Genomic DNA, 72,089 nt, shown 5'->3' with positions numbered 1-72,089 from the left:
GCTATACTGAGTGATCTCAAAGCATCTTGTAGGCTCTAATTAGCTCCGTGGGAAGGAAAGTTTAGTTCAGTGTACATTCTGGCAGCTGAGATGATTTGGGGGAGGGAGAAAGAAGGATGGGGTAGAGAGTGAAAAGGAATTGGAAAGCTCCTGAGGATGGACATTAAGATTAATTAATTTATTTACTCAAGGATATATAGAAAGTGGAGTTCTGTACAGACCTAGCCTTCCAGACTTCTGAGTTAGGGTTGGATATGATGGAGGAATGGAAGGGGTGGTCATCCTAGTAACCTACTTTGCTGGAAGTTTGTTTATGAATGATTATAAACCCCATCTCAGATGATGGGTTTGAAGGATCATTAAGGAGAGTGTGTCATTAAGTCTCTTCTTACCCCCTCTCCACCAAATGTCTAGGAAGGAGATAGGCTGACATCAGAACAGGAACACTTCCTTCCATCACAGAAGAAAAGACTAAAGTTAGAGAGCAGGTGCAGTTCCCTCAACATTCAGGGAAATTGGCTGAGATTATATTGACTATAGAGAATCTAGGGAATAAATCAAACAGTCAGTCAATAAGTCAAATTATACTTTAACATATTTAACATGTATTGGTCAGCCTGCCATCTGGGGGAAGGGGTGGGGAAGGAGGGGAAAAGTTGGAACAAAAGGTTTTGCAATTGTCAATGCTGAAAAATTACCTATGCATATATCTTGTAAATAAAAAGGTATTAAAAAAAACCCAGTAAAAATAAATAATTTAAAAATAAGTCAAATTAAATATTTACTGTATGTCAAGCACAGTGCTAAATATTAAGGATATAAAGAATGGCTATATATTTACCTATGTACATATGTAAAGAGATATAAAAATATAGACATATGGATATATAGATATAAAATATCTATATCTATATATACATAGATAAATAGATAGATAGATAGATAGATAGATAGATAGATAGATAGATAGATAGATAGACAGATAGATAGATAGATATAAAAGATGTGTGTGTGTATGTGTGTGTAAAGAGTCCTGTCCTCAGGGAACTCACATTCTAATGCAGAAGACAAGTGAACAAGTATGGACATATAAGATATAAATAGTTTAAATAAGAAGCAAGGTGAGCACCAGCAGTGGCTAGGGTAGGGAAGGTAACAGGGAAAGGCCTCTTACAGAAGATGAGATATGAATGATTTTTGAAGGAAGGCAAGGAAATCAGAAATTGAAGGAGGAAGGAAGGCATTCCAGACATGGAAGACAATACTGAAAAGTCTTGAAGCCCAGAGGTAGAATATTATGAGCAAGGAACTGGAATGAGACAGGTCAGTGTCCTGAATTTTAGAATATATGGAGACAAATGAATGAAGTATAAGAAGTCTGAATAAGAAAGGACCAGGAGGAACAGTTAGATGACAAAGTAAGATAGAGTACTCATAAAGGGTAAAATCTACTAGAAAAGAAGGGAAGAGATGGAATAAAAAGTCTATGTAAAAGGATTTGCTTTGGCAAAGAAAATGGCCATTTCTTTATATGATACAAAAGTGAAGGAGGAGATAATGGGGAAAGATGTCTGAGCCAGTGAATAGATATTTATTATGTTTCTATTTACCATGTGCCAGGCATTGTACTAAGCACTGAGGATACCAAAAAAAATGCAAAGTTAGTTTCTCATAGAGCTCAGAATTTAATGGGATAAATGATACACAAATAGCTATATGTTACGTATATGATAAATTAGGGATTGTCACAGAGGGAAGGAATTAAGTAAAATTGGGAAAAACCATTTAAGAGGCTTTTGACATAATTTAGGTAAAAGGTGGTTAGACTCTAAACTACAGTGTAGTAGAGATATAAGGGGTTGAGCAAAGGTGAAAAGTCAAAGATCACTCCTAGTTACAAATCTTGGTGAATGGAAGAATAGTGGTGGCCTCCACAGAAATAGGAAAGTGTGTCCTGGAGGCAGCTCAAAATGGCTTGGGAGAGTTAATAGTCAAATTTTCATTGTGGCCATTTATTTAGACCTCTAATATCAAAAAACAAAAAAAAATGCTCTCATTTCTTATTTATACTATTTATATTTTATATAAATGTCTTCCCTCTTAGAATGTGAGTTCCCTGAGAACAGGACCCTTTAAATATATACATATGTACGTGTGTGTGTGTGTGTGTGTGTGTGTGTGTGTGTCCTTCCTACACTGGGTGAAATTATTGTACCTAAATTGATGTGTCATTTTTCATGTTGCCTCCAACTTAAAATATACATTTCTTTCCTGAAAGACAGTAGTTAAGCTTTTTAGTGGTAAACTATTTATTAAAACTTTTTTTGGGGGGGTGAGTTCTATCTTGGACATATTGAGTTTAAGTAGTTGAAAGTATAGAACTCAGGACAGATAAGGACTGAACAGAGGTTTTTTTTTTTTTGTTTTTTTTTATATGGGAATCATGAACTTGTGTTTTAAATATCCTGATAATTATATTAATTTCCTATGTACTTTATTTTATGCATTTGAAAACATTATTTCAAGAAGAGATCCATAGGGGTTCACTGGATTATCATTTAAAAAAAAAAAAAAGGTTAAGAATCCCAGACTTAGGAAATGATAGTTAAACTCACGGAAGTTGATGAAATCATTGAGGAAAAAAATGGAGAAGGCCCGGACAAAGCCGAGGATGTACACATAAATAAAAGGGTGAAATATGAGTCATTATCCTAAAAAGGAAACTGGAAAAGATAGATCTGATAATACTAGAAATCTTGGCTACAGCAATGTAGCAATAAAAAGAACTTGAGGGGATAGACACAGGTAAAGAAGAAGCAAAATTATCACTTTTTTTACAAACGATATGATGTTGCATTTAGAGAACCCTGGAGAGTCAATTTTTAAAAATTAATTGAAACAATTAATAACTTCAGCAAACCTGCAAGATATAAAAGAAATCCACACAAATCATCAACATTTCTATGTAATAACAATAAAACCCAGCAGGAAGAGATAGAAAGAGAAATTCCATTTAAAATAACTATCAAATGTATAAAATACTTGGGAGTATTCTCCCAAGTTCTACCTACTAAGATCCAGATGAGTACTATATAAATACAACTACTTACCACTGTTTGCAGAAATAAAGATAGACCTAAATAATTGGAAAAATATTAATTGCTCATGAGAAGGATGAGTCAATATAATAAAAATGACAATTCTACCTAAATTAATTGACTTATTAAATATCATACCAGCAAAACTATCAAGGGATTCCTTCATAGAGCTAGGAAAAAATAATAAATTTTGAACAGATGCAACAAAGGGCGGAAATTTCAAGGGAAATAATGAAAAGAAGTAGGAAATCTAGCAGTGCCAGATGCATGCAATAATTCTCAAAACAATTTGACACTAATAAAAAAAAATTAGAGATCAGACTATGAAACAAATTAGGTATATAACATGCAGAAGGAAATATATCTAATGCTGTAGCATTCAATAAACACAGATATCCTGGATACTAGTAAAATACTTCACTATTTGATAAAAATTCCTAGAAAAATTGGACAGCTATATGGAAGAAATTAGCTTTGATCTAACACATACCTTACACCAAGATAAACATCATCTAAAAATATGGTTTGTAAGCTCTAAAAGGTGACATCATAAACAAATTAAAGAAACATAGGATGAAAATTATCTATCAGAACTATTCTTAGAAGGTAATTTCATGACCAAATAAGAGGGTCATAGAAGATAAAGGGATAATTTTGATTATATAAAATTTAAAAGTTTTTGCATAGGTAAATCTAGTAAATCTAAGACTAAAAAGGAAACAATAAATTCAGAAAAAAATTGCACTATTTCTTTGATAAAGGTCTCATTTCTAAGATATATAAGAAATGGAATCAAATTTAAAAGAAAAATAAGAAGCATTTCCCAATTAACAAATGGCCTATGGATATGACCAAACAGTTCTCAAAAGAAGAAATCTAAACTAACTGTAATTAGATTAAAAAATATTCCAAACCACTATTAATTTGAAAAATGAAAATTAAAGCAATTGTGAGATTTTACCTTACACTCAGATTGATAAAGGTTACAAAAAAAGAAAAACTATAGATTTTGGAGGGACTACACATTAATCATATAGTTAGACCTGAATGTATACATTCTGGAATTAGACATAATTTCATAACATATTGCTTTTTGATCAAACTATACCTCTCCTAGGTCTAAATGACCAAAAGATAGTAGAAAAAGTAGAAAAAAAGTCTTATATATACAAAAATATTTTTGGAGCTCTAGTTGTTGTGTGATAATCAACTAAGTTCTTCCCAGCAGTTCAGTGATCTTAAGCAATCCCAACAGACTTTGGACAGAAAATGCCATCTGCATCCAGAAAAAGATCTAAGGAGACTAAATATAAATCAGCACATGCTATGTTCACTTCTTTTTTCTTTTTTCTCTCTCATGGTTTTTCCTTTTTGTTCTGAGTTTTCTCTTCCCACATGATTAATAAGGCAATGTGTATTTAAAATAAATAAATAAACTCACTACAATAAAAAGGCATGTTTTCTTCCCTACTTTCCTAATTTGTTTACAATATGAATATTTATATCTAAGTGATGACTTTATATCAAAATCCATTGGAGCTTATGATATAAGATAGTGACATAAATCTAAATACTGTCAGATTGCTTTCCAGTTTTCCCAGAAATTGTTTTTTAATCAAATATTGAGTTCTTTGATTTATCAAACCCTACTACTATGTTCCATTAGACTTTAAACTTAAACACTTTGGCTCTGTTTCCAATTACTCAAATGTATTTATCTTTTTAGATTTCTCTTGAATCCAATATTTGTATTCCAGAGTTTCTACTTGAATATCTGGTCTTTTTATCAGGAATGGTTGAAAACCTTTTATTCTATGGGAAGTCCATTTTTCTAGAAAGATCCTTTAGAAATAGGATCATATGCTGAGTGAAATGAACGGAACCAGAAGATCGCTGTACACTTCAATACTGTATGAGGATGTATTCTGATGGAAGTGGATATCTTCAACATAAAGAAGATCCAACTCACTTCCAGATGATCAATGATGGACAGAAACAACTACACCCAGAGAAGGAACACTGGGAAGTGAATGTAAATTGTTAGCACTACTGTCTATCTACCCAGGTTACTTATACCTTCGGAAGCTAATGCTTAATGTGCAACAAGAAAATGGTATTTACACACATGTATTGTATCTAGGTTATATTGTAACACATGTAAAATGTATGGGATTGCCTGTCGTCGGGGGGAGGGAGTAGAGGGAGGGGGGGATAATTTGGAAAAATGAATACAGGGAAAAATGAATACGGGGGGGGGGAAATTTGGAAAAATGAATATTATAAATAAATAAGTAAATTTTTTAAAAAGAAATAGGATCATATTCATTTTTTCAGTTATCCATGGATAAGCCTTTGAAGAGTTTAACTGGACAACTTCATCATTGACCTAGAGATGTGACTAGCTTAAAATGGTTAGAAAAGCATGCAGAAGGGATGGTGGGCATGACCTCCAATCTGGATCAAATCTCCTTTATTTCTCCATTATCCAGTGTATCTGAGGAGGGAGGGGCTCACATTACCCCCAGAAGGATGCCAACCATAGATTTGGCTCTTGAAACCTACAAGACTTTGAGTGAACTCCCAGAGGAATCCAGACAGGGAGCCGGGCTCCCTCATTAGAGTACCTAGGGGGTATGAGATCAAAGGCTCCCTCTCCCTGGGGTTCCTGGCTGCCTCCCAGCTCCCAGGAAATGTGTGTGTGTGTGTGTGTGTGTGTGTGTGTGTGTGTGTGTGTGTGTGTGTGTGTGTGAGAGAGAGAGAGAGAGAGAGAGAGAGAGAGAGAGAGAGAGAGAGAGAGAGTGACAGAGACAGAGAGACAGACAGACAGAGACAGAGACAGATACAGAGAAACAGAGACAGAGAAAAAGAGACAGAGATCAGGAGAAAAAGAGACAGGAACAGAAAGATAGAGACAGAGAGAGGGACAAAAGGGGGAAGAAAGAAGAAGGAGACAGAAACAGAAAGAGACAGAGACAGAGACAGACAGACAGACAGAGAAACAGAGAGACAGATGTACAGAGAGAAACAAAGAGAGACAGACAGACAGAAACAGGGAAACAGAGAAAGATAGACAGACAGACAGAGATAAACAGAGAGAGACAGAGAGACAGAGAGAGAATTGGAGGCAAGCTCCAAAAGGGGAAGCAGACACATTACCCCAGATCTAACCTGTCTAGTCTTGGGAGGTAAAAACCCCATTTCTTTTGGCTAGAGTTCCTAGGATCATTCCTTTGTGCCTAGTATAAGGAATAATAGACTGTTTTTACTCTCTTCCAGCTTCTACCCATTTCATATACAACTAGTAGAATAATTTCCCTCATGCACTATTTTCATTTTACTGTCCTGCTCAAGAGCCTATGGCAGTTCCCCTTATCCAAACTCATTGACCCAGACTTTCCCAGTTTTTTTCCATATGTTATATGTTACCTGCCTGAAATTAAAAAATAAAAATAAAAACTTTTATAACTTCATCATTAAGCCAAGTTTGGCTAGAGCTTGCTTGAATAGAGGAAGCTGGACAGAAATGACTCCTGAAAAATGTGAGTGTGTGTGTATGTGTGTGTGTTCTTAGATAGTGTCTATCATTTGCATCAATTCCCTTTTTTTCCTCCTTCATCAGGATTTTTCTTTCCAAATCTATCCCCTCCCCTGGAAAATCCCATCAACTGGAAGGAAGAAGCTGGCTCTGCCTCCTCTTTCTTTTCATCCATCTACATCCAAGCAAACTCTTGGCTTGATCACAAGACTTATAACAAATATATGTAGTGAAGCAAAATTAATTACTTTAATGATTTACAAATATATATAAATACATGAATTATGCATATATATGTGTGCATACATATATATGTCTCATTCTGCATCCTAAATCTAGTGCCTATAAAAAGTTGGATAGTACATTTCATTCCAAGTCTTCTGAAATCACAGATGGTCATTGTATTATTAATAGTTCTTTCAGCTTTCAAAGTTTGTCTTTATAGTGTTGTTTCTACTCTATGAGTTATTCTGTTTCTGCTCATTTCACTTTTTGTTAGCTTGTAAGTCTTCAAAATTGATCATTTTTATAATATTGATGTTGTATTATAAGTTCCTCACTTTGTCTTCCATTGGTTGATATGTCTTTCTATGTGTCCTTGAAGTAATCTCTTTTATTTCTATTGTATGTATAATGTATAATCTATGTATAATAATAATATATATATGAGGTATTACTACCTTTTTGTGTACAATATTTTCAGCTATTTCTATGCACAGTTTGATGGCCCTTTGGGCATAGTTCCAGATTGTTCTCCAGAAAGGCTAGATCATTTCACAATTCCATCAGCAATGCATTAGTGTCCCAGTTTTCCCACATCCCCTCCCCCATCAGTATCTTTTCCTGTCATCTTAGTCAGTCTGAGAAGTGTGAATTGTTTTAATTTGTATTTCTCTAATCAATGGTAATTTATAGTTTTTAGAAAATAGGCTTTTTGGTTTTGCAAGGGTCAATTTTGGTCAATGTTGGAAAAAAATTACCTATGCATATGCTTTAGTAAATAAAAAAATAAATAAATTTTTTAAAAAGAAAATAATGCTTTTTATAACTGGATAAAGAAAGAGTTCTCAAGCAAAATAGAGAGGATCATAAAAAATAAAGTGGACAATTCTTAATATATAAAATTTAGAAGTTTCTGTACAGAGAAAAGCAATGCTATGAGAATTAGAAAAGAAATTGTTAAGTGGAAAAAATCTTTGCAGCAAATTTCAAAATATGTGCAAAATTGATAAAATTTAAAAAATAAGAACTACAAATTGTCAAAGAATATATAAAAGTGGTTTCCAAAAGAGAAAAAGCAAGCTGTAAATACCCCTCTATCCTTTCCTTGCACTTGTAATGATCAATCATATATTCAAAAGCCTGATAATGAACCTGATAATGTTTTCTATCCTGTGGCAAAGATGTGATAAACATTTACGTTTATAAATATTATGTTTACATATAATATATATATATGCAATGTATATAATAGAAAAAAAGTTATAAGATAATGACCTTTAATCTATGTGCAGGGACTAAATTAGCACTAATTTCACATGCTGCTAGTCTTGCCTGTACATGCCTAGATCACCTAACATGGAGGTTCCCTATTGTCCCCTACAATATTGGTAGGGGTATAACCAGAAAGACAGTATTTTTAAAACTTGCTAAACAAGGATAGTCTCTTTTAGAATCATAAATCAAAAGGAAGGAGGTGAAGTCCAAAAAAGACCTGTTTCTGAGTTATAATTATGAATAACATAGAGAAAATTTTGAGGTATTTGTATGGACTGATGAAGAGCAAAGCATTCAGAATCAAGTGGATTTTCAAATATAGAAAATTTTCTTAAGTAGAATAAAATTGAGAATAAAATATCAAATATATTCACCCTGAAATTTGTTCTATTAATTTATAATGGATGTGTATCTTTGATTGAGATTTTATTTCATTATTTTGTTTTAATATTTAATTTTAAGAAAAAATTTATTGTTGTTTAGGTGCTAGCCTTCTTCTGTCTCTCCACTAACCTGGCCTCTAACAAGGGGGGGACTACAACATCTTTCTTTTATTTCTGGCTCTTTATGATTTCACTCTAGGAATCTGGGGAAAATTACTTAAAGTTTTGATTTGGCTCATGTCTACTACTCCCAAAAGAAGGAAATAGAAAAAAAGAAATGCAATATACATCATAAATCAGGAACAGGACAGCTACTTATTTCTTCTATATGAAAAAGAATACCAAAAAAAAAAAAAAAAGATTTACAAACTCTCATTGATACCTTTGATTTGTTCCTACACTCTCTAAAGACAGGTATCTTCTAGCAATCCAGCCTAGAGTTTGGGCTCATCTTGTTGCTTATAATCATCTTTTTTTTTTTTTTTTTTTTGGTCATCTTCTTCAAGATGGGAATAGTTTCAAAACATTTCTCCTGCTGATCAACTCCAAATGAGGTACTCAGGCATTTCAGGCCTCTCAAACTCACAAGGCAGCTTCTATGGCCAGAAGTGACCATCTCAGTATCACCAATTTTCACAAAAGAAACATAAAGTAGAAGAAAGAGTCAGAGGCCTAATACCCTAATTCAGCCTTACTTAGGAGCACCTAGACTTAATCTGGCATGTGCTCAGTTTGACATTTCTACTAGTGTTGGGGAAGAGGAGTCACCCAGAAAAGGAGAGCTACTTTCTAATGTGTTGATTAGAAAGAGAAGAATCTGTGAGGAAGCTATGTTTTCTTTTTAATTGACACAGCACCTATTCCTCCCGCCATGATAATGAGTCTTGGAGAAATCCAAAGATCACAATCTAATCTAAAGCCCTATGCTTTATCAGAATTGAACCAGAAGTAGCTGGAGTGCAAGACCAACAATCCACAAGATTCCCCGCCAAACTAGCCCTTTCTATTTCTATTCTATTAGAATACATGCATTTGTTATTTTTAAAGGTAAAACTCCAAGTTGGCTAGTATTTTCTATGAATATGCTGTTTCTTATTTTATTAATACTTTGGAGCTTTCCCTGACAAATCACAGCTGTGGTACAAGCAATATATTCTGAACCTGCATCCATTATAAATGGAAATGAAAACTGCATCCATAACCTTTTAATCAAAAAGTTTAAAAAAAAAAGGTGAAGGCAATTAGCCTGGATGATCTCCTTTCAGCTCTGAAGTTCTATAATTATGAAATAAGAGATGTGTTGGAAGTCATTTCGCTCTCCTCAGACTTGGGTGGAGCATTCATTCTTTGAATAGATGGCCCAAATATGGGGATGGTCTGGGTATAGAGATAATCTGTCCAAAGGTGACACGATGTCACTCTTAGCCCCCCTCCCATTGTTTTGTCCAATCAGAATTGATTGCCACTCTTCAGGAACTCTTTGAAGGATATATGAACTGTGAGCCTCCATGGATGTCTTTGGTCTAAGAGAGATGGCCAAATTACCATCCTTTAATTAATAATGGTCTAGCTTATTTAAAAAATTATTAAATTACCCAGAAAGAAAAGGAAGTGCACATGTTCAGAGACTTCCCCAAAATGTCAGTATGCACTTTTATTGTGTGCATATTGACAATAGACTTTTATGATTTGGTATGAACTCTGATAAATCATAATATCAGTCATCAGGCCTCCAGTCAAAGCCACTCTTCAAAGTAGAGAGAAATCTTCACATGATTATTTAGTCACCCTTTTAGTAAATCATACACCCTGCTAGGAAGTTCTTCCTGTGATTTGACTTCAGTTTCTTACTATCCCTTTGATCTCTCAGTTCTCTATTGGATGAGAAAAACAATCTGTATTCATACTCTCTGTGATAGTAGATTTATCTTCCTCCACCTATTGCAGAGGAATAGTCCCTACCCCCAGAGGACTTGACCAAAGATCAATTGGACTTTTCTTTTATCCTTCCCTTTTGTTTCTGGTGATTTGCTCTGACTTTCTCTCTGGGCCGTAACTCCTAGTGAGTTATTTCCCATTAATGATGCTGACACACAAGAACCAGATAAAGTGCTATATAAATGCTAAGTAATCACAGCCCTGGCTGGCTCCCTGATCCTGGTTATCTCAAGATGTTATGTTCCAGAATCAGACCCCTACTGACATTCATGGTGAATAAAGTATAATAGCAGAGAACATAGCTCTATAGCAGAATTATAGGTCAAGGGCCACAGACCTGATCAGATATTCTATCAGTACATGTAATGTCCAATATCCAGGTAAACTGATAGATGCATTGAGTCTGGATGATGCTCTCTGAGCCCTTACCACCATAGGGATTTTCAGTTACCATTTTGTGCCGCACATTGCCTCTGCAAGCCTCATGCTTGGAACCAATACTAAAAAGTATATATATTGGGGGAGGGAGGATGTCCATTTAAAGACACATTTAAGTTCTGGTATTCTTGGAAAAAAGAAATAAGGTTTCTGGCCTGGGAGGATCTGTCTCCCAATCTAATGAAGAGCCCAAAGGACAGCTTGGTGTGATGGGAAGAACATATCTAAGGCAGGGGAGGGAAGGCTACTTCTGATACTTATTATATTTACTACTATACTTATTACAAGTTCTCTAATTATTTTTTGTCATTTACTTGGTTAATAGTATCAGCTTTCTGGCTGGAGTTCAGTTATCATCTCTGCAAATTATAATAGGATCTATATATCCAATCCTAGTTTCTTGAGCTCTAGCCTTAAATCACCTCCAACAAGAAAATTCATCAAAAAATAAAATAAGATAAAATAAAATAAAATAAAAACCACTTCCAAAGAACCCATTATGAAAGATGCTATTCATCAATTAAAACTATTTCCACTCATATAAAAGAGTGTTCCAAATCACTATTGATCAGAGAAATGCAAATTAAGACAACTCTGAGGTATCATTACACACCTGTCAGATTGGCTAAGATGGCAGGAACAAATAATGATGAATGTTGGAGAGGTTGTGAGAAAACTGGGACACTGATGCATTGTTGGTGGAGTTGTGAAAGAATCCAACCATTCTGTAGAGTAATCTGGAATTATGCCCAAAAAGTTATCAAAATGTCTATACCCTTTGACCCAGCCCTACTACTACTGGGCTTATATCCCAAGGAAATACTAAAGAAGGGAAAGGGACCTGTATGTGCCAAAATGTTTGTGGCAGCCCTTTTCATAGTGGCTAGAAGCTGGAAGATGAATGGATATCCATCAATTGGAGAATGGTTGGGTAAATTATGGTATATGAATGTTATGGAATATTATTGTTCTATAAGAAATGACCAACAGGAGAAATACAGAGAAGCTTGGAGAGACTTACATCAACTGATGCTAAGTGAAACGAGCAGAACCAGAAGATCATTATACACTTCAACAATGATACTGTATGAGGATGTATGCTGATGGAAGTGGATATCTTCAACATAGAGAAGAGCTAATCCAATTCCAATTGATCAATGATGGACAGAATCAGCTACATCCAGAAAAGGAACACTGGGAAATGAGTGTAAACTGTTATTTTTACCTTCTGAATCCAGTTCTTTCTGTGCAACAAAAAATTCGGTTCTACACACATATATTGTATCTAGAATATACTGTAATATATTTAACATATATAAGACTGCTTGCCATCTGGGGGAGGGGGTTGGGGGAGGAAGGGAAAAAAATCTGAAAAGAAGTAAGTGCAAGGGATAATGTTGTAAAAAATTACCCATGCATATGTAATGTCAAAAAAAAGTTATAATTATAAAATAAAATAAAAATTAAATTATAAAAAAAAAAGAAAAATGCTATTCATCTCCAGAGACAGGACTGTTGAACTCTGAATGCAGATTTTTTTTTCTCAATAGCATTTTTTTGTACCAGCTCTGAAGTCAGGAGAACCTGAGTTCATATTCGACTTCCAAAACTTAACACTTGCTAACTGTGTGACCCTGGGCAGCTCACTTAACTCCAATTGCCTTGCCAAAAAAAAAAAAATTATTTTATTTTTTGAATTACATGGAAAAATAGTTTCCAACATTCATTTTTGTAAGATTTTGATTTTCAAAATGTCTCTTCCTCCCCAAGACAGCAAACAATCTTATAGGTTACATATATATATATATATATATATATATATATATATATATATATATATATATGTAAGTCAATTTAAAACATATTACCATATTAGTCACTGAGTACATATAAAGTCATACTTTTTAAACTTTATTTTTCTTAGTTTTTTGCATGTCTTTCCTTTTGCAATATGACTAATATATGTATATGTTTTACATGACTTCGTGTGTATAATCAATATCATATTGCTTGCCTTCTCAAGGGATAGTGGAACAGCAGGAGGGAGGGAGAGAATTTGGAAACTCAAAATAAAAAAAAAAAGAATGTTAAAAATTTTAAATATAATGGGGGAATATCTAATGAAATAAATAAAAAAATCAAAAAGAAATTCAATGAGAAAGAACACATAATAAAAACTACTACCAACTTCTAGAAGGAGAACTGATGAATACCAAGTACAGATTGAAGGCATATTGTTTTTCACTTTTAAATTTTTTTCTCACTTTTTTTGGCAATGTGGTTAATATTGAAATATGTTTTGTGAAAAATTCACATGTATAATGGGTATCATATTGCTTGTCTTTTAAAGGGATAGAGAGTAGATGAGAATTTAGAATTAAAAATATTTTAAATGAGTGTTAAAAAGAAAGAAAGAAAGAAATACAGTAAGAATTTTAAAATATTTCTTCTATCCCATGACAGCACAAAAAGTCGATCAGAAACTCATGGAAAAGAGGAATCACCAGCAAAGCTAAATCTGCCACAGACCAAAAAAAAAAAAAAAAAAAAAAAAGCAAAAACAGTAGTCTCCTAACTCAAAGAGCAGCCAAAAAACATCTTGGACCAATCACATTGACAAAACATTATTTCATAGAACTAAAAAAATATATAACAAAATCCATCTGAAAGAACAAAAGGTTAAGAATATCAAGGAATTAGTGAAAAAAAAAAATACAAAGAATAGTGACCACAGTACCAAACTTAAAACTATATTATAAAGCATCAGTCATCAACACTATTTGGTAATAGCTAAGAAATAGAGTGGATCAGTGGAATAGATTAGATATACATGACACAATAATCAAGGCCTATAGCAATCTAGTATTTGATAAGCCCCTAAACTCCAGCTTCTGAAATAAGAACTCACTATTTGAAAGAAATTGCTGGGAAAAGTGGAAAATAATATGTCAGAAACTCAGCATAGACATATATCTCACACCCCATACCAAAATAAGGTCAAAATGGATACATGATTTGGGCATAAAGGATGATACCATAAACAATTTAGGAGAGGATAATTTACCTATCAGATCTTTGTAGAAGGGAGGAATTTATGACCCAAGAAAAACTACAGAACATTATGAAAAGCAAAATGGACAACGTTGATTACATTAAATCAAAAAGGTTTTTCACAAACACCAACAGAAATGAGATTAAAAAGAAAGTACAAAGCTGGAGAAAAATCTTTATAACCAATATTTCTAATAAAGGTCTCCTTCTAAAATATATAAAGAACTGTGTCAAATTTATAAGAATACACATCCTTCCCCATTTGATAAATGGTCAAAGGATATGAATAAACAATTTTCAGATGATGAAATTAAAGCTATTTATAGTTACATGAAACAATGCTCTAAATCACTATTGATTAGAGAAATGCAAATTAAAACAGTTCTGAGGTACTACCTCATACCTTTCAGATTGGCTAAGATGACAGGAAAAGATAATGATAAATGTTGAAGGGCATCTGGGAAAACTAGGACATTAATGCATTGTTGCTGGAGTTGTGAAATGATCTAACCATTTTGGAGAGTAATCTGGGATTATGCCCAAAGGGCTATCAAACTGTCCATACTCTTTGACCCAGCAGTGACATTACTGGGATTCCAAGGAAATCATAAAGGAGGGGGAAAGATAAATGTGCAAAAATATTTATAGCAGCTCTTTTTGTGGTAGCAAAGAATTGGAGAATGAGTAGATACCCATCAATTGGGGAATGGATGAACAAGTTGATATATGAAGGTAATATTATTGTTCTATAAAAAATGAAGAACAAGCTGATTTTAGAAAGACGGGAAAGATTTACATGAACTGATGCTAAGCAAAACAAGCAGAATCAGGAATACATTGTACACAATAACAGCAAGACTGTGCAATGATCAAGCTTGGTTCTTCTCAGCGGTTCAGTGATCTAAAGCAATCCCAATAGACTTTGGACAGAAAATGCCATCTGCATCCAGAAAAAGAACTAAGGAGACTGAATGTAAAGCAGCACATGCTATATTCACTTGTTCCATAAGAAACGATCAGAAGGATGATTTCAGAGAGGCTTGGAGAGACTTACATGAACTGATGCTAAGTGAAATGAGCAGAACCAGGAGACCTTAGTACCCGGCAATAACAAGATTATAGGAGAATCAATTGGCTCTTTCCAACGATTGAGGCCAGTTCCAATGATCTTGTGATGAAGAGAGCCATCTACACCCAGAGAGAGGACTGCAGAAACTGAGTAGGGATCATAACATAACATTCTCTTTCTTTTTGTTTTTGTTCACTTGCATTTTGTTTTATTCATTTTCTTTCCTTTTTGATCTGATCTTTCTTGTGCAGCAAGATAATTAAACAGATTTGTTTACACATATTGGAACTAACATATATTTTAACATGTATAACATATATTGGATTACTTGCCATCTAGGGAAGGGGGTTGGGGGAAGGAGGGGAAAATTTGGGACACAGGCTATGAAAGAATGAATGTTGAAAAATTATCCATGCATATATTTTGAAAACAAAAAGCTTTAAAAATAAAATAAATTTTTAAAAAGGAAAAGAAAAATTAAAGAACTATGGTCAAAGGAATGACCAGAGAGCTTATACTGAAGCATGTTATCTTCAGAGGCAATGGACACAAGGTGATAAAAGAGCCATATGTTTGTAAGCATGGACTTCATTGATCTGCTTTGCCTGGCTATGTTTATTTGTTAAAAGAGTTTTCTTCTTTTCTATTTTTGGGGAAGGACATTAGCGGAAGAGGACATGGCTACTAATTAAGTGACTCTCAAAAAAAGAAGAACATTGAAATATTTTCTTAAATGCACCAAGAGAATAGAAGCAAGTTCAAAAGGAAGCACAAAGAATTAGGATAGTTTTTTTTAAATATATATTTATTTATTTAAAATTAAATATAAAATAAGAAAAAACTAAAAAGACAGGAGAGGAAAAAACAAAACCTGGTCATATGCCCCATAGAACATCAGGGAGGATTCAAATAAAATTTCCATTTTAAGAAAGCACATATAATAATAGAAAAGATTATATTCATCATATTATATTCATCATATTTTCATAGGATAATTTTAAAAGTATCACTTGAATGTAGTAAATACTTTAAAAATTAAGTGTGAAATGTAGATTCAGTTTTGTATACTGTGTTCTACCCTCTGTATATGAAGACTACTTTCTGAATTTCTGTGTTTATATATTTGTCACTATGGGTATTACCCAAATTCTGTAATTTATACCCATGACTTTCCTGTAATGGCCTCTTTTTTCCCCCCTACAACTTTATTTTCCTCAACCATACAAGAGGAAACACATTCAAACACAACTTTTATATACTTTCCTCAACCATACAAGAGGAAACATACTCAAATGGCACATATGCCATTATAAATGACCATGCATGCACAAGGAAACATACACACCATCAAACATGCAGATATTTACAGACATATATATCTGCCTATATATCTAATTAAAGACACAGATGGATAATGATTTGAGTCACTCCAAGATCTCTAAAATCATATACCTTGTCTCTTTTGAGATTACCTAGGTTTTTTTTAAATTAACTTCCTAAATACAAGTACCCAAGGCTATATTTGGAGGGGAAAAGATGAAACTAAGAATGTGTCCTACAAGGAAAAGCAAAATATGGAACTATTTCATCAATTATATTATTTTAATGTCAATCAATATTCACTTTTATTAACAATACTTTACTTAATTCACTTAAGAGGTGAAATGTCCCCACTCTTATTCTCATATCACATAATGGAAATCATGTAAGTCTTCCTGAAATGTAGAATAGGAATAAAGCACTATCATATTCAAACTACTTGCAATCAATCCCACCATTCTAAGGATAATGGAAAAGATGGTGGTAGATCAAAGGACAGATGGTAAAAATCACCCAGCAAACAGAATATAAAACCTTGGATGTTTTGCTTTCTTGTGAGGTTTCAAGTAGTCCCATTTTATGCTCCAGGAAGCTGGAGACATAAGCATAGTTCCCTTTAAAATCTTGGCTAAATACCCAGATGAGCTTTAGTAATTTGGAATTGCTTGGATTTAGACACATTTCCCACTGCATCACCAGAACATTTTGCCTTGATTAGGAATGGCAACTTGGATTTAGTATGGCCTGCTTTTAATAGGAATTCTGCCAAATAGCTTTTAGCTAATATGGTCAATGTTGTTTGTGCCAATGTATTAACATAGTGGAGTCACACTTGAAGGTGTCTATAAAATGTTTAATAAAGAACTCATGATAAACATATCTGGCTATTCTGACCAGTACAAACAATAATTTTGTCAGGGTAAATAGACATACTCATCACTAGTATCTGGCTATCAGCCTACCACTCATGTTGTTTACACATTCATATGCTTAGAGTGCATGTGCTCATTACAAATTCAAGATGGAGTCTGTCTTGTTGAGATGATCCCCAATCATTATGTTCCTGGAACACTATAATATATCACAATAAATTCATTTGTATCGTCATGATAATATTTAAATCACATCACTTCATGGTTACATTTATTCAAAATGTAATTGAGGTAATATGACCTAGAAGTGGACTAACAAAATACAATTTTTTATCTAAGCAAAGTGTAAAGGTGTCCAGAAATTAATCTTTACAGAGCCAGGACCAACAAGATGCTTTCTAGACCAAATGAGCAGCAATCTTCCCATATAAGGTGACGTTTCTTTCTGTTATAAGCTCTGAGCAAGGGAAATAAGCTACTTAATGAATTGATTAATCAAATCCACTTGTTCATATAATAATGACTGGCATCATTTTTCCAAAGGAAGGCTGGCCTCAAGGTTATAAGATTGTCTCTGAGAGCTTTGGGGTGTTTTTCTCTATTGCTAAAAATTTGAGTTTCAATTCTGATTTATTCTCCTCACCAATTGTTAGCCTATATTAATTAGTGCTTTAACCAATTAATACTAATTACCTTTTTAAAATAAACATTTTCTATAGACATATATCTGGTCATTTTGACCTACTAGTACGTGTGTGTGCGTGTGCGTGTGTGTGTGTGTGTGCAGTTATTCTTTCTATATTATAGGGTTAGACCTCAATCTGGAAAATCTGAGTAAAACTTTTTGGCCCTCCCTTCATATCAGAGAAGATATCTGAACTATTTAAATCTGAATTATTAAAAGATAAAATTTGTTTATATTAAAGAATACCATATACATATTTTATGTATTTCTGAGTTTTTTAACTTTTTCTGTGTTACCTGCTAGCCTTTGCTTATTGTCTTTGCTTCCATAAAATTCTCAAATTATTTCTGTTTAATTTCTTATGTGATATATTAAAACTGCAATGGAGAAAGTCCCAATGAGGAAGGGATAACTGTATACACACATACATCAAATGCTTGATAAGAACATTATGTGTGTATATATATATATATATATATGTATATATATATATATGCATATATATATGTATATATATATGTATATATATATGACACAAAAGAAGAAAAAACATTTCTCTCTAACTTTTAGAGTACACTCTCCCCCTCTATTACTTTGGTCCTAGAGGAGAGTAGCATTAGACTTAACTCCATTTCTACATCACATTCATGCCAACAAGTTGGTTTTCAAATGCTATAAGTCAATAAGCATTTATTAGGCACCTACTACATGCCAAGCACAAAGAAAGGCAAAAAACAATCCTTGTTCTCGAGTAGTTAAAATCTAAGCTAGATAGATAATTGGATAAGTCTGAATTTTTGATTCAGCAGAACCTTGCTAGGTGGGCCACTTGTTGTCTGACCATAGCCACATAGCCATAATCCAGTCTCCAATCTCCTACAACAGGATAGAGGAAATGCAAAGATACCAAAAATAGAGGTCCGTATTCATGAACTACTTGTTGCCCTCACAAGATACCTCCTGGAGTCTCTCTCCTTTGCATCATTGTCTTTGAACAGAATACAGACAGTCAAGAAAAAGACAGACTAAAGGACTGGCCCTGGCTAACAATGGCCTTTGGAATACACCTCCTTTCCATCTATGAGCCAATCTGCAACCTGCCAGTTCTAGGCTGCCTGCATACACTCCAACTCAGGAAGCAAGGAATCTCCATTACTTATCTTCATGTCTGTCCAAAAGCAGGCTCTCCAGTCTTTTTCCATGTGAGGGATTGCAACAACCCCCTCATTATTCCCTTTCTGAGATGGGTTGAAGGCTGAGGCTGACATAAATATAGCTAAATTATTGTTTTGGGGGCAATTTGGGGTAAGTGACTTGCATAGGGTCACACAGGTAATAAGTGTGTGAGGTTGAATTTGGACTCCAGACCTCCTGACTCCAAGGCCAATGGTCTATTCATGCATACCTATCTGCCCCAAATATAACTTTATAATATATAATAATTCATAATAATATAAATTTAAGAGTGTTTTTCACAGGCCATTTACAGATGTCAGGTCAGGTCAATTACTTCAAAAATGTGTCTAACACAATTTTCAAATCGAAATACTCCTATGATCCAAAACCAATTTCTACCAATTCCTTTAAACTGTTTCAGGAGTCTTATATAAGGAGTTTTTATGAATGGTCTACTTCTTTAGTGTGGCCTCTCTTAGAGAGGCCAAACTTCTCCAGATAACTGAGTTATGCTCTTCCATATACTCTTGTATTATAGCTATTTGATTTCTTACGTTCTTGGTACAAAATCTGGCATGATCAATCTTAGCCATTTTTTGGGTACATCAGCACAGAATTCATGCATGAGTGGATGCTGACTGTAGGGATTAAGAGCAATTTCTGAAATTGAATTGGGGGAGGATTTATCATAATCATCTTTCATTAGTCAGAGGGTTTTTACTATAAGAGAGGGAGGAGAGACACTGTTGTGCAACATTAAATGGTTCTGTCAGGTCTAAGTCTGAAAGTTTCAGGGTCACCTTTCTTAGGGACAAGACTTCTACTTTAATTCTCCTTCATTTGGGTTAAAAGTAAAAGAGTAATTCTGGAACACTCATAACCTCACATCATTCCAGGGATCTGACATCCAGGTCCATGTCTGACAAGTGGGAAGTCTGCCCATTTATAGAGAAAAAGCAGAACCATGAAAAAAGGATGCCCCACCCATCTCCACCGCCATTATTTTCACCTGGCTGCCCATTGCAATCTGCAGTCACCTGAATTTGCTTCCCTCTGCTGTGCTGTTGGGCTCTCAGGTGGAACCCACTCACATTTCCCCTGTAAACTGAATCACTTATCCGTGAACAGTAACACTTTGACCTGGATTGAAATGAGATCGAATCACATTTGCAGTCTCAGAAGGTTCCACCTGGATGGGCTAAATCCCACTATTTACAATTAAAATAGGATACTATTATATTTACAGTAAACATCAGATAATTTCTTTTCTTGATGGCCCAAAAGGGAGATTCAATGTTCTGAGAATGAAAATTTTTCAATCAGGATATTCTCTCTCTGTAAGTCTATCTGTCTGTCTGTCTGTCTGTATCTCTCTCTCTCACACACACACACACAGACACACACATACACACACACAAAAGAGGGGATAACAAATAATGGGTGGAGAATTCTGACATGACAGCGTCAGAAAGATTTCGCTTCTAGGAAAATCACTTAACCTTTCAGTTTTCTAGTCTAGAGATGTCAAACTTCAATAGAAAAGGAGACCACTAAATGATACATAATGACTCCTGCATTAACTTAGAAAACCACACATTAACATTATCTTTAATCTATTGTATTCTATTTTGTTAAATATTCTTGATTTACATTTTAATCTGGCTAAACCTGTGGCTACTAGGCCTCATTTTTAACATATTTATTCTGGATGATTCTCTAAATCTAAACTGCAGGAAAGGTGCTGATCTGCATTGCCAGAAAGGTGTTTTATTCTCTTGAAGGTCTTTATATGAAAGAAATCCCAAATCTTGTGCTTTGCTCTTTTTCATACACAAAAATGTAAATGTCATCTATTTTCTATCATTTTAATCAATTATTCAAAATTAACATGACTAGCAGATAGATTATTAGAAATATTTTCATTAATCAAAGAGAAGAGCAAACAGCTGTACTGAAGGTGAAATAGTAAATATTCAATTGTCATCCAATGATAACCAACAATCACAATAACCAAAGTCTAAATCTTAAAATCCAAATCTCAATTTTGAATAATCGGTTTTTTCCTCTCAACTTAAAATACATTAAAATGTGGATTCCCCCCCCCCAATCTAATAGAAGCTGTTTTATACACACATATCTCTAGATATAGGAGCTTACTGGAGGTCTTTTTGTCTCACTGTTTAAAACATTAGAGAATAATTTAGATATCCACAAGAAAGCATTCCAGGTCACATTCAAGATTTTGTTTAGTTATATCACATATTTGTATTCTCACAGAATATTTTTTAAACAAAAGTACAAAATTTAGCTACTCATGTAAAGAATGTTTCTTTCTCTATGTTTTTCTGTCTCTCTCTTTCTCTGTGTCTCTCCATCCTTGTATGTCTCTGTTTCTGTCTGCCTCTCTTAAACACACATACAAACTCAATCACTTGACACAAGTCAAGATAATAAAGCATTTCCCAAATGATAAATGGTCAAAGGATATGAACAGTCCATTTTCAAAGAAAGAAATCAAACTATTAATGATAATATTAAAAATGTACTAAAGTTCTAAAACAGTGAGATGATTCAGGCCAGTTCCAATGATCTTGTGAAGGAGAGAGCCACCTACACCCACAGAGAGGACTGTGGGAACTGAATGTGGATCACAACAATTTTATTTTCTTTCTCATTTTTCTTCCTTTTTGATCAGATTTTTCTTGTGTAGCAAGATAATTGTATAAATGTATATGCCTATATTCAACTTACACACACACACACACACACACACACACACACACACACACACACACATATATATATATATATATATATATATATATATATTTTTTTTTTTTACCATGTCTAACATATATTGGATTACTTGCCGTTTAGGAGAGGAGGGTGAGGAGAAGGGGGGGAAATTGGAACACAAGGTTTTGCAAGGGTCAATGTTGAAAAATTCTTTGCCTATGTGTTGAAAATAAAAAGCTTTAATTAAAAATAAGAATAACAAATTACTAAAACAGCTCTAAAGTTCTAACTCATATCAAATTGTCAGAAGGCAGTAGATAGTTGTAGTGGATACAGCACCAACCTTGAAGTCAGGAGGATATGAGTTCAAATGTGAACTCTGACACTTAACACTTCCTATATGTGTGATCCTGGGCAAGTCACTTAATCCCAATTGCTTCAGAAAAAAAAAAAAAAAAAAAAAAAAAAAAAAAAAAAAAGGAATTAAAAAACAAAAAAGGAAAATGACAAATACTGGAGGAACTGTGTGTGATGCTGGTGGATTTGTGAACTGGTACAGCATTCTGGAAAGCAATTTGGAACTATATCCCACCAAATTATTACATTGTCACGACTTGTTGCCCACTGTACTACTAGGCTTACACCAACAAAGAGATCAGAGAAAGAAGAGAATATTTACATACAAAAAAAATTCATAGCAGCTTTTGTTTTGTAATGACAAAGAACTGAAAATGGAGGTGCCTATCAATTTGGGGATGATTAAACCAGTTGTAATGTAGGCATCATATAAATAAGGTCCTGCTACAAGAAATAATGAAGGGAACACTTTATTTTTTTGATATTTTGTTTTTATTATAGCTTTTTATATACAAAACGTATGCATAGGTAATTTTTCAGCATTGACAATTGCAAAACCTTTTGTTCCAATTTTTCCCCTCCTTCCCCCCCACCCCTTTCCCCAGATGTCAGATTGACCAATACATGTTAAATATGTTAAAGTATAAGTTAAAATACAATGTATCTATACATATTTATACAGTTATCTTGTTGCACAAGAAAGATCGTATTTAAAAAGAAGGTAAAAATAACTGGGAAGAAAAACAAAAATTCAAGCAGACAATAACAGAAAGAGTGGAAATGAAGGGAACACTTTCAGAGAAATCTGGGAAGGCTAGTATGAATTGATATAAAGTCAGATGAGCAGAACCAGAAGAATTATACAATAATAACACTTCAAAGACAAATATCTTTGAAAGCCTTAAGAACTCTGATAGCATAGTAATGTGCTATCCTCCTCCTGACCGACAAATGAAAGATTAAAAAAGCAGAAAAGAGTTATATTTTAGGACGCTGCCAAAGTGGGAGCTTGTTTTGCTTGACTAAATTTGTTACAAGGATGTTGTTTTCTTTTTTTCCTTCTCAGTGGAATAAGGAAAGGTAGAAAGGAGAAAAAATAAAATATAATTTTTAAAAATATTAAATAGCATGTGTGTGTATTATATGTGTGTATAGTACATACCCTCACAGTTGCATAAATACACATATAACCCTTCCTGCCATGTCCCTTCCTTGGATCCCCCTGCTGTAGTAGATCAGATATTAATTCAACTTTAGGCAGGAAGCCAAGGAGCTCCTAGCTTCCTTCCCTCCCCCCAGCTCTCCTATCATGCCTGTGGAGGTGGCTATATTTCTCCTATCTGTTACTTAATCCAGGAAATCTTCAGAGATTGCCTGGACTTTCTGGATGTTAAATGCATCTTTGGCCACATTAGAGAGGAGGATACTGCCCCATCAGCATTTTCTTCAGAAACGCTTTTTTTTTTCCCTCTCAAGTGGTTATTTGTTTTGGCTTTTCTTTTTTGCTTTGTGACTCATCAGCTTTCCAACTTTGTCTCCCATGACTATGTCTTGGATCCTCCACTCCAGCCAGGCAAGCCTATACTCTATCCCCCCCACACCCCTTCCCTGTCACAACTTCCCATAAGCCATTCTCCATTTGAGACATGTCTCCCCACTCCTCTCTTCCCAAGCCCATTACCAATTCTTCCCTCCTCCAGAGAGCCTGAACTGACCTTTCTGATTCTCATCCCATCTTCTCAAAACCCCCATCACTGATCAAAGCTCTGCATTTCATGACATTGAGAGCACCCAATGAGGAAGTCTGAGCATTTGTCTTCCTTTCCCTTTACTTCCCTTCACCCCCACCCCCAGTGCCCAGTACAGGGCTATACACAGCAGGATTATTAATTGAATAAATGAATGAATGAGAAGCTCTATCTTCAATTCTTCCCCTCTCTCTTCCTAATTATTTTGATGTGTCTGTCAGAAACTCCACTCCCAGAGGGGTCTTTTCAAAAGAAGCAGAGGGGGTGTCAGAGGCCTTGCTCCTCTTCCATCCCTTCCCAAATAGCCTAGTATTTCACTCTGACAGCTCTGATCTAGTTCTCGAGCTATTTTCCTGATGGTTTTATTCCAAAGTCATTGCCAGGGTCATGGTGCTGAAATCTACCAAATGACAGCATCCCCTGACTCTGGTGCTGAGCTTCACACATTTTACAGGTGCAAGCACCATCGGGAAATTACAGAGCCAAAGACAGAAAGAAACCTTGAAAGTCATCTTGGCCATTCCCCTGTATCCGTCCGATCTGCTTTCCATCCATTTAAAATAGATAAGAAACTCTTCTAGTCAGAGCTCTTTCTAAAAGAGAATGCAGCCTTCATTCTTAGGAAGCCTTTCTTGGTGTCTGACCTTAATCTCCACTATTTTTTATTATAGTCTCCTGTTTACTTTTGCTATTCTCAGAAAGTAGACAGAGGCAAGCCAGTTCCTATTCCTCTTAATTGAGCAGGTGTGCACTATACATCACGAACTAAGTTGATGACAATTACCAGAAAAACATCATTAGATCCATTGTCCTTCAATGTAATTAGCCGAAGACTTATCAAGTGCCTACTATGTGACAAGCACTATGTTAAACTCTCACTCTCACTACGTTGACAAAAAAAAAAAAAAAAAAGCCTGCCCTCAAGGAGTTTACTTTCCCTATTGGGGAAGACCACAAACAAACAATTAAGTTCAGACAAGCTATACACTGGATCAATAAGAAATAATTAGGGAAATCACTAGAATTAAGAGGGATTTGGAAAATCTTCCATAGTTGGTATTTAAAGGAAGCCAGGAAAACCAGTAGGCAGAGATGAGGAGGGAGAGTATTCCAGGAATGGGGGACAGCCAGGGAAAATGTCAAACACAAAGAAAATGTTTTGAGGTCAGTATTGAGGAGTGGAAGATATAAGGAGACTGAAGAATTAGGAGGGATAGGTTTACGAAGGGCTTTTAAAATCAAACAAGGATTTTTGTATTTGATCCTGGAGGCAATAGAGAATGCCTGGAGTTTTCTGAGGTGGGAGGAATCAAGATCAGATGTGCCCTTTAGGAAAATCACTTTGGTGGCTGAATGAAGGATGGGTTGAATAAGGGAGATTTGAAATAGGCAGTGCCACCAGGAGGCTACTAAGCAGGTATAAGGTGAATAGGACCTGCATTAGAGTGGTTGGGGCAGTCTCAGAGGAGAGAAGGAGGCTTATTTGAGAGATGCTGCAAAGGTAAATTTGACAGATTGAATATGGGGAGAAATAGTGAGGAATTAAGGATGACTCCTGTTTCCAACCTCTAGGATTTGGGAGGAGGGTGTTGCCCTCTACAGCAATAAGAGAAGTTAGGAAGATGGAAGGAGCTGTTTAAAGGGGAAAACTATGAGTTCAGGCTGTGGTTGACCTTTTCTTTGATCATGAGAATAATTTCCAGACAATGTTATTAGGAAAACTTGACTGTACAAGCATTCAAAAAAATTCGGAGGTCCCTAATGTTAATCAATATATTGAATTGGCATTGCTCTCACCCACATTTTTTCAATGCCTTTCCCCACTTGGGTACACCCCAGTCCATATCTTTTCTATTAATTTGATTCAGAAGCTTTGGCAAATGCATTTAAATTAGGTTTGCACAAAACTAAACTGTATGGAAATAAATTTCATGAGTGATCTGTATATTTTGCTTAAAAACCACCAAACACTGGATAATTGGAAGCCTTCTCATTCTAGAAAGAAATTTTTCTTTCTCTGCAGTGGAAGTGCTATTTGTGAAGAGAGGGGCTAAATTGGAATTAGAATTCAAATTTATATCCTGGCTCTTTCACTTTAGGCAAATCACTCATTTCTTTGCAACTAATTTTCCTCATGTGAAAATAGGAGGTTGTGTTAGATCTTATTCAATATACTTCTCAAATCTAACATTCTGTGAATCTGTGATTCAGATGTTCAGCACTTCATAAACAACCTTAGAAAATGTGGTACTGTTGTGGGTGTGGCTAAATTTTTTAATAGTATTTTATTTTTCCAAATACATGTAAAGATAGTTTTCAACGTTCATTTTTGCAAAACTTTGTGTTTGAAATTTTTCTCTCTCCCTGTCTTACCTCTCCCTTCCCTAAGACAGCAAGAAATCTGACATAGGTTATCTATGTACACTCCTTTTAAACATATTTCCATATTTGTCAAGTTGTGAAAGAAAAAACAGAAGAAAACCAAAAAAAAAAAAAAAAAGCCATGAAAAAGGGAAAAAAAACAGACAAACAAAAAGGTGAAAATAAAATGCTTCAATCCACATTCAGTCTCCATTGTTTTCTGGATACTATCGACATTTTCCACTGCCAATTGGAATTGCCTTGAATCACTGTACTGGTGAGAGGAGATAAGTCTATCATTGTTGATCATCACATAATCTTGTTGTTACTGTGTACAGTGTTCTCCTGATGCTATTTACTTCACTCATCATCTGTTCATGTAGGTCTTTCCAAAGTTTTTTTGAAATTAGTGGCTAAAATATTTTAACAAAACCACTGGCCCATTTCTTCTCCACTGAAGGTGGAACAGAATTCCTCCATCATTTGAGCCCCACCCTCAATGGATTGGCTATCCCTTCTTCCTACTTAATGACATTAACTTCAGCTTCATTTTAGGAACATTATAGTGATAATGGGGTTTTGGGAAGGAGCTCCTTGCCAATACGTCAGGATGAGGAAAGATGCCAAAGAATCTGTCAAGCAGTGGAGCTCTTAGGCAATTGATGTTACTTTCCATGGAAAGATAGTTAGAATGCAAAAGAGGATAGGATTGAGGGAGCTCACAGGTTTTCATGTCCCATGTGGGATTCAGATAATTGGGAAGAATGAGAAGATGTCATTTGAGGACTGAGGTAGTATTAAAAAAAAATCAGGTTTAAATTTTTTTGTTTTTAAAAAAGTCTATCTTGAACATTTTTTCAGACATTTTCAAATTTTATTATTTATTTATTTTAATACATATTTTTAAATTTTGAATTCCAAATTCTTTTCCTTCCTCCCATCCCTCACAAACAAACTGAGAAGGTAAACAATATGATATCAATCATACATACGAAATAATGCAAAACAAATTTCCATATTATCCATAATTTTAAAAAGCAAAATATTAATAAAGTGAGAAAATTATGCTTCAATTTGCACTTAAGATTCACCCATTTTCTCTCTAGGGTGGATAACATTTTTTTTATTATGAGTCCTCTGGAATTATACCCTGACCACTTTCAATAAAGAGGTTTTTTGGGTTTTTTTAAAGTGACTTCAAGTCCATTTTCAAAATGGGGTAATTGAGGTTCTCTCTACACTGCAGGTAAAATGAATCTGTGTAGACAATCAACAAATCAATCCATTAGCATTTATTTATTTATGAGGTGGAGAGCTGAGATCTAGTTACTGAGAGACAACATTTAACTAAGACAGGAGCCTTCCTCTCACAGGGATTACAGCATAGTGGAACAACCCCAAAATTGGTAATGCATGTGATAAGAACATTAGAGGTGCAGAATAAAGTGATCTGATATGAGAGAGGGAATATTGCTATCTCTGGAATTGGAGAGGAGGAGATAAAGGAAAACAAAATTTCCTGAGCATTTGGCCTTTTAACCAAATAGTATAAAATGAATAGGAATAGAAAAGGTGAAGAAAGGGAAGATCTAGGGAATAGCATGAGTATAAAGATGGAAAGACTTCTGGGGACAGAAATAGTCTCATTTATCTGAAGCACAAGCATTCACAGAGGGAAATAATATGGAAAAAAGTTAGAAAGTTGGGGTGGTCTTAGATTGAGCTGTGAAAGCTAAATAAAATTTGAATTAGGTCATTCCCACACCTGAGGGCCTAAATAATTCTGATGGTCTATCCACACACACCAGATTAACCAGGTGATATCAAAACTACCCTTCATTTGCAGCAACTCAGAGCCTGAATGTAAATAATTTGTCTGAGCAGTCTAAATTCCATTAGTAATTGCTTGACATTTTGCTTTTGTAGGTTAAAGTTGCCCAAAGTGAGGATTCTTCTTTGAAGCTGAGAAACCTCAGAAATAATTCTTTGGCATAATAACCATCTCTACTCTTTCTTTCTTCAGAAAGATAGAGCTCAATGAGTAATATAATCTGGGACATGTGAAAAACTATCTGGGGATTAAATTGATAAAGAATTGTTCTTCTCCACTTCCCATTTTTGTGGACTTGTTAAATTCTCTAGAAAAATGGCTCTCAAATTTTTTCATTTGGTAGCCTCCACCTAGGCAGATCCCACCAGAATATCATTCCTCCCAGATTCATTTGCCAGTAGAAAAACAATACACCTTATTTCAAAATTCTCTTCATAATAAAGGAGAAGATTGGTGTTATATTTGATGAGAAACTAATTAAGGGCATCATAGGTGAATAACCAGTTCATGCAACAACAAGAAAAAAAAAAAAAAAGATTCTTTCTCCTAAATAAAAACATGAATAATTAGGGAGCCCACAATAGGTGGTGCAGAGGATAGGATGCTGGGATGAGCCAGAAAGATTAATTTTCCTGAGTTCAAATCTAGCTTTAGATACTTACGAGGTAAATTACTTAATCCCTCAGATACTTACTGGGCAAGTTACTTAATTATTTTCCCCTCAATTTCTCATCTATAAAATAATCTGGAGAAGGAAATGGCAAATCACTCCAGTATCTTTGCCAAGAAAACTCCGAATAGGATCATAGTCAGACAAGTGAACAACAAAGGTCTCCCGTGGACTACAAAGGGTCACTCTAGAAAATTCTCCTGAAGGTGAATGTTTCTCCCTAAATGTAGTATCCTTACTCCAATCTCAGATTTTTTTCAAGATAAGTGACATTCTAAGGATACATAGTAAATGAGATCTTGGAATATTCTTCAGAGTTCAGACAATGCTATAGAGCTATAATAAATGCCTCTTGAAAACAGAGAGTCAGTCACCTTTGGTGTATTTTCATTGGCCTCCCACACTTGGGAGAAACTCTCTCAGGCAACTGTGGGTGAAGAATCCCTTTTAGCTTCTTACCTCTTTAAAAGCAAGGAATTATTATATCCACCTGAAGAGACTAATAGTCTACACACTCCCAATTTCTCTTCCTAGTTTCAAAAGACTCCAATCCAGACATATTTACCAGGGCAAAAGAATTGATTTAATTTTATTTCTACACCTAAGCTCTTTAACCCAATAAATATTGTAGATCTCACCCAAGCAGAGCCTTTCCCTCACAGTGGGTTCACTGTTAGGTTAAAGTTTTTGTTTTATTTTATTCTTCTTCAACAACCTTGCTCACTGCAGTCGAATCAGAAGACACTTCTGGCTAGGATAAGATCATCGCGGTAGAGTCGAATATTGACAATGAATAATAATGATGATCATAATTATCAATATGACTCTTGCTTTCTCCTCCAAGGAGAGGGGGAGCAAAACTTGAGTGGACAAGCCACATGGCTCTTGCAACTTAATCCTGATTGTTAACCCTCACTCCCTTTCCTCTAGCCCTGGCATGAAACATAAAAGTATGCCTCCCTTCTCCCTTTAAATGCACACTTCTGCAATGAAAACAGATTTCTGAATGAAGTTGAATCTACGGGAAGTTTTTTTTTTTTTTTTTTTTATCTTCTTTTTATTTTGGGTGCTTATTTTCAATACCTCCACCCCAATTTGAAAGCCTGTTCAAAGGGCTGGAAAACAAGCCATATAGACACCACTGCATATACATGTCAATCCAAAAGAAACACAGTGAGTGGGAACACAAAGAATTTCTAAATTCGGCAAACACTTCACTTATAGTGTAGACACGAGCACAAAAGGTTAGAGCGAAAGCACAGGAGGACCAGATATCGGGCAGGACTATCTCAAATGTTTTACTTGAAGGGTAATGGCGGGAGAACTGGGAGAAGTGAGTCCTAGACGCGACACCTGGGGGGCGCTGATCTCGTCCCTACCCCACCTCTGGGCCTGTTCCTTCCTCTTTAAAATGATGGGATTGGTCCGGATTAGAAGTTCGGAACCTTTTTGGCGCCCCGAGCCAACTAGTCTGGGGATCAGTTGAAACTCTAGACCCCTCCTCAGAAACAGATTTTGGATTTTGTAATTATTCAGAAGACGGAAATGCTAAATTTCACTTGGAGATTTAGTTGCAGAAAGATGTACTTTTGTTCTCTCGTCCAAATTAATGGATTCTGGAACTTGACTGTCTCTTAATATTTTCTTTCTGCTTCCTGCTCTCAGTTCTAAGAGAACGGAACGCCTCCGGTCCTTCAAGTTGCCTCGGCGCAACTGACAGTAGTAAGAGGAAAGAAGCTCTAAAATGGGACCAAGCCTTCAAGAGCTGCTCCTGGGCGGGGTCTGGTTCCGATCCGCTAGACACGAACGTCTATAGGTTCCTTGAACGTTTGGGAAGGGACTCCCTCGGAGGGCCCAGCTTAAACCGAAGCGTTGTCAATTCGACGCTCGAACTAAGCGAAAACCTCTCTTCTCTCCATACAGCTGGCTGGAGGATTAGAATTTTGTTTCTTTATAAAAACGAGTTTCTGGCCAGCCTCTGATCAGGGCCAGGGGGAACGCAGGAAGCCTAGTTCTCGGCTCCTTCGGGGCAGAAATGGGGGAGGGGTTAGAGAGTCGGAGAAATTTAGGGTGGAATTTGGAGCAACAACACAAAGAAAGAAATAATACATATTAATGTAATTTCTGCGATTCGAAATGTTATAGATATACATGCAAATACATATATATTCCCCCCCCCCCCGAATAACTTTTCTCTAGTTTTTGTCGCTACAGGGAAAGGCTGCGCTCCAAGACACCCAGAAGCTTCCGCGTTGGAGTTCCGGGTGAGAGCTCTTACCGGGTTTGAGGAGACTTGCTCACCCTTTTCCGAAGACTGGACTTTCCCTGAGTTCATATTGGAGCTGAGGACCACAAAGAATCTTTCACAAGAGGACAGCGCTTTCCGGCCATTTGCTCCAGAGATGTGGTCTACATGGCCCGATAGTCTGAATAGTTCAAGTAAAAAAATCTCCTAGTCGCGACCCAATCTCCCAAACACCCCCGAATCTCAAAGAAATTAATTCCCGGATTCCAATGTAGGCTTAGCCCTCCTAGCTAAATCCCGAGTCTGCTGCAGAGGAAGCTACTAGAAACTCCGTGGGAATCCTGAACAAATTTTTGCCTGACTTCCGCTTGATTTCGGCTAAGAATTCTGTGCTTAGATTTCTAACGGAAGGATATGAAAAGATGGAGCTGTCAGGTTACTGAAATTGTTTCTCTATCTTTTTTGAACTTCCCTCGGGTGAGGGAATTCAAATAATGCAGCTTTGGCCTGTAAAGATGGGGAACGAGGCTGCTTCTTTGCCAGTGGGTTCGGGGAGGATTTTTATTCGAACTGCTTTTCTGTCTATTGCTCTGTAATGAATCTCTGGGATAAGAGCTGGCTCTCGCCCAGAAACTCGGAAAAAGCAACTGTTTTTCTTCACTCTTCCGCCGAAGCTTCACTGCAGTAAGCCGTGTCTATGCAGTAAAGAATAAAGGCAAAACTCCCGATTAATAAGAGCGAATAAGCCCGAATGACCTTAATAGTTGAGGCTAAGATGGGTTTTCCCACTCATTCGGCTTCTTCTCAATTAACCGCATAATTGTCTTCACCCCACCTCCACCCTCAATTGACCCCGTAGACACACACATAGAGCTCTCTACAAAGTAGGAGTGAGAGGGGGGGGATTATTCTCTGCCTTTATTTCCAGAAGTAAAATAAATTTCCTCGGCATCTCAGTTACCTGGAGGAATAAGGCCAAACCATCCCATCTCCTCCATTTCCTTTCGCTACCAGATAATTTAGGCAAAACCCTTTTCTTTGGCTAGTGTCACAGGTATGGCGGTGTTTTGGGTAGGGAAGAGAATTATTGGGATACCATCCATCGCTGTTGTCCTGGGTAAAAACTTGTTTTGCCGGATGCAGTTTTTTTCCTAACGGAAAATGTTAGTGTTCTTCAATGGATGAGTGAATTTCTACTTTTCTAAAGAGAATTCTCAACAGAGATATGAATAAAAGGAGCTAAAGCACGTCGGTAGATGATGCTTCTGCTTGTGTTCCTCTGGGTGCGTAGAGAATCTACCTTCTTGGTCTGCGTCCTAGCCAATACAAGGGAGATGAAGACTAACAATTTCCCGTCTGGCCGGCAATTACATCCTGATCCGAAGCGACTGACACATAGTTTCCCCCCTGGGGTAGTCAGAGTATTTGGCCGCTGCAGGAGGCTTCGAAGAGTTTCACCTTTTAGATCATTATATGAGATATAAGAATCTTCTCCCTTTTCTGCTTATGCCGGGGTCGTGGCTTAAGCAAATGGCACCGTAGATCCCCTCTGTCTCAGTACAGAGCAATTAGCAAATCCGCAAAATAACCTGAATTAGATTGGGACCAGGGCACCCATAGTGGGGAGGATAAAGAGATCTGATCGATTGTTCAACATGGTTTCTAGTCTCCTCTTTTTTGCAAGTTTCTTCAAGGGGAACTCCTGTAAGAGGTAATTTGGATTCCAAGAATTAACGCTACTTTTCTCAATCTCCGTATGGGAGAGATGAATTCATGGTAGAGCGTTCTGAAGAGGCTATGCAGAAAGATTGCAACCGGAGCATGAATGTACCCCTAGTCTATGTATGCACACACAAGTGGGTACCAGAATGTTCTCATGCACACCCTACTTTGCCATCCCCTATTGCTAGTTAATATGCATATAAAGTACAACAAATGGCAAGTAACCTCCAAGCATCCATGAGAAGTCAGCAAATAAAATGACCTGAAATGGGAGCATCAATTTCAAACAGAACTATTGCACACAATCACCTGAACGTAACACTGATCCACGAATGTTTAAGGACTTTTAAAGAATAGATTTCCCTATCCCGAAAAAATGCACAGTTTCCAAACTCATGGAATGAAAAGCTCTCAGAATATAAAGACCTATGGGAAGAAATTAAAACCCTGTGGGAGCATACCTCCCTTGTTGTCCTGTATATGCTACTGAAACTGTCTCTCGGAAGGTGTTTTCAGTGTGTCCAAAGAAAATGACCTTACATTCTGATACTTTTGTTCAGTTACAAAAAGCAGTTATTTTATTTACTTGACAGTAATTTGCAGGGTTTTAAATATACTAGAATAATAGCAGGATAGCGACTTAGCCTCTAGCGGTTTCTATCCGAACCCTATCCAGAACAGATGGGAAGAACTCGACCACCACCGTGAAAATCATAATATACAGACTCTGAGACTCGAATTATCTGAAAAATTCGGGTTCCCAGGATAGTGATAGGACATTTGAGGTTTTAAAACATCCATTCCTGAAATGACATTTGGCCAAAACTTCTTCCTACATGGGTTCAATCCTCTTCGCTCTCAGTTTCCCCCTAATTCCTGACCGTCCACCCAAAGTAAGCAGATACAAATATATAGATGCCACCCCCTCCCACCTCTCTACTCGAGAATATTCTGGCTAACGTTGATTTTTGCTTTCTCCAAGCTGGTCTGTGTCTTCCCTGAATTTCTCTCTGTCTTGGAATTCGTCCTTCTCTTGAGTTTGCTCAGTTAAGTAGCTTGGAGTAGCAGGGCTGTGTTTTAGAAAGATTTAGAAGGTAGTTAGCACTAAAGCTACCTTAAACTTCCTTTTTGATCTTCAGCAAGATGATTCCGATGAGTTAATTTATTCATTAATGTGTGCATTAACTATGCAATAGGCACATGTATTCATCTCTGTGCTTTTATCTTAAAAATAGGCACACGAAGATATGAGCTAACATGCACTTTTATTAATGACTAAAAAAAGCTCCATATACATATCAGTGTCATCTATTCTGAAAATATTTCTGTTCATATACGGCTAAAACTGTGCACACAGAATAAATACATATCCCCTAATTACCTAATTACAGAAATCCCACCTGGTTAGATAAATATACTTAAGAGGAATCCATATAAATAAATACACACACACACACACACACACACACACACACACACACATATAGTGGCACACAGGTATTTATACCTATCTCTACATATATGAAATTATAGACCACTGTACAGGTACCCCTTCAGCCGAAATTGCACACACACACACACACACACACACACACACACACACACACACAAACTATATGCACTTTGATGTCCATGATCATGTAAAAATAAATGTTCGTGTCAACTAATTAATTTTGGAAACGTTGGTCAAAGTCTATCCATCCCCACATATCTACTTGTAGGACATGAAGCATAAGCAAATATGCCCATCTATGTAGGCAGAAATCCATATAATCATTCACCCGAATACATATACACATACATTTAATTGCTTATGGAGCCTCTTACATGCACACACATTCTGTCCAATGTACTTGATAACCTCTAGTACTGATAACCTCTAGTACTCTCCAGGACAAAATTTCCACCCAAGTGGATATCCAAAGCTATTCTCATGACAAGGAGAAATCTATAGTTACAGGAGGACACACAGACACCTGACCACTTTTCCAGGTAGAAGGGACCAGAAACTTCAATAGCTTAAGGAAGGTATTTCCCTACCACTATCTGGATCTTTTAAAGTGTGTATGGCCAAGATTTTTGGCAAGCTTGGGCTTTGTTCAAAATTACTGAATTAACTGGAAAGCAAAAAGTCAGTTAGTTAAAAGAAAGAGGTGTAGAGACCAGAGACCTGATATTTGGAGTCAAAATGGGGTGAAATTAAGGGGAATCAGAGCTTCTTGGCCCCTGCCAGTAGCCACTCGTGGCTAACTTGTCACGAGGAGATGAAGAGAAGAGAAAGCCAGTTGAAGGAAGGAATCATCCAGGAAAAAAGTTAAAAGCATAGATTAATCAAAAAGAAGTCGGCAGGGAAAAAAAAAAAAAAAGAGTAAGCCAATTTCACTGCGACCGTACTAAATCTGAAAGAAGAAAAAAAAAAAAAAACACCCCCTCCCCAAATCCTGAAATTCTTTCAAGCACACACAAAAAATTCTGAGGTCTGTATATTAATGAAACTGGAATTGGCTGAACCTGTGACATGCTATAAAACCTCTTTGTGAACATATCCATGGCTTATTTCTCTAATTTCTCTGAGATAAACATTCCCTTCTATTTATTCATAGCCCTGAATATAACTTCCGTTGACTCCCCTAAAGGAGTGTGTGAAGATGTATGAGAAGTTATTTCTGTATCAATCCACATCTTTCTTTTTCCCTAGCTAGGGCATTGAACCTAAACCACACGTCTAAAATTGGCTGCGTGTGTTCCTATTTGGAAAAAAAAAAAATCAGAAAATACTGATAAGCCTAGAAATAGAGAAAGAAGTGTGTGTTTTGTGTACGTGGAGTAACTCAATACTCACTGTGCTTCAAGATATAACAAAACTCTTTCATACCATCCATGCTGTTTTAAACTCTCTCAACATTGGCACAAATACACACACACACACACACACACACCTGTTTATAAGTGTGTGTACAGATAATATAAGCATGCTGTAATTACCTAGAAGAGTGATGGATATACAGAAATATATCTATTCTGTTTTCAAGAAAAATTGAAGGGATGCGTGGAGTTAAAGGGGTGATGATGATGATTAAAACGTGATTTCAAATAAGCTACAGGTAAGAACTTTTCTAATGTCTAGGCAATGATCAGTTTCTTACGAATCCCACCTCTACTATACTGATGGCTTCTAATGGAGATTAACCGCACTCTCTTCCCCTTGCTAGCAGGGCAGATGGGCACCCCATGAGGGAAGGAGCTATTGGACAGGTTTCCACGCGTCCCTGTGCCCCCAATGTTTCAGGTCCTCTCATTTCCTTCCCACTCATTACTCTTGGTCCTCCCCCTCCTCTCCCTGAATCCTACCTAACAAGTAAGTCCAAATTAACATGCCCCAACAAGCGTTGCATCGGACATAGACCGTGAACCGAATGTACTCATCTGAGTGTCCTCACAAGCACGGTCCTGTGAAAATGGCCAGTCAAATATAGACCAGCCAACAGACTTCAGAACCATCGATCCCTGTGTCCGGCCAGCTTCCTTTTCTTTTCTCGAATTAGGGTTTTCTTCTGTGTGGGAACAGTGGGTCTGAACTGGAGAGGGAAAGTGGGGGTAGAGCCCCATACTTTTGACTTCTCAGTATTTAAGAAAAAAAAAAAAGTACATTTCATCTCATATTGCAAAGGGGCTTCCAGCGTGCAAAGAGGAAATCTCTCCTGGAGGGATAAAAACATGGGTGGCAAGGAGAGGGAGCCTGGGGAAAGTGTGGTGCTGATGATGTATTGGTGGGTGGATGCAATACGGGACTTTAAACTGTATCTCATGTTAGTTCTGGAGAACCCAAGATCACTGTCTGCCTCCGTAAAGCTGAACTGCTCAGTGTTTTATTTCCTTAGAGAAAATTAATTAAAATAAACAACCACGGAAAAGACATCCCAGGTCCCCCACCCACATTCCGGGCCAGAGATCTTCAGAAGCAGGCTGCAGGACGCTGCAGCGACAGCCTTTTCCGCCTGTTTAGCTAAACGGATTTTGTTTTTCGCCCTCGTTTCTGTCTCGTACCCTGTTCTCTGGGAGGGGAATAGGAATAGAAGTGAGAAAAACTCTTCCATTTACTGCGAAATTTTTTTTGGGGGGAGAAGATTTTGGAGTCCTTTCTTTTTCCTTCTTCCCTCCCTTTCCCGCTCCCCCCCCCCCAAGTCTGGATTTAGTTGGGATTCCGGAGATATTTCCGATTTGATTTGGGATCTGTGGTCAGAGCTGGGAAGGCGTGATCCCGGTGCGATTTCGGGTGTGATTCTGGAAAAACAGGAGACTGCTTCACTTAACACCCTTTTCTTTTTTCCTTCTACCGCCTCCCCCCACCCCAAGTTGTCCTCCCAGTCTCTGACACATAGATTCAAATCCCTTTCATCTACTTCTACCAGACCTGTACAGGTCTGGCTAGTCTTTGCAGAAACTATAAGGGATTCTTATACACTCTTTCTGGCCTAGTTAGATTTAAATTTCCCGCCTTTCTTCAATTTTTCTACCCTGCAGCAGACATGATTTTTGTGGAAGTATTCAGCATCCTTTTTGGTCCTGGGAGATGCCATGACCCCCTTCCTATTCCAACACAATTTTTAAAAATAATTTCTCAGGTTTCTCTTTTAAAAAATCTGAAAATATCCCCTAAAGAAGGTGGGGTGTGGGAAGTAAAGCCTTCTCTCACAGAGCCCCAACCACAAACTAAAATAGATGGAGGAAGAAATGATGGAAAGCGATAAATACCTTTTCCAGCTATTCGGTTTGTTGACTTTCTGACCAAAAGGGGCCTTCGCTTTGTTAGATCTCGAATGGAGGAGCCAAATCCTCCCCCCAGCAAACACTCTCTTCCAACCTCTTCCCCAACCCCCCTCAGCTCCCTTGTCTAACTTGAAAATGAACTTGGACTTCTCTTTCAGACAGGCCCTAAAACCAAGGGGGGATTTTATTTGTCTGCCTTTGAAGGACTTCCTAAGCAGGGGAGGTGTTTTGGGGAGTTGGGGGCGACAGAAGGTGCTCTTCCGCATCTGAAGGGGGGGTGGAGGGACTGGAATAGAAAAGAGGGAGGAGTGACTTTGTTAATGTCAGCTCTAGGTTTACTTCCTTCGAATTCTTTTGTCAATTTCGGGGGTGAAATTGACCCGCGGAGATGCAAAAGAGAAGGGGGAATGGGAGGGAGTGAAAGCCAAAAAAGGGAAGGGTGAGAAGAAAAGTTAAGAAATAGGGAGAAGGGTATAGAAGATAAAAGACCTCTGGGGAGGTTGGAAAAGGGGGGGGATGGGGATCGAGGATTTGAAAAGGTTTGAGGGAAGAGAGTTAGAAGCACAGGAGGGAGGGGGATAGAAGAGTGAGGTGGGAGTTGGGAAAGAAAGAGAATTGACATTGGGGACTGGAAAAGCTACAGAAGATGATCCCTGGAAATATCTATTAAAGGAGTGTTTGGACTTTCTTGTGAGTAACAATCCAGAGCACAAGTCAGAATCAACAATTCCTATAATTTCGGATCTGGTGGCACTCTAGGGGAGGATCATCGAAGAGACAGAAGTTGACCAAAGATTGGAAGAAAAATTCAAGCAAGGGAGTGGGTAAGGAATCAACTCAAAACCTCTCTTGAATCCTTCCAGATCAGTAAGAGATTGAGGTGAAGGAGACTACCTCAATTTAAGCTAATCAATCTTAACCTAAAATTTATCAATGTCTTCATTAATTGGCTTATCCTTTGGACCTTTGAAAGATGTGGAACTGAGGTCTTCAGAGAGAGATGTTGAAATGGGATGTGGAGGAAAGGAGACAGTTCTGAAAATGCCAGAATCCTAGAACAAGGTGCAGATTAAGGCCTTTAGCAATCCCAGTTGCCCAACCAGCCGCTACTCTACTCTTGACTAGGGGACAGGCACTATAAGGAATTGAGATGGAAGAAGCCAGAGCCAGAGGAAGATGTCCCAGAGGTGAGTTTTCAGGCTTGGGTCTTTCTTTGAGGAATGGGCTGTGGGGGTGGAAAGATCAAAGACAATATAGGTAGCAGGGAGATGGAGGAGCCCGCGTCTGCGTCGGCACGCTCTATAGCCCGCCTCCAGACCTCAATGAGCCCTGGGGAATTAAGAACGGAAGAGATGGGGGCGGTAAGAACTCCAGGCCTGGCTCTTTGAGCTCTGCAAAATGGGCCTATTAGCCTTTTCTAGTTTACTTGCATCTTTCCTTTCTTCTGTTCCCTACCCCAAATCTCAACATCTTTTTGTTTAGAAGGGGTTGGTTGAAGAACACTATGAAAGAAATCAACAAAGAGCAAACCTCTCCTCTCAGTTATCCCTCCATTTCCTTTTTCCTCCCTCTCCATGAAGGTCTTTCTGTAATGGATTTTTTTTTCCCGTTGTTCAAATTATGCGAGCTTTTAAAAAGTTAACTTCTTACACCCTATAGCTAAGATTGCGATCAGTACAAACCCTATTGGTAAAAGGTATTTCCAGATTTTCTCTCTCTCCCTCTAGCACCCCCCCCCCAAGTTCCTTGTTCCACAGTTCAGAAATCTAAGGTTGCAGAACTCCTTTCTCTCTTCCTATCCGACTTAAGAGAATTTTAAAAGGAAACAAGAGAAGGAGTTTTACCTGAGTTCATCAAACTCTTCTCCCTGAGAGGATGGAGAAGGAAGGGATGGAGACCAGGGAAGAAGAACCCACTGATGTTGAATCTCCAAAAAAGGATTTGGAATTGAGGTGGATATAGGTAATAAAATATTATATCCTTACAGCTATGCTAAGTGAATGATGTGAGTTAGGGCCTGGTGTCCACATTCCTGACTTGTAGACAGAGGCACAGAGGCACAGAGGCATAGGCTCATAACTTCAGACATGCCTGGGCCCTGCATCAGAGATGAGCTGCTATTAATTCAGAGTTCTGACCAAATTTTGGACTCTACAGGGGTCTACCTCAAATTCCAAATGAAAACCTGTAAGCCATTATAATCTGATACTTTACCTTCTTAGCCTTTCCCTGGTAGAAAATATGTTTATCTTGAGAAGAAGCAGGCCTTGTGTAAATACCCATGTCTGCCTATAATATCCACACACATTCACATACATATACCCCAAGATCTATATTTTCACATAAAAGATGTATGCAAAGGCACTACTAGAAGTCAGGGGATGGGGGGGGGGAGGGAATGGATATCAAGTTTGCTTTTCCATGTTTCAGAACATCTATATGTGGCATGGAACATTCCAAATAGCCTACACAAACTTCTAGATACATAGACACACAAACACAGGAGTTTGCAGTTATATGACAAATTGAATCTCCTCTTTATGTGGTGAGAAATTCAGAGTCACTTTGAAAATTCAAAATTCAGGATCTCCAGGAAGCAGGAGCTGAGGGAAGGAGGTGGGAAAGATTTTTTTCCCCAGGCCCTTAAGTTATCTCAGTTCCTCAGCAAACCACCCTTTGAAAAGGCAGCTGAGATGAGAAGACCAGAATCAGATCTCTGTCGGGAGAGAGACAGGAAGGGTATCTAGACTGTGAGGGGGAGGAATAACATTTATTTGGACTTTAAATGTACCCCCTTTTTCTCCTTCATGAAATTAAGTCTTCTGCATTTTTGCAGACCCCTGAAGTTGATGGGGAACTGTGGAGGCCAGGGACCCAACTTATTCTCTTTATTCTGATTTTAAAATTTAATTGATGAATAGAGAGGACTGATCTCGGAGCTTAACCCGGATCGGCTAAGTAAGGCAGGTTGTACTAAGCTGAGCTGGGCCACGAGGAAGATCACATTTTATTCTAGGTTTCTTGATGAAGTTGATATGTAATTGCTCCGACTCTAATGGTCCATTTTTTCCCCCTTCCTGGAGGTATTTATTTGGTTTTATTTGTATCTCAATAAGAGTCACGTTTTGAGAGACTGGGGTCTGGGGAGTGTTGGGGAAGGAAGGACGGGACACTTCTCGGCTAATTAACATTTAAAAATTTCATCCGATACTAGCTCTGTAGCCTTCTCAGTGGAGCTTTTTTTTTTTTTTTTTTTTTTTTTTTTTTAACTCTACACAATTAGAATTTTTTTTTTAAGCAGGAGAGGAAAGGGGAGCTTGTGGGGGCTGGGGCAACCGGTCCAGAAAAAACAGACTTGTTCCCAAATCCCTTCTGTGTCCTCTGTCCCCCATCTCCACCCCAAGTGGTGCAGGAGGCCTTGTTCTTTACTCTGTCTTCCGGGAGAACGGACTTTAGTTGCCTCTTTCTCTTTCCTCACCTCTCGCTGCTAAATTTTGGCCGGCACCGTGCCCCTAATAAACGGAATTGTAAAATGCCCGACTTAATTAAATCTATATCTCATTGCAATAGGAATAGTTAATGTCCTCACATAAACCTAGAAAAGAACATACTATTAATTTTATTTATTGCAGGGCTACCTTGCTGTAGAAGCCTTCGCGTGTGCTGACCCGGGAGCCCCGTTGGAGAAATGGATGGGTTTGCTTCTGGAAACCCCAATATAGTATGGAGATCTAGGGAAGGAACCTGATTCTATCAGCAGGGCTCTGGTTGTCAGATGGAAACAAGTCAGCTCGGGCCAGAGTTCCCAGATCTGAAAACCAAGAAGGAGTTAGGGGAGCATAGATAAGTTTAGGGTTTAGGGTCCTTTGTTCCTTCAGGACCACAGAGCCAAGGAATTAAATCTCTGAATTGGGGCCAACATTGAATGGAAGAGAGGGAAAGTGGAGGACGGAGGGAAACATTGTTTTGCGCCCCCCCCCCCACTGGAGTCTAAACTGTGTCCCTCCGAGACTCTCGGAAGAGTCAGCTCTGCTCTCCAAGAAGACCCTGGAAGAGAAGGTCACACGTCTCTGTCTAGACCCAGATGGATTTTACCTTGACCTTGGACTCGGAGCTGTTTGGGGCTGGACAATTCCCTGAAGAAAGCAAACCCAGCTTTTTTTCCCAATCCAACTTTCCTCTCTGCCTTCCTCTTGCTATCTTTCTTTCCACCCAATTCTCTACAAATCTCTATAGACCTATCCCCAACCCCCAATATACATTTTATTTTCCTTTTACTGACCAGCTTCTAGGCAGACACTGGTCTTGTCTCAGATGACCTCCCCCCAAAATGAAGATAATTAAAAGTTTCTGCTGAAGAAGACCCCACACGAACACACACAGACATACACAAACCAACTTTCTGAGCCAAACTAACCCTCTCCTTCAGGGCCCCGAATAAGCCACTTAGGGGGGGAAGGAGCGGCGGCATAAAGATTCCTTTACTATTCAACAGGAGTTGGGGTCCAGAGAATAAAAACCTCTGGACCAGCTCTGTGCTCTTACTCGGTGGCTGACCGACCCAGAGTTTAGAAACACTCGGTCTTTAAAAGCACACTGTTTGGGAACTGAGAGCTGGGGAGGGAGGAAGAAAAAAAGGGACACCGAAAGGACTGAACAGGAGGAGCTGGTCCCCATCTTCCCTCGGCCTTTGGTTTTTCCCCTTTGCATTCCCATTTCGGCTCTTCACAGCTCAGCCTCACCCAGGAGGAGAAGCAGCGCTGTCCAAGATGGGGAAGCAGCTATCGAAGATGCCGGGTACCCGGGGGTTTCATTGAAAGGCGGGAGGCTGGGATCGGAGAACCGGACCCAGACAGAAGAGACCGAGCTACCGAGCTTTAAGGCATCACACTCCACGTCCCCCCCCCACCCCCATACACACACACACTTAAGTGAAAAGGCAGCCTTTTTCCCCTTTTAAAAATAAAAGCTCAGTGTTTTCTCGTGGTTATTCTTTTCCTAGAAATGTGATGGTGGTTGAATTTGAAGGTGCCATCCTCCACCGTCTTCTCGTACTTCGCCCTTTAAAATTTTTTTGACTCCGATGTGCTTCCGAGCGTGGTAGTTCAGCTGGAAATTTAGCCACCCCTGCCGGCTTCCCTTCTCATACCGAGCACGCCCTTCCAGGCTTTTCGGCGCCGCCGCCCCAAGCTCTGCACCCGCCTACTGGTCTGTTCCCCAGCTCAGCGCTTCCACCAGGGGGTGGTCAGCCCCTCGGGAGGGGTCCTAAGCACCCCTGGGACAGAGGGAGGCGAAAAAGGAGAGGGTAAAGGCGGGAGGCATTTGCCTCCTAGGATCGAACCGGTGGAGCGGGCAGACCGAGGTTAATGCCAGAGCACTAGACAAAAAGGAACGCGAAAGAAGTGAAGCAAAAATCTATTCGCATCTTTTCCTCGCCCTGTTTCACCCTCATCCCTTTGGTGCGAGCATACCCGAGTCGAAGCCTAATACAGACTGGGATCCTGAGATTTCTAACGCCGATTGTTACCTCTCATCTCTATTTCCCAGTTAATTCTATTCCTACTTTAAATCCCGTTTCTAATTCTCTTATTCCCGTTGTGATTAAATCGTCTCGATTTCTAGTCTTTCTGCTTCTTTTATTTTCTTTCATTCTTAGAATCACTGTGGCTTTTTTTTTTTTTGGTCGGAAATGCTGTTGAGGGGAGATGGAGTATAGGGGACTCTCTTCCCGGAGCCCCCACCCCTTGGTGTGGAGAAGCCTGGACAGGAGGCAAGCAATGGCCAAGGGCCAGGAGAAAGATCCCGTCTCCCAGGGGCGGCCTCGTAAGGATGAGAGGATCGCCTGCAGAAGACTCAGAGAGATGGTCTGTAATGGAAATAGCTCTATCATCAAAGCCTCTCCGATCAGAGTCTCCTTCCAGCTGGGAGCTACGGGGGAGCTAGTTCTCCTTGGCTGGAAGCAGAAACGCTACCCCTTCCCTCACGCGCGCGCACATGCACACATACCACCACCCCACTCTTTTATTCTGTTTGACCAATTTTTAAAATTCTCTTTTCTTCCACAGACCCTAACACTTAATCTGTGACTTCGGCAGTCTCTGTAGACTCCATTTACCGGGGAAAGAAGGAGGTAGAGGGGGGAAGGGAAATGAATGGAAGAGATGTAAATCGCCCCCATACCCACACTCCCCATTTTGAGCTCCCCAGGGGGAGTCACGGAAATCAGCCCCTCCTTCCCCTTAGCGTCGACCAAATAGTGCCCGCTCCCCTTCGCCCCCCATCGTGCCCCCCTTTTTCCAGGCCCTCCAAGGGGCGTAGCCTCAGCTATTTAAATTTCCCCACCCCCCTTCCAACGAGCCAATCGGCACCGGGCTGTACCTTTCCTCCCCCCTCCCCTCGAACGGGGCGGAGAACCCAGGAGACCTGGACTGGGTATCACGTGCGAGGACAAAGTCACGTGGTAGCAGGCAGGGAGGAAAAGGGGAGTTATTTCGTGCGAGCGTATTTCTTAATGAAGCGGGGAAGGAGAGTGAGGCGCATGCGCCAGGACCTAGTTTGAGGGGGGGGGGAGGGAGGAGAGGAGGAGGAGGAGGGGGAGGAGAGAGGAGGGGGGAGGGGGAAAAAGGGGAGCGAGGTGTCTCCCTCGCTCTCTCCCTCGCTCTCTCCCTCTGGCAAGTGGAGTTTTTAAAAAGCTCGAGCAGATCATGTCATGACGACTTCGCTGCTCCTGCACCCGCGCTGGCCGGAAAGCCTTATGTACGTCTATGAGGACAGTTCGGCTGAGAGCAGCGGAGGAGGAGGCGGCGCCGGCGGCGGAGGAGGCGAGGGAGGCGGAGGAGGCGGCGGCGGCGGCGGAGGAGGAGGCGGAGGGGGGGGAAGCTGCAGCGGAGCCAGCCCCGGCAAAGCCCCGATCATGGACGGACTGGGCGGTAGCTGCCCCTCCAGCCACTGCCGGGACCTGCTCACCCACCCGGTTCTGGGCCGGCCCCCGGCTTCCCTGGGCGCCCCTCAGGGCGCCGTCTACACGGACATCCCCGCCCCAGAGGCGGCCCGCCAATGCCCCCCGCCACCGGCGCCCCCCACCTCGTCCAGCGCTACCCTAGGCTACGGCTACCCCTTCGGGGGCAGCTACTACGGCTGCCGCCTATCCCACAACGTGAACTTGCAGCAGAAACCCTGCGCCTACCACCCCGGGGACAAGTATCCCGAGCCGTCGGGGGCCTTGCCGGGCGACGACTTATCCTCCAGGGCCAAGGAGTTCGCTTTTTATCCCAGCTTCGCCAGCTCCTACCAAGCAATGCCCGGCTACTTGGACGTGTCCGTAGTGCCGGGCATCAGCGGGCATCCTGAGCCCCGCCACGACGCCCTCATCCCCGTCGAGGGTTACCAGCACTGGGCGCTCTCCAACGGCTGGGACAGTCAGGTGTACTGCTCCAAGGAGCAGTCGCAGTCAGCCCACCTCTGGAAGTCTCCTTTTCCAGGTAAGGGGCTTTTCTGCAGCGACACTCACACCCCCATCCTCATCGCCATTTCCCGCTTCCCACCCCTCAACCCCCCCTTCACACACACCCTGGGGCTCCGCACCCCAGCCACCCCCGCTGTCTGGCCCCGGCGCGCCCGGCTGCTGAGGGAGCCGGCCGGGCGAGCTGGGTTGAGGAATGCGCCGCTGAAGGAAATCTGCTCCGACACGTTCCCTTGAGCTGCCCCGCCGAAAGTGAAGCAATAGCAGGCGCCCGAGCGCCTGGCTCCCCGGGCTTCCAGCGCCCAGAGAACACCGGCTTCGGCGCCCTTCACACTCCCAGGCCCAGACACACAATTGGCCCGATTTATAAAGCCGAAACCCAAAACAAACAGCAACATTAAAAAGATAATGCTACGCAGGATTTTAAAATATCCTCCTCCAACCGAATTGCCCAGGTATTTCGGGCACCACTCAGGTTCCTTAAAGACCCTGAATTAGTCAGATGGTTTGGTTACATTTTAGCCATAGGACTCCTTTTTTTTTTTTTTTTTCTTAATTATTCTAATTGTTGCGAACCTTGTAGCTATAACGCCCTTGCGTATCCTTTTCCTAATTTTTGAAGCTCAAATCTGATTAACTTTCTCTTCCCAAAACGAACTGAAAAACAGAGGGAGCATGCCTGGACCTCTTGATTCAAAGACCATGGAGAGAATTCTGGGGAAGGTATCCCCAACATCGAAAGGCACAGAACTAGAAGAACAAATCCCTAGGCTGAGGGTGGAGGGAATAGACAAAATACTGTGTCTGCTTGTATAGGGCAGGAGAGAAGATAAAAAGACATGGATCTTCTGCCACCTCTTTCATTGTGCTTTTGGATGCGTTCATTTTCCACCTGGGGCGGACCAAAAGCGATGTTCCTAGAGGAGGGAATCATTCGGTAGTAACTATCTCCCACCCCATAGGAAGAAAAGTCGAGAGGAAAGAAGGTGTGGGGTGAAGTATGTGCCTCCTAATAGAGGAGATTCTGCCCTATCGTAAAGAGTGAAAGGCAGATCTGGGGACATCAAGGGCGGATGAGAGAACTTGTCTTCGTTCGTCCTCTTAGCTTCTCCTATGCCTAGAAAGAGAAATCTGAGCAACTGGCATGAGAGCTATAGAGGCACTATAAACCCTTACTGAAGGGGGGGGGAAGGGGACGCCAATTCAGAGCGGGGTACAACCATTCTCCCTCTAGGATCACTACCTATGATCTCCCATGCTAGAGGTACAGAATAAAGAATAAAAGTCCTCTCCAGGGTTGGGCCTGAGAATCCTCGGTACACTGGATTGGAATAAAAAAGTGAGCTCCATATTGTAGAGACCTAAATCGGAGTGCACACAATGGACCATACCGAATAAATTTCATTTTTAGTTCTATTAAAGGATACATATCCTATAATGGATATGTCTTCCTGGACAGGCTACACTCAGCCTCTGTTTTTAGGATTCAACACATACATACATACATATGAACTTGTGTCCCAATAATCCTGCATCTGCAGACCCTGCTCCTTCCATCACCTATCTAATCAAGTAGAGCTTATTTGGAAATAAGTAGCTCCCAACAAGGAACGGGTGGAGGGGGAACTCCTTGAGCACTCTAGGAACAGGCCAGAATAAGGGGCACTGTGCCATTCTTTCCCAATGTCTAGACAGCAGGCAGAAGATAGGCATTGGTAAGGCAAAAGAGTTAGAGACAGCATAGGGGACTAAGGGGCCTAGGGCGATGTGGTATTTTGGAGTTGCAGGGAGACTAAGTTTGCAGATGAAAAGTTCTGAAAAATAAAGCTTTAAATCTTTTTTTAAAAACTAAGCAAAATTAAGACAAAATAAGACAATAAGATTTACTAAATGTTTGATATATAACATATAAAATTCAGTGTCTCAGCAGCTACATGTATATAGCTATATATTATACCTGCATGTCATATGTGCATACATGTATGTACATGTTTTGTGTATATGTGTATATATCGACATATATGCATATATAGTGCGTTCGTACATATAGATAACTGAATTCGTGGCGAATTAGTACAAAAGGAGATAAAGTAGATTTAATTCAAACGCATTTTTATCTTTAAATGTATCTCCATCTTTTGCCCCAGGTCTTTAGACTTTAAAAATCCTATAGAAGAACCAGAATTTTAAGGTTACTAATCGAGAGTGTTGTTTGTTTAACCTCTATTTAGGTATATACAAGATTGTCTGTCTTATGTATTTCTGATTGAATAGAAATTGATCTCCGTACATAGAATGAGGTAGAGAACAGTAGATGATTAGTTAAAAAAAAAAAAAAAAAAAAAAAAAAAAAGACAGATAATTGGGGGGAGGGTACGTTTCCTAATGATTTAAAAAAAAAAAAATTCTCTACTCGTGTAGAAAGGCAACATTTGCTGAGAGATCCGGAGGGAAAGAGAGGCAAGAGAGGAGAGGAAAAGGAGGAGAGGGAGGAAGTGTAAAGAGAAGGAAAAGAAGAGGAGGGGAAAGAAAAGAAGCAGAAGAAAAGAAGGAAATGAGGGGAGAAGAGAAGACACTGAAGAAAGTGTCTTTGAAAAAGAAAAAAAGAAGAGTAGAGAGAATGGGAAAAGAGAAACTATAAGGGGAGGGGAGAGGGGAGAAACAGAGGAAAGTGGAAATGTTGGACTCCCGGATGTACTTGAGAAAGATCCCACTGACAAATACTTCAGTCTCTAGTGACCAAAGTCCTGATACCACTGAGAATGTGGGACCCGGGACAAAACATGCCCAGAGTGAGACACGTGTGTCTGGGACTATATTGTATTTTGGTGAACTGAGAATGTTGGGGGTGTGGGATGAGGGTACACAAAGATATGAACAGCTTTTGTTTTTAGCGTTGAGTCCAGTGAAGACTGGAGAATTCGCTCATTTGATCCACAAACCGCATAGTTCAGGCTGCCAACTGGATTTTGGAGGAGGGCATGAATACTTTGGCTTGGTCTTAGAATTAACTGGAGTGACGCCAGATTTGCCGACTTTTTGCTTTGTGGGGAGGAGACACAACTCTGGGGCTCCCATTACCAGAAGTCTCCCCATTTCTCCATCTGCAAATCATCTTAGTTTCTAAAGAGCCCAATTGAAATGAAGAAGGAGCTTTTTACAGGAAGCGGGAAAAAGGGCTGTTTTCTGTGGAGACCAAATCAATCCATTGTGTTTAAAAAAGACAACCTTCCATCCAACTGCTTCTTTCACAAAAATCTCTCAAAAGGTAGCTATAACACATAAAAGAATGGGCTGCTCCAAGCTAAGTAGAAAGTTTGTTATAATTATTTGTGAATAATTATTTAGCTAATCTACAGACACAAAATACTCCCCTTCTTCAACATAGCAATGCGTAGATGAGTTCCTAAGCCAGTTTCTCCGATCATAGAGTCAGCGATACTAACGTTGTGAATCTCAAGATGGAGATGGTTATTCATAGGGGAAACAACTCATTAAATTAAGCAAGTCAGCTGATGTAAAGAAAAAGATATGTTAGATGTATGTTTTCCAAGTTGTTCAGCAATGTACTGAAATTGGAGTTATGTAGACAGCTAAATCATGTCCTTTTGATAGTCTACTCTTTACTTCCCATTTTTTCCTTTCCAGGGATTATTTTTCTTAATATTTTAGGTCTTAATATCCTACAGTAACCATCTAGTCCCTGTAATACATAGGGCTTAAGTGACTACAGACAAGGGTTTGTGGGACTGGGAATGTGCCTTAGTGAACAGAGTAAGAGCCTGTTCTCCTGTGGAACTTTTCATGTCCTATTCTTCTTACCAGAACTTTTTGCCTACATTCCTGAAATCTATCTACATGGGCAATAGAGAGAGTGGAGGTACCTTCCCTTCCTGATCTATCTATTTTACAACCCAATTCATCCTGAAATATCCACAAAATTGAATGCAAAAATTGAAGGGTTATTTTTGATTATTTGGGGGAGATTAGAGGACCTGAATGATTGCCCCAATTTTCTATTTCTTATTGGAAGATCTTTAAGGCTTGTTGAAGGGCTGTGGGATGTGGATGGGGTGAGGTGATTTGGTATGGTGAGCTTGAAGAAAGGGAATATTTGGAGAATGGAAAGAAGTGTGTGTGTGTGTGTGTGTGTGTGTGTGTGTGTGTGTGTGTGTGTGTGTAGACATGGAGTCTCTCAAACTTCGAAAGAAAAGGAGATTGAGTTAGGGTGCCTTAAAAAGAAGCCAGCACTTCTTTAATGGTCTGTAGGGAGTTAGAAACAAAGTTTGGATCTTTAAGAAGCAAAAACTTGAAGAAAGAGCTGTTCCTCTGTCTTACCCAACAGAATGGGTTAGGGAGCTTCTTCTGACTCAGGAAAGCCATTGAAGACACGTGGTGAGTGGGGAGAGCATGTCTGTGCCCAGGGAAACCTACTCAGAGAAAGCCACTCATGGGATGCCACAGCTGGGACTTTCTTACCCAAGACCAGTTTGTGGACCACCATTAGAGAAAGGATTGTGTTCCTCTTCAATGGTTTGCTTTATTTCCTCTTGCTAACTGTACCTGCTTAATAAAAAGTACCCAAGAGCAGGAGGAAAAGGCAAAAATGAATTTTCCCCATCATTATTTCAGTTTTAAGGCAGGAGTAGGAAGGCCTAATCTAGAAGGGGCAATGCAATAATGGAGTTTCCCCTTCTTTCTTCCCCCCAGCTTTTACCTTTTCCTTTGTCCTCCCTTTCCCCACATAAAATCAAAGAAAACATCAAGACTTCTGTTTTATTTGTCAGAATGAGGCAAAAATGTGTCAGGTTTGGGGCATGAATTTTCTAGTTCCTTGAGATAAACTCATGAGTTAAAAAACTTGAATTACCCACATAATAAAAGCTAAAGTGAATTGGGGGGGTTGAATTATTCAAATAATTGAGGTGTAATGGGCTAGGAGAGAGCAGTTGAATTACTCAGTTCACTTAACCCAAAATTAGGGAAGGGGAAAGCCCTGCTGAATTACCCCATTATTAAGAGAGCTACATCTTTGGAGAGACTTTGTCCCAATCCTCAAGTTCCTAACTCCTATACCTCAGCCATTTCCCACCAGGGAGGAGGTAAATCTTGGGTGTTGACTTCATCTTACAGATTCTCTCCCGTGTTTCTCTCCAGACGTAGTCCCCCTGCAGCCCGAGGTCAGCAGCTACCGAAGGGGCCGAAAGAAGCGAGTGCCCTATACCAAGGTTCAGCTGAAGGAACTTGAGAAGGAGTATGCGGCCAGCAAGTTCATTACCAAAGAGAAGAGGCGGCGGATCTCAGCCACCACCAACCTCTCAGAACGCCAAGTCACCATCTGGTTCCAAAACCGCCGAGTCAAAGAGAAGAAGGTGGTCAGCAAAGCTAAGGCACCCCATCTCCACTCTACCTGACCTTGGAGCTCTGAGCCCCCTGTGCCTCCCCACCTATTTATATCCCGCTTTGTACCATAAAAAGAGCCCACCGATGGACACTTCGCCGGTGAACCGATTATTTAATATTAATACTAATAAGTAATATTAATGTGGAGAAAGAGGGGAAGGATGAATGGAAAGAAGGATGAATGGAAGGAAGGAAGGAAGGAAGGAAGGAAGGAAGGAAGGAAGGAAGGAAGGAAGGAAGGAAGGAAGGAAGGAAGGAAGGAAGGAAGGAAGGAAGGAAGGAAGGAAGGAAGGAAGAAAAGAAAGAAGGACCCTGGCAATGGGTGCAGAGAGGGGATGTACACATCCTTCTTTCTCCACCTCAATACTGTTCCAGGTGAAAAGTAGAACTTTGGATCCAGAATATTTGGGCTCGTATAGGTTTGGGGGGCTGGATTCCAGTCAGTGGCTGGGGAACAGTTTAGGTACAATCTTCAAGAAGAAGGCTGAACCTCCATTGTCCTCCTTTTCCTCATTGCGTCTTCCTTCCCAGCCATTCATAAATAGACCCTCACTTCCAGACCCCAGCAAAATATATGGAAGGTAGAGATGAAGTTTATAGTATCATTCCAGTAAAATCCAGGTTTTTGACTCTGCCCCCATATTTCTGGGAGCAATATAGACTCCCCTTAATGAAGGCTTGTGGGGCAGGATGTAGAGGGCTAACTTTCCCCTCTTAGATCTTCACCACTTCTTGTTGGGTGATTGTTTAGAAAGGTATCCCAACAACTGTGTGTGTATTTTAAAAGTCATATTAACATTAATAATAATTATGAATTGGCCTGGGAAGTAGGGGGAGTCCAAGACCCAGTGCCTGGATCTGCCTTTTGTATCTATGTACTATATTCTTCCTTCCCAAGTTTCAAACCCTACCCCCTTGTGGCCTCATCCTGCTTCTGTGGCTCCCTCAAAAATCCCAATCTGTAAGACCTTCAGATGTTAAGGCCCCAGTCCTGGATTACCCCACCACTCTTGTCCCAAGCCTGTGTTAGGCTACACCCAATGCATTCTCTTCTCACTCTGCTAGAAGTTCAAGAAAAACAGAAAGATACCCAAGCTGCTAACATGTTTATTTCTCATTGAGAATGGGGGGGGGGCTAGGAATTCATTTTATCTTAAAGGAAAAAATACAAATTTCACTTAAAAGTAAACAAAAAAGAATTTCATGCACCAGAGGTTTCCTTTCCTCTTTGTCTAGAGAGTTCAGGATGCTTTTCACCCCCAAGAAAACCATTTCTGATCCAAATCATTTTGGCCCCCTACACTTTCCTTGATCTCCTCCAAGATCCAGATTCTTCAAGCAAAATCAGTTTTCTTAGAGGGGGATTGAATTAACCCTGCTTTCTGGGACAAAGTAGACATGTCTTAATAATCCTTTCTATGATGATCAGCTCTGGGCTGTTGGGGTTCCAGACTTTTCCCCACTTTTCTCCCACCCTTCACTAGCACCTCACAAAACAGTGTTCTTTGGAAATGTCACTCTAAAAATCTCTTTCTCTCTCTCTTTTTTTTTTAAATGTCTTGTATCTGTATATAGTATCGTGGTGTCTGAATGACAATGTACTGAATGCAAAAAAGAAAAAATAACAACAAACCTGTTTTTAAAATAAAATATCTTTTTTTTTGGCCTTGACCTCATTTCTCAGATTCCTTAAAAATCCTGTGATGTCTCATTAATGTCACTGAAGGCTCTTCCCTATCACTGCAACATCCACACAGTACAAAGACAGAAGACTGGTTTCATTGGAGCCCAATTGGCAGCGCATTTGACTGAATAGGGCCTAACCCTATATTTCCTTTATGAACAATAATCTAGGCTATTGTGGCTATGTAGACACAGTTTCTAAGATTAGAAATTGGAGAGTAAGCCAGGGAAAAGATATCATGGGAGCATGATATGTGTTGAAGCAGTTTTGAGTACAATATGATGGCTTTGTGGGATGATAAAAGCCCAGGAATCTTAAGTGATCAAATGAGTGGTTATGAAAAGAATATTTCACCTTGGATGTAGATGGGGCAACTAAACTAGTTCGGATAGAGTTTTTCTCCAGGGTGAGGGAGAAGGCAAATATTCCATTTGGGATTATATGGCTGTCAGAAGGCAATCCTCGTCAACTGAGGTCATGAAACTATCGACAATCCCCATTCCTACAGGTTTTCTCTTTCAATTGAGTATAGCTCCAAAGAGGGTAGGGAGGAGGCCAGTGTCTGACAAACAGAGCAGGATTTCTTTCTGGAAATATCACAGATCTCCCTCTCCAGTCCACACCCTCCAGAACTAAGTGGAACCAACAGCAGTGAGAGGACTTTTGAGACCCCTAGCCATTGGACTCCTTCAGAACTCAAAAGCTGGTAAAAATCTATCCCATTTTTTCCCTGTAGAATCTTGAAGGGAGAGGAATCAGGGGACCAAACGGCTGGATCAACCCACTCCTCTTTACCTGTGTAGACGTGGCTGCTAATTTGTTTCCCTGGTCTCGTTCAGGTCCTATCTCCCATCTAGCAGAGTTAATGAGATCGTTAAGTTGTCAGGTTAAGAGACTTTTAAAAAGCAATATAGCCTAAAACAATGTTATCTCAGATTAAATCTTTATTGCGGCAATTTTTATTTATATATAATATTTTCTTTTCTCCTGAGACACAGAAAGACCTGAGGCAACGGGTTGGAAATCGGAGAAGTTGACTTGACTCCTCATTGATTGCCGGGTGCCTCAAGCTTTTTCCAGTTCAATTTAAATAAACGTGTCGGGGGTAACAAGATTCTTTTATCCCCAGCCTCAACCCCCAAGCAGACATCCGAAAGACCAACAGAATTATTTTTCTCCTTTTTACTTTCAGCACGCTCCTTTCCCCCCAATCCGGTCGGCGTTGTCTAAGTAGTCTCAACTTTCCGAAGGATTCGGAACTAGCTCTTTGCTAGTCTAAATAAACTGAGGAATTATAGAACTAAAAGCACGCTCCCCCAGGGAGAGAGTTTATTCTTACTATACTATAATACCAGCCTACCTCTTCATCCAGAAATCATTTTGTTCTACTTTGAAGGTAGAGATGGTTGGGGGAAAGGAGCAAGTGACTCCAATGGGGAGTTGGAGAGGCTTGTGAGGTCTTAAGCCCTGGAAGAGAGTATTCTATGAGGCTCTCCAATACTCCGAGAATGCTCTCATTTTCTTTTTCAAGAAAGGTATTGAAGATAGAGTAGAGGGATTTGTGAGAGGATAGAACAGCAAACCAGCAAATTGAGAATCTGTGGAACAAGTAGTCTCTAGTTCCAGCAGAAGAGTTCCATCAAATACAAGTATAGCCAGAGCCCATACTGTAGCCCCTGTAGAGGGTTAGGGAACCACAAATTGAGACTTTTAGTTTAGAAGAGACAGACGGGTTCATTGGAGTTTTGAAGTTATTCAAAGAGGCTGTGTCCCCTTCCTCCACAAATGTATATTAATGGGACTGTATGGGGAGAAGGTGGGAAGGCAATGGAAAAATCTTATTTGGCTCCTTCGTTTGGATGATTTTGCACCATAACTTTCCTCCCAAGATGTACAATAGGTAATTTAGGAAGTAGATGTGTGAATGTATGCATGACTGGGAGACAAACAGACCAAAACACGTAGGACTGGTGCTTTGTGAAAAATGTTTGTTTGGAACTGCATAGTGTTATGAGAGGAAGTAGAAAAACACTTCTTCTCCGACGAGCGTATGTGTTATTGTTGGGTAATTTACATATTTAAGTGTAAATTCATACAAATGTTCTTACGTGACTATCAGGAGTGTGTATCACTAAACCAGTATTCTTTCTTCATTTGATTCATACCTGAGTGCCCTGTAGACATGTAAGTTTCCGTGTGTGCCTGAAGTGAATGTATGAACGAATACTTATATTTTCTTCTAAATTACATCCACAAGTACTTTTCCCTCTCTCAGAAAGTTTCCAAATTTGTGCTATAGCTTTTGTGTATGACGGTGTGGCTAAGAGTAAATATTTGGTGTGGGTAAGTGTACTCGAGAGTCTACTAAAGGTAGACTGTGAGTTGTGTGAAATAAAAAAGACTGTATCTGAAAAAATGTAATGTATGTAGTCACATAAAAATATCAAGGTAGGGGAAAATCTAGAAAATTAGGATCCTACTCATCCCCTCCCTTTTTTTTTTTTTTTTTTAAATTCCTAACTCTTCAAATTCCAGATGCTCTCAGCTTCGGCCTCTATTGTTCTTCCCATATCTGAGAGCATTCCTTTATCCTCTATGATTAGCCTCCTTGAGAATGATTCCAGGACAAAGAAGGGGCATTCCTGGAAAAGTCGGGCATCCCTCACTCCACCGCAGGATGCGGGATTTAGGGCAGAGTGCGTAGAGATCTCCTGCAAAGGGAAATAGATGAACACACCTTGAGTCGATCAAGTCCACGACATTTTCCATGAGTTTGTCCCCTTCTTGGTCACTCTCTCCTCCACCCTACTCTCTCCAGTGGCCATCTTGCTGATGTATTTGCTGCTAAAGGCAGGTTCAAGGGTAGGGAAGGAAGACTTCAGTGACATTCAATTCAAAGGGAGCAAAGCCTGTGTCCGAGGCTCACAGTAATCTTCCCAGTCTTCCCCTATATATTGGGCTCTCTTCTCTGCCCAAGAGTCAGGTCCTGTGTGAAATTAATTCCTAAGCTCTGTGAAAGAGGAAGTTAGGGAGAGAAAGGCGACAGACCCCCAATATTATTGTCCAGGACCCCGCCCCACATCCCTAGTTTAGTACTGAGCTCCTCCCTCTCCCCTCACCACATAGAGCAAAGTTCAGACAGATGTGTCTGTTGACCACAATGTCTAGGCACTTGGAGACACTTGGGAGGGAGGACTGGAGGCTTCAGAAGTGAAGGAACCGATGAGAAGGGAGAATTATCGGGGGAGAGAACCGGCAACCAACCAGGTCTTTTCCTCTTTTAGCCTTGACCGTGACTAGGTCTTTCTGACCTTGACATCACAGGGATGGGTGAGTGATGGAAAGGAGGAGGGCGGGGGGAGGGGAGAAAGCCTTGATCTTCCGGTGGCTAGAGAGGGGGAGGGCCGACTCGCCGTCCCCCTTTTCTCTTCCATCCCCTCCTCCTCTCCCCCCACCCTGCCAGGGAACCCGCCCGCTTCTGTTTACAGATAGAGGAGGTGTCGTCTTCAGTCTAGACAGGGAAGCTAATAACACCAATAAAAGGAGGAGAGAAACTGTCCCTAAGTCTTCTTCCTATTCTTCAGCCTTTGGCCCGGGCCCTTCCTCCCCCATCCTCCTCAGCCATCCCGGCTTTAACTTTCCAATGGGGGGGGGGGGGACGGGTGAAGAGAAAAGGGAACTTCGTGACGCTAACAGCATCCCCCTCCCCCTCGGCGTTAATCACAGAGGTAAGTTCTCGCCGCGCTAGATCCGGGCTACACTCCAGGGTAACTGTCCATTTACTAGTCAGAGCGCAATTTGGGTTGTCTCTGCGGGTCTTGATCTCTCTTTCCCATTCCCATCCCGCCGTCAGCTTTCACCCCACCCCTCAACTTTCCCAGAAAAAGAAAGGAGAAAGTTAGGATATCTACTCCTTCGATTGAAGGAAAGGGGAGAAGATTTGAGCGTCCACCATCCCAGGGGTTCCGAAGTCAGCCGAAGCCTGAAAGCTGGGCAAGAAAAGGGCGGCTGTCTGGACGCTTTACTATAAGCCACGGTCACGGCCAGTCTGCTGAGACAGTGGTGAATTAGGGCCAATCTTCCTCCACTCTCAATACTACCACCATCACCTCACCCCGCCACCTTCAGAAGGCAATGGGGAAGAAGAGAGCAAAAGGCAGAGGGGAGGAAAAGAGAGTGCCAGTGGCAGTGTAGCTATCAGGGAAGGAGGCAGAGGCTCGAGGATGGAGAGCTCTAGGAAGCACCAGTCTCTTATGGGGCCGTCTGTGATGGTGTGTGGGTGTGGTGTTCTTGAGATTTTTTTTTTTTTTTTAAGCCTGATCCCTGCACCTTTGTGGAGTCTCGGGCGTCCCTGACACTAATTCACTGGGCGGAGGAGATCCTCTACTGGCGATGGAGGGAAAAATGTAATACAACGAAAATATTTAACTGTTAGCTTGCCAATCCTGCTTCCTAGAGTAGGACTCCCATTTCTCTCTGGAATGAGAAAAAAGAAGGGGGGAAAAATCGGCTAATTTCTTTTCGATTCCTCTGTACTGAGAGGTGACCCTTGTAGTCTCTTAGATTATGAAGATTCCCCCCGCCTATGCCCTCCCTTACTATCATTTTCTGAACTGTAATTCGGAACTTCGAGCTGTGCCTCTGGGTCAGGGAGAGACTAAGACAAAGTCAGTTGATTTGTTGAAGGTGAGGGTGGACTCCTAGGCCCTAAAGTCAAGTCCACACTGTCTCAGCTCTCCCTGGTCTTTCTCCCAGTTAGGAGACTCCTCTATTCCATCTCCATTCTCACCTTTACCAATCTAAACCTGTAGAAAGGAGTGAACCCATCAAATGATTGTCACCATGAGTTCTCGCTGCCATTCTTCAATTGTACCCTCAGAATCACTCACTTGATTTCCAAACCTATTTTTTCAAATGTGGGAGAACTGAGAGGAAATAGAAAGAGGATCCCTGATTCCCAGCTCTAGGAAAAAAAAAAAAAAAAAAAAAAAAAGCAAATGATACGTGAGATGAGGTTCCTTAGAAGATTTCACCCTCACAGCACACACCTCTCCAATATCCACATCTCAAAAGCAAGTGCTATTTCCCCAGTTCTAAATATCCTAACCTGGCAGAACCAGGGAAGGATGGAGACTGAGGAGGTTCAGTTCAGGAGGGTCATCTCCATTTTCCATCCCTCATCCCAAGTCCCCTTCCTCTTCCGCCCCCCTCCCTCTCCTCCCTAGCTAACTTCCCTCCGGGGGGTCTAAGTAAGTAGATCCATTTGCATAAATGGCAGACCCTGGTTTTTTTTTTTCTTTCCCCTCTGCAAACTAGACAGTGACCTTGAACTGAGCCGTCCAGGAAGCAAAAAACATAGCATCCCCAGTGATTCCAAACCGAAACCCAGCCGCAGTAAAAATGTGGTGGTGAGCAAGCTGTGTCTGGGAAGTCCCTTTACCAATGGTAGGGGAGACGTAGGTCTGCTCGTAATGGTGAATGAAACACCTTCTGGAGAGTCCAGTGGGGCCAAGTGCCAGTGTGACTGCAAGCTGAGTCTAGAAAATTCGCCTCACACCGATATAGGGCAGTGAATGGAAATAGAAACAAAAGGTGTGGTCATGGAGAGAGGCTCAGTGTGTGTGCATGTGTGTGTGTGTGTCTCCCTTGAGTAGGACCTCAGGAAGGTGTATAATCAAGATTTAAAAAAAAAAAAAAAAAAAAAAAAAAAAAAAGATTTATCAGCAAGCATCCATTTCATCTATTTTAATTAATCCAGGAATTAATTAATGAAGGAACTGCTGAATTTAGGTGAGCAAGATTGAGAAGCTGATTTTTGTTTCTGCCTTTTATTGATTAATATCTCCCTGAATCTGTCGGTATCAGTCAATAAGTCCTGTAGGGTTCGTGTTCTCTGTCCAAGGCCGTTTATCCATCTTTAAGGCTGAATGGCTTTTGTTTTACGCTTTAATCCCGCATCGCGGAATTGGCTGAGGTAGTAGGATTTCCACAATAGGATGATGTTGTGTCTCTCGGGTTTTCGGCTAGGAACCTAGCCTATGTGTGTCCTCGCTGTAGCTTCTCGGGAATGTGCTGCTCTGCAGGCGTCTTTGGTGATGCCCCGAATCCGTGGCTTGTCTGCGTCTGTCACCACGATAGGATAGGCAAACCCGGGAACTTGGTCGTATAAAGGGAGTGCTGCTTGGGTTCTGGGCAGGTTGAGGGTAGATTGTCAAAGGGATCTCGGGTCAACATAGACTGAACCTGGGTAGGAGCAAAGCAAAATAGGTTGCGGGGGGAGGGAACTTTGCGGAGATTGGGTGATTTGGGTTGCTTAGATCCGTACTTTCCACACAATGAAATATTCCATTTTCTGACTTAAAGGGAAGAAGATGAGGGAAGAGCTGAGGAGGCAGGCGTGAATGAACCCAGACTAGGGTAGGGGGTGGGGAAGGAGTATGGTATTCCCTACACTACGTCCTTAGGCTCATTCTGCTTTCTGAGGAGGAAGAATGAAGAAAAAAGGAGAGGACGACACTCTCCAGTGTAGATGGAGATTTTTTTTCTCCTTCTGGAGCGCTGATGACTTGGGAGATGTGGCACATTTTGACTCCACCAATAATAATTGTATTCTTGTTAAGCCAACCCAGGGGGGGGAAATAGATCCCTGGGTGGAAAAAAAATTCTTTCCCTCCTCCGCCCCCCCAACCCCTGTTTTCATCTATCAACAATTTATCCAGCTTTCTGCTTTGATTGGGCTCTGGTTGATCAGGAGAATGGGGGGGGAGGGCTTTCCAACTGCTTACTCAGAGGCAAAGAACCCTTCCTTATTCTCTACCTCGATGGAGAAAAGGAAGGGAAGAGAAAAGAAGAGAAGGAAGAATCCTATTCCCTATATAGAAATTGCAATATGATTATACTAATATCTAATTTCTACGAGGATATTATCAGAAGCAAAAGCTTACTGCTAGGGATACTGCCTAACAAGGCCCTGGATGTCAGTGTAAATTTGCGCCGGATTCTCCTGATAAAAATAAAAATAATAATATATTACTCACCTTACCAAAACAGCTTAAAATAAGAAGCTCCATTTAAAATATTGACAGCAGTATCTTGAAAGGAGAATGCTACTTTTAAAATAATGAGATTAATTGTTATAGCAGGAACAGCTAACCACAATGATAATTGAAAATGGAAGGCTAGATGTGAAATTGGTTGTCATGCGGACTCGCCTCTAGCTAGTAAAAAGACAGAGACTTGTCCCCGATTCTAGTCTCCTTTTCCTTAGGCTAGAAAAACGCTGTTGCAATAGGAAAGGAATAATATTGAAATACAATCTTTCCATGGACCAGGCTTCTTCCCAGAGCGCTTCGATCTGAGGACTTCTCTAATCTCAGGGCCAGAACGAGGGTTTAACCGGGGATGGAAAGTGAGGTTGGGCAACCGAACTCGCCCAACACTCCATCACTAGCCATAGAAGGACATGCATAAGGAAAAGAGTGAAATGGGTAGAAATGGTCAAGAGTTGGAGAGTTCGTCTGATCTAGTGGACAGACGGGCGGAATTTGGGGCAGGGGAGGGAGCACGTATTTCTGTCTGTCTCACAGGCGATGGTTTTAGGATACGAAACCATCCAGGGAACGGTGGAATTTGAGGAATCTGGATTTTTTTTTTTTTTTCGCCCATGAAATGTTCCTTTAGCAGATAGAAGGCAAGAAGAATATTTACATATGTCTCCTTTGTCTTTTGCTAATTATCTAGTTACCAATTGGTGTGTATACGCGCGCATACACACACACACACACACACACACAGAGCCTACAGATTTTTCTTTATCGATATGCTCAATGTCTCTAGATTCTTCTGGGCCATTCTTTCTTTCTCACTTCCATTCTGCCTTTTGTCCCTTAATAGCTTGGTCTACAGTATGCTAAGAATTTCAGTGCTGCTTGAAATATTTAGCCCAAAGTATCCAAATTCTTGGTACACACCGATTCTCAGCTCTAAGATATTATGAAATATCCAGATTTTTATTATGATTATTTTTAATCTGGAGTTTCAGTGCCCCGTAAACAAGGTCAAAATAGATTTAATTTCCTGTTCGACATTTAATTTCCATTAGGTTAAAGCGGGAGCATAGGTCCTTATTTGCAGTCAGCTAGGTGTTTAATTGAAACTATCAATACCCTTTTGGAGATAGAGACTTGTACAGATTTTTATTTTTATCCCCACTTTCATTCGAGAGTGCACAATGGTAGTTATTGGTATGGATTGGTCTGGGCTAGGATTGAATTCGATACTATTCTTCAGCTCTAGATCCGTACGAATCTTGGTCTCCCAGCTAAACCCTGAGCTCCAGCCGAAGCCGCGTCCTCTACTGGACTGGTTCCTTCTAGGGCATCCAATTGCCTCGATTCTTTGGGGTCTTCTTGTTGCTCGCAAGCCTTCCTCCTCGTCTCTCCCCAGAGCAAGTCGTGAGGAAAGGAGGTAATCTGTTGTAAGCAATCTTTTAGGAAGCGGACCCTACTCAGATTCGGGCAGAGGGAAGCGTGTGGAGCCGGGTGACTCCTTCCCTCTTGCCTTCCGCATTCGTCCTACGATACAGGGAGTGGAGGTAGATGGAAAAGGTGTGTTGTTGGAGGAGGGAGAGGAAAAGAGGTCTTGAGGCATCGTTTCCCCTCCGGATAGGTTATTGAGTGGGAGGAACTCCCCTCCCCAAGAGTCTGTGGTGCCCTCTCCCAACTCTTGGAATGAAACCAATGGAAAAGGATCGAGAACAGGTCCCGGAGGCAGAATGGGAAAGAGAACCCGGAGAGAAACATGTTCTTACCCCTACTTCTCTCTACTGTAAATAAACCCTGTAGCCAAAGGGCTCATCCGTCTCCTTAAACAGCCAGTAAACTTTATATGACACAATATCTAATAGTAATTTATTGGGGAGATATTGTAAATTCCAACGGTTTTAGTTAATAAAGGAGCTAATTAAAGAAGGACGGGCTGCGTTCGGCCAGCTGTTGGCGAAAGGATTCACTGGGGGAGGTAGGTGGAGAGGGTGTGGGGGTGTGCGTGTGTTATTGGTGTGTATATGATTTTTGTGTGTTCTTTTTCCTATTCCTTCCTCGCCCCAGATTGAGCTACTGCTGCGCTCCTTGGGTTGGATTTTGTGTGATTTTTTTCTTTTTTAACAACTAGAATCTAGCGAATTAGCCCCCTCCACAACGTAGAATCCACCCCCCAAAGAAAAGGGGAAGAGAAGTTGGTGTTGGCTGTCTGTGTGTATGGGGGGGGGGGGGGGTCTCTTCATTCCCCACCCCCTCCTCCTCCTACCCCTCCTCCAGCAGGAACCCATGTGACCGTCCAGCGGCCAATGGGACGCGTCCGCAGGTTTAACTATGTTTAATGTCAGATAGCAATAAAGTAGAAGCTCTCGGTCGGGCCCCGCGGAAATGGGCGAACATAATCTCCTTAATCCCGGGTTTGTGGGGCCGTTGGTGAATATCCACACGGGGGACACCTTCTATTTCCCCAACTTCCGCGCCTCTGGGGGGCAGCTGCCCGGCCTGCCTTCCCTGTCCTACCCCCGGCGTGACAACGTCTGCTCCCTACCTTGGCCGTCTGCGGAGCCTTGCAATGGCTATCCCCAGCCCTACCTCGGCAGCCCGGTGTCGCTTAACCCATCCTTCGGCCGGACGTGCGAGCTGGCCCGGGTGGAGGAGAGCAAATGCTACTATCGCGAGGCGTGCGCCGAGGGCGGTGGGCTGAAGCGCGAGGAGCGAGGGCGGGAGGGGGGTGGGCTGCTGCAGCTCGAGCCGTCGGGGCCGCCGTCTATGGGCTTCAAGTACGACTATGCTGCTGGCGGCGGCGGCGGCGGTGGCGGGGGGGACGGCGCCGCGGGACCCCCCCACGATCCCCCTTCCTGCCAGTCACTCGAGTCCGATTCCAGCTCATCCTTGCTCAACGAGGGAAACAAGGGCGGCGGCGCGGGCGATGGGGCCAGCCTGGTGTCGCCCCTAGGCCAGGGGAACGGGCTCTCTACCAGTGGTAAGGATCACACCTTCCATTTCAGCCAAAAACCTCTATTGCAACATAGAGCGGGCATTCTGTCGCGACAAGGGGGTTGGCGCGTGGGGAGTACAACTGACGGAATTCAGGAACTGGGTGTATTCCGAGAGGTTGGGGTGGCAGAATGTTTCATTAGTGAGCGCTTCTTTCAAAAAAAAGAAAAGAAAAGGGGAGGGGGAGGCCTATAAACATGTAAATATCCCTATAAAATAAAATGAGAGATTCCCTTTCCGCCTGCCAGAGGGTTGAAGGCCAGGAAGCTCCAGGGGGTAGGAGTTAAGGATCCATTTCCTTCCTCCCAATCTGTCCTCTTTCACCCTATCCACACCACTCTTACACCCTAAATGTTTCTTCTCCTCTCTCTTTCTTTTTCTTCCTTTCTTCCTTTTTTCTTCTTTCCTCTTTCTTTTCTCTCTCTTTCCTCCTTTCGCTCTGTCTCAGAAAGCAAGTGGATACTATTAATTTTTTCCAATTGAGCCATGCAAGTCCATCCTGCCCAAGGCTCCCTGAGAGGGCTCCCCAGGAAAGGGGAGCAGAAGAGAATTGAGGAGAAGAGAGAAAGGGAAGGGTTTGGGAGAAGAAGGAATGGGGAATGGGGAGGACAGAAAGTATGGTTGGGAAAGAGGAGCAAAAGAATGAAGGGTTAAGAAAAGGAGGGGCAACACTGTGGAGAGTGTTGGGGAGCAGTAAAGAAAGGAAATAAGAGACATAGGGAAGGACACAGGGGAGATTGAGGAAGGACTGAGGTTTTGTATTTTTTTTTCCTTTTCTGTTTTGTCAACTCCTCACCTTCCAAAGCCAACTATCCTGTGCCCACTCCCTCCTCCCCAGGCGCCCCTTGGTATCCCATGCACACCCGGTCCCGGAAGAAGCGCAAACCCTACTCAAAGCTGCAGCTCGCGGAGCTGGAGGGAGAGTTCATGGTGAACGAGTTCATCACCCGCCAGAGGAGGAGAGAACTCTCGGACCGCTTGAATCTTAGTGACCAGCAGGTCAAGATCTGGTTTCAGAACCGGAGGATGAAAAAGAAAAGACTTCTGCTCAGAGAGCAGGCCCTCTCCTTCTTTTAGGGGGATCAGAAGGAGGAGACATCAGACTTAAGCCGACTCCCTGGTGAAGAGAGAGGGAGAGCCTCACTCCCTGGCCGCCTGGCCACTTGACCGCCTGCATCAGACATTGTCACCCGCTTATAACGAGAGGCCCGGGGCTCTGCCCCGTCTGGGTATTTTTGTTATTGTCTGTTTTGATAATCAGTTCTTTTTCTACACATGCCATGCATCAATTTTGCCAGGCCAAGTGAGAGAGAAACAGAGAGGGAAAAATAGGAAGCCTATTGCTTCTGGTGGGGTGGAAGGAAGAAGTCAAAACTATTTCCAGATTGTTGATTTTCAATTGTTGTTCCTATGTGTGGAGGTGAGGGTGGGAACGTTTTCCTGTACTACTCAATCATTAGCCTGAGTGAAGTGAAGGCATATCTCCTAGATATCAGGTTTTGACCCCCTTCCTTCTTCCACTACCTTCTCTCCTGCTGGATGCTTCAACTAGAAATTCCCTTGTCCCTGGTTTTTCTTTGGTGATACTTAGGTGAGGAACCAGAGGATTGTTAGGAAGCCTCTGAGACAAGGAGGAAACTAGAGTTTCCTCAAATTCTTAGACTGAAGGTCAAAGGGTGAGGCCACTTCAGCAAGAAAGGGGAATGGGGAGGATGAGAAAAAGTGGGGGAGAAAGGTCCTAGGTGTGCTTGAAAGATGAAGACAGCTGGCAGAAGGGGAAAGGAGAGACTTGGATCGGGTCTTCAACTCCCATATCTTCTCAGTCAAGGCTTTCTCCTTTCTTTGGATAGGGGTGACAACTGCTTTTGGCTTCAGTAAAAAACAACAACAAAACACACACACACACACACACACACACACACACACACACACACACACACACACACAAACCCTAGTCTCCCCCATCCCATCCCACCCTAGTTTCTCAAAGACATGGGCAAGGTGGGTTTAATAGGAGGGATGGGGAAATCTGGTCTCCGATTGGATGGCATACTTACCAGTGCATACTTAGATTGCATTCTACCTATCTCCAGTTTCCAATCTAGACCGCCGGACAAAGCAGAGTTTAGGATGTCTTGAGTTTGTTAGGTGAGAGCAAGAACCCCTACCCTCCTATTTCTACTGAGGTATATTATGGGGGGGGTCAGTAGGTGGAGGAAGGAGTACTTTAAAGATCAAAAGCTCTGCAGATGAGAGTGGATTGAGAAGTGGAAGAAAAGTAGATACTGAAGCTTGAATTTAGTAGCAGAAAGTGAAGACATGAAGCTATGGGGTTTGGGAGGAAGAACCTGACTGATGTAGCTGGAACTAGGGTGGGAGGAGAAAGAATTTGAGGCGGGATTTCCCAACTATGGAGGCAGTCCAGTCTGTCTTTGCTTCTGGCGTTCATGGTCATGGCCGGAGGCTAGAACTTTGTAATTTATGAGGCTGGGAGGATTGTTCTTAAAGGAGCTACGGAGATACTGGAGCCTGCCTCCTCTCAGCCCTAATTTCCCAGGCTTGTGACAATGAACTGGGGGCCCTAGCTCCCTCCTCCTCTCCTCCTCCTCTTTGCTTACCACTTATCTTCTTCCTCTGCCTTTGCACTGTCTCCACCCCCCCCACTTCTCTCTCTCTCTCTCTCTCTCTCTCTCTCTCTCTCTCTCTCTCTCTCTCTCTCTCTCTCTCTCCCTTCCCCCTCCTTTCTTCTTTCTTTTTTTCTCTTTCCATGTTCTATTCTGTCTCTCTCCTCTCTCCCCACAATCCCTGGCCCTCAAACGCTGCCCTTTGTCTCCATTTCTCTTCGCCTCCGCCCTCTCCCTAAGTGAACGTGATGGAGTAATGAAAGACAAGATCAAGCAAGGGGGAGAACCTGGAAGAAGAGATGTCCTTGAGGAGACTAGGAAAGATTTCATATAATTTCCTCTTTGAAAGATTTCTGTAGAATGCCATTTTTATTCCATTAGAAAAAATTCCCTGTAAACAAACAAACCCAGAGCCCTGTCTAAGGTCAGGATGAGTGAGATCTTAGAATGGCTCGAAAAAGTCTCCCATTCCTGGTTTTTTTTTTTTTTTTTTTTTTTTTTTTTTTTTAGCTCCGTAGTTCAAGGAACAAGTCAATATTTCAGGGTTTCTTCCATGGGCATGGGAGTACCAAACTTTAGGGAAGTGTAAATCAACAGGCAGAGAGGAGGAAGGGAGAGTAACCAAGAGACACCCCCCAAAAAACTGTCCCCTTTGCAGAGAAAAAGAAATTTTTTCTTATCTGGGGTCTCCATCCATACCCCTTTCTACCAGTTTTTTTCCCGAGCCAGGCAGTAACATCCACACTGGTATGTCTGACAACTTTCTATAGACACACGAATGCATTCATATGCACTCACCCTCAGATATACATATTCACAGAAAAGCCAAACACACACACACACACACTCTTTCTTACACCTGTTCTTTCTCCTGATTCCATACAGTTGAACACACACTTCTTTGTATTCATTTATTTACATACAGAAACACATGGAGAATATGCACATTTATTTATACACACAATCATATTCTCACACACACTTGCACCAGTACATTCACCCCCTGTACCCACATACGGCTCTTTGCAGTTAATCACCTCTCAAAAATCAAAGCTTATCACCTGAGATTGGATCTCAAAACTAAATTTGTCCAAGAAACACAATTCCCCAATTGTGGAAACGGGAAAGGGGCGGCGTGCTGGTGGGAAGGACGACAAAGATATGCAATATCCTCTTCCCATTTCTTTAAATACTATTCTTCCGTGAGGTTCTGTCAGTCTGTGTCTCTGTTCCCGTGTCTGTCACCCCTATTTCCGCGTGTACTTCGTCTAGTTTTCTCGCTGTTGTTATTGCGCCCCCTGCTCCCCCTCCAATTCTCGCTAGTTCTCTGTAGGATCCTTATGCAAATGTCTGTCTCTAGCACGTTTCAGCTTTATATAGTCCTTGTACAAAGTCGCTTCACAATATTAATATTAATAATAATTAAACCATGAATGTATGACGATGTGATTTTCTGAGAACAATAAAAGTCACCGGCTCCTCTCGCCCCGTTGCCTCTCATCAGGGAGGGGGGAAGCCAGAAAACTCGCCTCCCGGGTCCGCTTCTTATTTCCACCTCTTTTTCTGACCAGGTGAATAATAAAAAATAACGAATAATAATAAAAGAACAGCGGCGGCATCAACATCAGAAAGACAGAGCAAGCAGGCTAGATCTGTTGAAGCGTCTGTCATCTTTTGGCCCCAAATAATTGTAGGCAAAGAGAAGATAGGAGCGGTAAACTCGCGAGTTCTAGGGGAAGGATGGTGGCGATAAAAATAGTGGAGGGAAGGGAATTCGGAAAATAGAATTAGGAAAGTGTCCAGGCAAGAAGGAGCATATGCTAGACTGGAAAGTGAAGTCAGAGCTTGTAGAAATCCCAAGAAATCTATCACCTGCGGAACGCCCTAAGGTGGGAGTTTCTTCGGAAAAAGGGGGAATTGTAAAAGGCAGATTGGGAACAGTTCGATGTGTAGAATAGAATGGCTCTTGAACCGCTGATTCTGGAAAAAGAGGAAAAATTGCCGTTGGTAGTTGAAGAAACCTTTATTTACAGGATCCACATATTTTAAAAACACACACCTGTGAGTTTGTTAAATACACTTTATAGCCTTCTTTATTATAGCCTTCACCCGGGAAGAGCGAAAACTGAAGACTGGAATTTAATTCCTTATGGGACTAATACTCACAATTAGCTTCCCAAAGCAACGGGCCTCTTTCTCCAGTTTCCTTTGGACTGCCTCTGGGTTTCCTGCTGTCCCTTCTTCTCGAGCTCTAGGTTCTTCGATTTTCCTTCCTTATCCTAGCACTAGAGAAGTGTCCATTCCCTACTACCCTATTCCTAAAGTAAAAGCCCAAGGTTAGGACGTGGCCTACTGGTAGGGATAACTATTTTATAAAAATTCTCCGATAAGTATATAAATGTCCCAGTGTGTGTGTGTCGGTGTGTATGTAAAGTCAGGAGGAGGGGTGGGTATGGAGGGAGAAATCTCTCTACTGCCCTCAACCTGCAATGTTCAAATCGTTTGGATAGTTCTTTTATTGAAAATAAGAGACATTTGGAAAAACAGCCGGTAGAGTTCAGGCCTGGTTGGGGAAAGTCCATCGGACATGGGAGATTTGAGGGGAAGATGTATGGGGCAGGAGAATAGAAATTGTTTATTTATGGATCTTTGCCTTCACCAGGAGGACACAAGACCTTCTAACCTCCAAAGCTCTGAGCAAATGTCATTATTTTGATAATTCAAATAATACTTTGTTCTACTTCTTTTGGAGATGTAAGACCATTTCTCCTCTTTGTTGAAAAGATCTGACTTACTGCCCCTATCCTTGAGTTATTTGATAACATTGTCGCCTAGTTCTGGGGAACCAGGTGGAAGGAATAATGGGGATTTACAACTCAAACAGCTACCTAGTCTCTCCATAGGTTTGGGCTCCTTTGGAGAGAGATGGCAGAATATCAGGAAAGGGTACAGACTTTTGTTTCCTCCCCACACCAGGCTCAGAAATAAGATTCCCCCATGAGCATCCTGGTGAGAGAGGAAAATTATTATTCTGGCCCCAAACAGATTTCTTTTGGGGACTCATTCTGAAAATTGCTTCTATTCGCGTCTCCTCCTCACCAGAAAATATTACATTTACTGCAGAAAAAAAAAAAAAAAAAAAAAAAGAAAGTAAAAATCTTTGATCGGGATAGAATTAAGCCTTGGAGGTCAAGGAAGTAAAGAAAAAAGGAAAAATTATTCAGAATATTCGGTACAAAAAATAATTTTATGCGTGGCGGGGGGGGGGGGGCAGGAGGAGAGGGAGAATCACACTTTAGATGTAAATGATTCTGATGAAACGATCAGACTTTGAAGCTAATAATTCTCACAACTGCTCATCTTTGCCTGTGTGAACAACATTGACTTCTGAGCTATTTAAGGAAGCCTAGTATTGAGCCGCCGCAGACAGGCCCCGGCGGCTCCACCGCGCCCAAGCGATGCTAAAACACACGGCTTCCCGCTCGAAGCGGAGCCCGACAATCGATCCTTACTGACCCGGCTTCCAGGAGCTGGTACTTGGGGTCTTCATGCGCGGAACAAAAGAAAGTTCTCTGGAGTCTGTTTTATCTTCACTCCCCACTGCAGATTCCAGAATGAACTAGATTTAGATTAGAAAATCTATTAGATTGTGTATTAGAAAATGCACTTCTTCACTCCACACCCCAACCAAAAAAACTGTCAATAGACTTGTCTGTCTGGAAATGTTTCCGTGTTCGTATGTCTCTGTATATGAATGTGTTTCTGGGCTATAAGAGTGCTAGAGTACGTAAGCAAGTCTTTCGAGGAGTGTATGCAGATAAGTAGATGAATTTCCGCATAATCTGGAAACATAAATCCTACTAGTGTAGGTTGTGTCAGTCTCGGGAATCTTGCTATACCCTTACCCAGTCGATTTTCTGATCCCCTAAACTCTTTCCAAGACGCCCCAGGGGCTCCACAGTGCCGCCCGCCGGCGCCCTACCCACTCAAGTGGCAGCTTCTTCCAGACAAAGGAAGTGTTGAAGCCGGTGATGGATGGGGCACCCAGAGGACGTTGAGGGCTGCTCTCGCTCCAGCAGCTATTTAGATCTCAGTCCCAGAGTTTTAGATAGTAGCAGCTCCATCGAGGCGGGTGTGTTACCCAGCACAGTTCTTTGAGAGGCCAAAAGGCTATAATGTAGTCGAAGGTGCGGGACTCTGGCTCTCTCTTCTCTACCTCGGCAGTCAGGCTGGTTCTGTTTTCTACCAGGCTGTCAGGTAATTTAATTTGACACATGCTTAAAATCGTGTGGAACGTAAGAACTAATCACAATTTATTCGCAGTGTAATGCATAACAATACAAATTGATATGATGTAATATGATAGCGTAGATATGGACTCCAAAGAGAAAGACACTGGAGCCTTGGGAACCTTGTAGAAAAACTGAGTTTTAATCTACACACACACACACACACACACACATACACACACACACACACACACACACACACACACACACACACACAGAGCACCTTTGGGATGGCCTTGAGGGAGCATCTCTTGAAGTCAGGAGGAGGATTGGGATGACCTGTATTAACTAATAAGAGTTGGTGTCTAGGCCATTGATAAATTCATCTTATTCTCCTAGAGCTCTGTAGATGGAAGATTTCTGATTTCTGATCATATCACAGGAGTTTGCCACAAAATCCTATCTTCAGCTCAGCATTAAAGCCCAGAGAAGACTATTGGTCCAACACTCTCAATTGCTAGTCACCCTATCCAGGCTAGGAAATTACCTTGCAGGCTTTAGCCAAACCCAATTTGCCCCACTTCCAAGTGTACTGGAATAAGATTGATAGGTATTTCTCTCCGCCTGCATTTTTTCACCATCCATCTACTCCTTTCCTTCTAATTCCAAAGACCAGTCCCTAAACTCTGCCCAGGGAGTCCCAGAATTCAGAGTATCAATGGTATCACAAATCCCAGGACTCCTAGGTTACCAGCATTGGATTTTTGAGAAGGGAGATGGTTTGTAAGAATGTTTCCAATATGTTTTGCAATCTGATACCAGATTCTAGCAGTCCACAAAGAAAGAAAAAAGCCTCGGGTCTCCGTGATATGTTATTTCTATCTACAGTCATATAAGATTTTCCTGCTCTCTGTCTCTGACAGAGGCTTAGTAGAAGGACCCAAGAATGGCCAAGAGTAAGGCACTGTGTTCTGCTTAAGTTACCCTGGCCCTCACTAAACAAGAGGGACAGGTAAGAAAATTACCCTCTTTTTTGCTGAGAAAAAAAGGGGGGTGACAGAGGAGAAAGAGACAATCTCAGGGATAATCTCCCATTTTACATCAAGGTATTGAAATTTCGTTCATCTCCACAAGTTAAATAAGATACTCTACCTTACATCTCTAATTAAATGTCATATACATGGATGGATGCAACATGCATTTCTCTGTATTTATAAAGTAGGGAGGATGTAGTAGGATGACCAGCGATCTATCTAATCTATTAGCATATCTGAGTCTTATTTCTGTATCTTACATCTCTTTTGATTGCCATTGTTCTTATCTGTAGTTATTACGTCTTTTACACACACTCTCTGTTTCTATGCTTAGTGCCTTTATCTTCTATCTTTGTTTTTTCTAAATCTTGTTTGCAGGTGTCAAAATGTATAATTATGTGGGCAAGTGTATTATATATAATTATATTCTGCTTGTATATTCATCATCACAACATTCTTGTCTAGGCCCAAGAATAGTAAATTATGGAAAGCCACGAAAAACAGAGAGAGCAAAGGAACAGCCCCGGCTCCTTTTAGCCATTTTTGTGAACACAGGGCAAATCTTGGCTCGGTGTCACTCACTGTTTTAACAAATACTGCATGATTCCACAATGTTCTCATAGATCAGGAAATGCCGAAGGGGTTTCCAGTGTTAGGAGAGGAGAAAAAAAAGCTCAAGCAGATCTATGGAATGTTTCAGGCCAGACATCCAAAGTCTTTTACAGTCCGATTCCAAAAGCTGCCGATTGATAGTCTTCTATTCCTGCACATGGGAATCAAGCAGCCTGAGTTTTACTCAGACTTTGGGTTAGCTCCTTGCCTGGGGCGGGGTGGAGGGGAGAGGTGGAAATGGGGGGGGGGAAATCTACAAAAATAATTCACTCCTACCGCAAACCCGCTTCCAACGGTGATTTTTCTTTTATTAAAGGATTTGATTAGATATGCAGTAAATTTTTAAATAAATAACTTTATTTGAATCCCCAAATGATCCCAGTTCATACATTCTCTTGAAGCAGTTAAAAATTGGGACTATATAAAATAATGTGTACATATACCCATATATGCATATATGTATACATACACATAGATAGAGGTTATGTATAGTGTGTTATAACCAATCTTAATATATACATATATAATATTACATAAGTAAAACCAATGTGGGGATATATATTTCATAATCATTACATTTATAAGATATTTATTAAATATAAGAAGTATTTATTAAGTACTTATATACACATATGCATATTCTGGTGATATGTGTGTAAAGATATTTTTATGAGTTGGTGACTTTCTATGTAGACATGATGGTATTTTACTATCTGAGGGAATCAATTAATTAGTGCATTGGTAGTTACCTACAGCCGTCAGCTCCACGCCTGAGCAGGCTCAGCAGAGATATATATAGCCCGCTCGATGGTCTTGTTAACAAGCCTCATCATAAAGATGGAAAGGATAAGGGAGACAGGGAGAGACTGAGCGACTGGGAGGGAAGTTTAACGGGTCCCCAGCAATGATTGGGGGACAGGGAGGATGGGATGAATCTCTTTTGATGGGAGGGAAACCAGGGAGCAAGGACTCCAACGTCTACTTGTCTGGGAACAGAAATATTAGTTGGAGATTTTGGTAGGTTTTTTCCCCCTTTCTCTTTTGATTTTTTTCCTATTAATTTTGTTAAAGTCTTGTTTGGTAAAGTTTCATCTCACTATTTCCTCTCCTTTCTGATGACTCAAAAATTAAAAATGTAAAAAATGAGATTAATAAGTATATATACTCATATGTATATCTACATATAATTAGATGTCTGTCTAGCTCCATTTGCTTTCTCTTCTATTTGTGTATATTCTCTTCTTTCTGTATATCCCTATCTCTTTCTGAGGCTCATTTTTTTTTTCTCTTTCAGTTACCCTCTCTGATTCTCTTTTCACGTTATTTTTGTTCACCTCTTTCTGTCTTTGTATTAAGTTTTTTCTCAGAGCTAGGCACTGGCTCAGGTCCAAAGAACTTGTAAAAAAAAAAATCCCCCCTCCCATTGTAAAGTGTACCCTCAGATAAACCTGGTTCAATGAAAATATATTTTTTTAAAGTAGGTGTAATTTCAGCATTGGGCTAAA

The 72,089-nt window shown here is 40.7% G+C and overlaps 2 protein-coding genes across 2 annotated transcripts; both read left to right on the top strand.

Annotated features, from left to right (window-relative positions):
- The first annotated feature begins 44,211 nt into the window (after positions 1-44,211).
- Positions 44,212-50,378, top strand: HOXC13 (homeobox C13). Its single transcript, XM_074267436.1, has 2 exons — positions 44,212-44,983; positions 50,122-50,378. The coding sequence occupies exons 1-2, from the start codon at positions 44,212-44,214 to the stop codon at positions 50,376-50,378; spliced, it is 1,029 nt and encodes a 342-aa protein (XP_074123537.1).
- Positions 50,379-61,476: 11,098 nt separating this feature from the next.
- HOXC12 (homeobox C12) lies at positions 61,477-63,186 on the top strand. Its single transcript, XM_074267435.1, has 2 exons — positions 61,477-62,071; positions 62,924-63,186. Exons 1-2 carry the CDS (start codon positions 61,477-61,479, stop codon positions 63,160-63,162), a joined length of 834 nt encoding a protein of 277 aa, XP_074123536.1. The 3' UTR covers positions 63,163-63,186.
- Positions 63,187-72,089: the final 8,903 nt, after the last annotated feature.

This window comes from Sminthopsis crassicaudata, chromosome 5 (genome assembly GCF_048593235.1).
Source record: "Sminthopsis crassicaudata isolate SCR6 chromosome 5, ASM4859323v1, whole genome shotgun sequence".
NCBI lineage: Eukaryota > Metazoa > Chordata > Mammalia > Dasyuromorphia > Dasyuridae > Sminthopsis > Sminthopsis crassicaudata.
The sequence above is the reverse complement of the archived record's forward strand: the minus strand, read 5'-3'. Positions and strand labels throughout refer to the sequence as shown.

Bases quoted from the DNA above. Each gene is read 5' to 3' on its own strand.
- HOXC13 (XM_074267436.1), top strand. From the start codon at position 44,212: ATGACGACTTCGCTGCTCCTGCACCCGCGCTGGCCGGAAAGCCTTATG. The intron at 44,984-50,121 runs GTAAGGGGCTTT...GTTTCTCTCCAG, and splicing joins CTGGAAGTCTCCTTTTCCAG to ACGTAGTCCCCCTGCAGCCC.
- HOXC12 (XM_074267435.1), top strand. From the start codon at position 61,477: ATGGGCGAACATAATCTCCTTAATCCCGGGTTTGTGGGGCCGTTGGTG. The intron at 62,072-62,923 runs GTAAGGATCACA...CCTCCTCCCCAG, and splicing joins GAACGGGCTCTCTACCAGTG to GCGCCCCTTGGTATCCCATG.